Here is a 69,666-nt window from a genome sequence, read left to right as displayed (position 1 = left end):
TTCAGTGCCCCTCCCCGAGCCCAGGGTAACTTTGCAAGTGGAGGGGAACCCAGTTAGCTTCCTGGTGGACACAGGGGCAGAATACTCGGTGATTACCAAAACTACTGGAAAGCTATCCAATAGGACTAGCTGGGTGCAGGGGGCGACTGGAACTAAGCCCTACCAATGGACCACTCAACAAAAGTTAGATTTGAGCTCGGGGCAAGTGAGTCATGCTTTTATGGTCATTCCAGAATGCCCCACCCCATTATTAGGAAGGGACATACTCACAAAATTAAAGGCCCGTATCTACTTTGAAGAAGAAGGAATAATAATAACTGATAATAAAGGCAATCTTATCAGTGGCCCCCGGGTTACTCAAATCCTGACCTTGGCTCAGGCAGACGAGTACAGACTGTATCAGCCCATGAAGATCAATCAGGAAGGGGAAATGAGCTACTGGCTTCACGAGTTTCCTGAAGCCTGGGCTGAGACTGGGGGAGCAGGATGGGCAAAGCATCGGCCGCCTCTCTATATTGAACTGAAACCAGGAGCTGAACCAGCCCGGGTCAGGCAATATCCTATGCCCCAGGAGGCCAAGACGGGCATAACGCCCCACATTCGAAGGCTTCTAGATGCTGGAATCCTCCGAAAGTGCCAGTCAGCTTGGAACACTCCGTTGTTGCCAGTGAGGAAACCGGGTGGGAAAGATTATCGGCCGGTGCAGGACCTCAGGGAGGTCAACGCGCGGGTCCTAGACATCCACCCTACGGTTCCCAACCCTTATACCCTGCTAAGCACCCTTCCCCCGACACAAACCTGGTACACTGTCCTGGATTTAAAGGACGCTTTCTTCAGTTTGGCAGTAGCCCCGCGCAGCCAGGAAATATTTGCCTTTGAATGGCAAGATGAGGAGAGGGGAATTCAGGGGCAACTGACCTGGACAAGGCTGCCTCAAGGGTTTAAGAACTCACCCACCTTGTTCAATGAGGCCCTTCACGATGATTTGGGTGAATACCGTGCCAACCACCCAAAAGTGACTTTGCTGCAGTATGTAGATGATCTGCTACTAGCTGCCCCAACCCCACAGACCTGCTTGAAAGGCACTAAGGACGTGCTTAGGTGCCAAGTGAACGGGGATATCGGGCCAGTGCTAAAAAGGCCCAGATCTGCAAAGAAGAAGTCACTTATCTAGGATATAAAATAAAAGGAGGCCAGCGACGGCTGACTGAGGCAATGAAACAGACTGTGTTAGGGATTCCCACCCCAACTTCATGTCAAGAAGTGCAAGAATTCCTGGGGTCAGTGGGGTACTGCCGTCTCTGGATCCCGGGTTTTGCAGAAAAAGCTCGGCCCTTATATGAAGGCTGTAAAGTGGGCCAGACATGGGAATGGACTATGCAAATGGAAGATGCCTCCCGGGCCCTGAAAACAGCTATGTTAGAGGCCCCGGCCTTGGCGCTCCCTGACCTCACAAAGGAGTTCCACCTGTTTATAGATGAGAGAAAGGGAATAGCCAAGGGGGTGCTTACACAGACATTAGGACCTTGGAGGCGGCCGGTAGCGTACCTGTCCAAAAAGCTAGACCCAGTAGCAGCAGGATGGCCTGCGTGCCTGCGAATCATTGCAGCTACTGCTTTGTTGGTCAAAGACGCCGACAAGCTCACCCTGGGCCAGCGTCTGCACATCACCACCCCTCACGCCATAGAGGGGATCTTGAAGCAGCCGCCGGGGCGATGGATCACAAACGCGAGGCTGACTCACTACCAGGGACTTCTGTTAGATGCCCCTCGCATCAAGTTCCGGACTCCTGCCATCCTGAACCCAGCCACGCTTCTGCCAGATCCGGTGCCAACAATGCCTGAACATAGCTGCCTTGAGATCCTGGCCGAGACCCAGATGGCCCGGAGTGACCTGCAAGACCGCCCCCTCACAAACAGCGACCTGACCTGGTTCATGGATGGGAGCAGCTTCGTCCGGGACAGACACAGGTACGCAGGGGCGGCCATAGTAGATGAGCAAGGCAGGCTTATCTGGGCCACGCGCCTTCCACAGGGGACTTCGGCCCAGAAGGCTGAACTGATCGCATTGACAGAAGCCCTTCGCCGGGCCCAGGGGAAGAGGCTGACGGTGTATACTGACAGCCGCTATGCCTTCGGGACAGTGCATATACACGGAGCCCTCTACAGAGAAAGGGGCTTCGTTACAGCTGAAGGCAAAGAGATTAAGCACAAATTGGAGATACTCCAACTACTAGAAGCCATCCTGTTACCCAAGGCAGTGGCTGTAGTCCATACCCCGGGGCACCAGAGGGGGGACTCCCTTGAGGCCAGGGGCAACCGGGCCGCGGACGCTGAGGCAAGAAGGGCTGCGGAGGGGCCGGTACTAACCGATGTTCTGCATCTGAGCTTGCCGCCCCCTGGGATGGGGAAGATGCCCCCCCGACCGGACTATTCCAGCACGGACATAAGGTGGGCCACAGAAAAGCTGCAGGTGACGCCGAACAAGGACGGCTGGTTCCAAGACGGAGAACATCGCCTGATAGTCCCTGAGACCTTGGGGAACCACCTACTAGGACACTTGCACCGGACAACGCATCTTGGCAAGAAGAAGTTACAGCTGCTGGCCACGGCACGACTCAGATTCAAATCACAAGAGAAGACGGCAGAGGACATTGTCAAAAACTGCCGTGTCTGCCAGGTTATGCAGCCGGGGAAGGTCAGAGGGACCCATACAGGTACCAGGGAATGGGGGAGGCAACCTGGGTTGTTTTGGGAAATAGATTTTACAGAGGTAAGACCAGGGAAATATGGGTACAAATACTTACTGGTCATGATAGATACCTTCTCAGGGTGGGTAGAAGCCTTTCCTACTAAAGGAGAAACTGCTTTAATAGTGGCAAAGAAAATATTAGAGGAAATAGTTCCCAGGTATGGGCTGCCAGAGAGCATAGGGTCTGACAATGGACCAGCCTTCACAAGTCAAGTTAGTCAGGGACTAGCCCGGGCACTGGGGACAGATTGGAAATTACATTGTGCATATAATCCCCAGAGCTCAGGGCAGGTAGAAAGAATGAACAGAACCCTGAAGGAGACTTTGACTAAATTGGTCCTAGAGACTGGCGGAGACTGGGTGACCCTCCTTCCCTTCGCCCTGTTCCGAGCACGGAACACCCCCTATCATTTAGGCCTAACCCCCTTTGAGATTGTGTATGGTGCTCCTCCACCAGTAGTGCCAAAAATAACTTTTGGGACTGTGTCTGAAGCCCCAAGAGAGGTGCTACAGGCTGTACAGGCTCTACAGCGAGTTCAGGGCCAGATTTGGCCTGCGCTCCGAGCTTTTTACCAGACAACCCAAGAGGGGAAGAGAGAGGATACTGGGCACCTTTGCCAGCTGGGAGACTGGGTATGGGTAAAAAGGCATAATAACAAAACCCTAGAGCCCAGCTGGAAGGGACCTTTTCAGATTATTCTTGTCACCCCCACTGCCCTAAAGGTTGATGGTGTGGCAACCTGGATACACCACTCTTACGTGAGACCTGCCAGCGAGGGTGAACAAGAGCAGCAGCAAGATCAGTGGAGGGCCTCGGCAGATCCAAAGAATCCCCTGAAGACCAGACTGACTCGTGTGGCAACCAGACTGCCATCGGACCAATGATGGAAGTACCCGGAATGAAGATGCTTGTGGTGACTGTTATAGTATTGACCCTTACGGGAAAAATAGTGACTGATCCAAATCCCCACATGCCTTATAGCCTCACCTGGGAAATCAGTAGTGTGGAAACCCATGAAGTTTTTAACACGACTTCAGGGATAGCCCCACTAAACACCTGGTGGCCGGACTTATACTTTAATTTGGAAAAAATTAACCCTCTAGAAGATATGAAAGGGCCAAAGATGAGACAGTACCAAAGGCAAATAACCATGAGCATAAATGGGTTTTATGCATGTCCTGGATTTAGAGAAGGGGAGATGAGGCGCAAATGTGGGGGAATCCTTTCTCATTTCTGTGCAGCCTGGGAGTGTATAACCACCAATGATGGAGAGAGCAGGTGGCAGACAACTCCCCTTTTTATTGAGATGTCTTTTGTTCGACCTTGCACACGCAGACTGTATGGCCATAACTGTAACCTAATACGTGTAAGGTTTACAGATAAAGGAAAGAAAGATAGACGGTGGACCTCGGGACTAATCTGGGGACTATTTCTCTATCAGCGCCCACAATTAACACTATGATACAAATTAGGCTAAAGGTTTCTCCCATCGCGGGTATTGTGGGACCCAATGCAGTGCTGATAGAGAAACAATACACCTCGCACCCGATGACCCCAAAACCCACAAGCACCCCACTTATACCTTCAGAGGCTCCAGGGGTGGAGATGAAAACTCAGGTGACCCCCAGAACACAGGCTCCGGTAGTGAAAGTAAAAATACAAGTGGCCCCCGGAGCAGAGGAGCCAAAAGATTCCCTATGGAAAATGCTGATAGCAGCATATGAGGCTTTAAACCGCTCCGACCCCAACGCTACAGCAGCTTGCTGGTTATGCTATGATATTAGACCCCCTTTCTATGAAGCAGTGGGAGTGGCTGCTCCCTTCCATTACTTGGGAGAGGAGACCCCTGGGTCCTGCATGTGGGACCGCAAGGGCCCAGGGCTAACACTTCAGGTAATCGCCAACAGCGGAACCTCCATAGGAAAGGTGCCCCCTAGTCATACACAGTTCTGTGCCAAAATCCACTCATCTGTAAACCAGACTAAAAGAACAAAATAGATCGTTCCGGCACTCAATGGGTGGTGGCTCTGTTCTGAAGTAGGCCTGACTCCATGTCTCAGCCTGTCTGTGTTTAATGAGTCTAAGGAATTCTATGTCCAGGTGTTAGTATTCCCTAAAGTTATCTACCATCAAGAAGATATAGTATACGATGCATGGACAAAGGGCACAGGCAGAGCCGGGTTAGTTAGAAAAAGGAGAGAGCCCCTTACAGCAATAACCGTGGCTACCCTTTTTGGCCTGGGTGTAATAGGAGCAGGGACAGGCATCTCAGCCTTAGCCATGCAACATAGAGGATTTGACCATCTAAGGGCCGCCGTAGATGAAGACATAACCAGAATTGAAAAATCCATCTCCCTTTTAGAAAAGTCCCTAAGCTCACTGTCTGAGGTGGTGCTGCAAAACCAGGGGGACTGGACCTTGTATTCCTCCAACAGGGAGGGCTATGTGCGGCCCTTGGAGAAGAGTGCTGCTTTTACGCTGACCACACTGGAGTAGTTAGAGATACTATGGCTAAAGTCAGAGAGGGACTAGCAAAGCGAAAGCGTGAGCGTGAATAAAGAAAAGGATGGTATGAGTCATGGTTCAATAGCTCCCCTTGACTAACTACTTTGCTTTCCACTATACTAGGACCCCTAATTGTAATCCTGCTCATTCTCACTCTCGGGCCATGTATCTTAAATAGGCTGGTTGCCTTTGTAAAAGAACGGGTTAACACTGTACAATTAATGGTTTTGCGACAGCAGTACCAGAGCTTAGAGATGAGGGACATAAGAGGCCCATAAGCCAAATACGAGCAGGAGTGCTCGTATAAACAAAGAAAAGGGGGGAAAATGTAGAACAGGACTGAAACAACATTTTAGTTAATTCTGTGATGGCTTGCTTAACTTATAGCTAACAGCCAAAGTCCGCTTTTGTATACAAGGCTTGCTTGCTTAACTTATAGCTAACAGCCAAAGTCCGCTTTTGTATACAAGGCTTGCTTGCTTAACTTATAGCTAACAGCCAAAGTCCACTTTTGTATACAAGCCTTGCTTGCTTAACGCTTGGTTGTGATAAAGAGCTAAAAAAAAAAAAAAAAAAAAAATGCTCCAATGTAGTTAGAGAAAAACAACCACGAATAGCTTACTGATAAGGGGGCCAAGGCCTGATCAATACGTAAATAAGCTTATGAGGGGCGTATGTCCCCTTGTCAGAGGTAACTGGCTGTAACAAATTCCAGCAAAAAAAATATAAAAGACCTGTACTCCCGCTGCGCGGGGTCCCTGCCCATGGAAAGAGACCACTGCGTTGGTGCTGGGGCTTGGACCCTAGTTCGAACTAGTCAATAAACTCCTTTGCCTTTTACAGCCTCAGTGACTCTGTCATTCTGTTCCCGGGGCCGAGGGAATCCGGTTCTAACACTACTACCTGGCCTGATTACCTTCCGGAAGCTGAGGGCAAAGGCCAGACCTCTCCTGGGGCAAAGTTAAATTCTCGGTCACACAGCCCTTAGCCCACGCCGGGCCGGGAGTCCATTCTCCCTGCAGGACGGACGACCCACAGGGCCTGATCCCAGCCTTCCCCAGGTGTGCTACCTGCACAGACGGGCGGCAGCCACTCCACGCCAGTCACCTGCCTTTATACCCTGGGTCATTCATCGTCTGCCTGGTTACTCATTTACTCGCCATTTACTGACTCCCTGAGGCGTGGCAGGCACTCTGGGGACGACACAGGGTGGACCCCGCAGAGCCAGCCCTGCAGCACTTACTCCAGCGGGACATAGGATAATCGACAGCAAACCCATGATTAGGTATCAATAATGATAAATTGTACTACTTGCCATGAAGCAAACGAGGGGCTGAGCTCAGAATAAGCACGGAGAGGAGAGCGCCCGCCGTCGGTTTTCGGCGGGGAAGGCGAGTTCGAGAACGTCCTGTTTCGGCTGAGGCCCAGAGAGTGAGAAGGCTCCACTGTGGCAGAAGAACGTGCCCAGCAGAGGGGCGTCTGGGCCGTGGCTGCCAGTTGACGCCTCCGCACAGACTGTGACAGCAGGAACGCAGCCCTTTCCCTGCGGCCGGCGCAGTCCCGCCAGGACAGAGGCTTTGTGGGCCGTGCGTGGACGGGGTCTCAGCCCCTGTGCGGTTCTTCCAGGCCAGCACCGGCAGCCATTCTAATTCCCTCTGACCTGGTCCATATTTTACATAATAAGAAACAAAGTTGTGCCCCTTAGCAGAGGCCATGGTGCTAGAAATGGGGACATTCTCCAAGTCCCAGCCACTCAGGCAGTGAATGCCAGTCAGAGGGAAGAGCCGGCTGCATTTTCGTCTTCGGGGAGAACTGCACATGTCTGTTCACTGGGGGGGTCTGGACAAGGGGTCCCGTGAGAATTTTTCCCTAGATTTCTCCATGCTTTCTCAGGAACCAGAGCATGCGGAGCGAAGGAGAAACCCCTCCTTCTTCCCAGCGCAGAGGTCTCTGGCAGGGTCCCAGCCACAGTCGGTTCCACATGCCACACCCAGACCAAGGTACGGGCCACGTTCCCTCCCAGGGGACCTCCCGGGCCGGGGCGGGCTGGACACCAGCCTGCGTTTGCTGAGCAGTGACGGGAAGGTCCGCACTTACTCCACATCACGGTCAGTTTTACACAGCAAGGGCCTCTGCTGCTTTTCGTGAGCGTTTGATTTTAATATGTTGAGCACAGTATGTAAAAGTTGGAAAGCAAAAGCCGTTTACAGCCTTGCCTTACGTCTTAGTCCATGCAGGCTGCTGTAACAAAATGCCATAGACCGGGCAGCTTACAAACAACAGAAATTTATCTCTCACAGATCTGGAGGCTGGAAGTTCAAGATCGATGCTCCAGCAGATCTGGTGTCTGGGGAGGGCCTGCTTTCTGGTTCCTGCTTTCTGGCATTTTCTAACTGTGTCCTCATGTGGTGGTGGTGGGAGCAGGGGTGAGTGAGCTCTCTCAGGCCCCTTCTGCAAGGGCACTAATCCCACCTGTGAGGGCCCTGCCCTCACGGTCTAATCACTTTCCGAAGGCCCTGCCTCCTCCTACCATCATCTTGGGGCTTAGGATTTCATCGTATGAATTCTGAGTGGACACAAGCATTCAGACCATAGGGCCATTCTAATAAATCATTTATAAAATTGTATTTCAGAGGTTTGTATATTAGCTTGCTATTGCTGTTGTAACAAACTACCACAAACTTAGTGGCTTAAAACAACTCAAATTTATTATTTTACAGTTCTGGAGGTCAGAAGTCCAAAGTCAGTCTCACTAGGCTAGAGTTAAGGGGTCATGAGGGCTGTGTCCTTCCGGAGGCTCCCAGGGGAGAACCTGTCTCCTTGTCTTCTCAGCTTCCGCAGGCTGCCTGCAGTCCTTGGCTCACGGCCGCTTCTTCCCCCTGCAGAGCCAGCAGCACAGCAGCTCGGATCTCTCTCTTTCCTCTGCTTCTGCCGTCACATCGCCTTCCTTTGCTCTGACCCTCTGCTCTTCCTCTTATGAGAACCCTTGCGATTACACCGGGCCCTCTGGATAATCCAGGCTACTTTCCCCACGTCAAGATCCTTAACATCTGCATGATCTCACTTACACGTGGAATCTAAGCTAGTGCTACTCACAGCAGAGCCAGAGAGTACAGGCGTGACTGCCAGGCGCAGGGGGGAGGCGATGGTCGAACGGTGCCGACTTTCAGCCGTGCAGATAAGTAAGTTCTGGAGAGCGTCTACCCAGCAGCGCGCCTGGAGCCAACAGTACCGTGTTGTACACTTAAAATTGCTAAGAGGGTAGAGCCTCTCTTAAATGTTCTTACAAAAAAACCAAAACAAAACAAAGGGAGAGGTGGGGGAGGAAACTTGGGGAGATGATGGGTATATTTTTAGCTGTGATAGTTTCACAGGTGTATACTTATCCCCAAATTCACTGAGATGTATATATTAAATATGTACAGCTTTTTATACGTCAGTCATGCCATAATAAAGTTTTTTTTTTTTTTAAAGATCCTTACCATGATCATATCTGTGTAGTTGCTTCTGATATGTAAAGAAACACATTCCCAGGTTCTGATGGATGGACCGTGAACATCCTCGGGGCGGGGGCCATTATTCTGTCTACATAGTTTGTCTCTGCAGTTTTTAACGTTGTGGTTGCAGTAACACTGAATCCATGATTGCCTTCCATTAACATTGTAACAGAAGTATTTCCCTACAGGGAGTCTTTGTAACCACCTTTCCTCAAGACTGAGAGTGCTCCAGGCAGGGGATGTGCTTCAACCCGCTCACGCTGGAGACCGGGCTGTCTTCCTTCCTGGCTGCTCGTCTGACTGCATCTGCCACCCCCATGCTTAGGATTGTTGTCTTAGCGTAGGTGCTCAGGAGTAGGTCACAGGGGCAGAATAGGTTTATGATTCTCGTTACATACAGCCTAATTGCTTTCCAGAAGGATTGCATCAGTTTACACAACCTCTTCCGATGAGCCTCATTTGGCTTTCTTAAAAATAAAAAAAGTTCTCTCTTTTTATAATAAAGGTATTGCCAGGTGTGGTGGTGCATGCCTGCAGTCCCAGCTACTTGGGAGGCTGAGGCAGGAGGATGGCTTGAACCCAGAAGTGTGAGTTTGTAGTGAGCTATGATGGCACCATTGCACTCCAGCCTGGGTGACAGAGCAAGACCCTATCTCAAAAAAAAAAAAAAAAAAAAATCTATATAAGTTACTACCATTTCTACCTTTATGGACTTCATCTTCAAGCTCTGGTACTTGGGACATAAGATGCTAAGAAATCACATTGAAGTCCAGGGACATCTGGCCCTGAAAGAGAAGGCTGGGAAGTGTTTTGGCCTGTGTTCTTGGGAAGGTGATTGGCTGTTTTCCACCCTGATAAGTGTCCACCTATGTACTTGAGAAGTACCCTATGGCTGCAAGTTAGATGGAAGAAGAAAAGTTCCCTAAAATGAAATATTCTTACACAGGTAACCCATTCCAATATTAAAAATAAAAGAAAAAAAATCTCATCTTCCCTGGATGTTTTACATTATTCTGCTTGAAGGGAGGAGGGAAACTGAGGATCTGGAAGAAAACCCAGTCCAAAACGGACTAGGCAAAAAGGGAATCTCCCCCCCCCCACCCCAAACGCCTATAGTAGAAGCAATAAACAGGGAATCTGTCAGCCCAGACAGCTGAGACGCACAGGGGGTGGGCTCAGGACCGTCTAGATCCAGGAGCATGACGTCCCCAGGCACTGGTCTCTGCTTCTCTCCCCTGTGCTGACTTCATCTTCAGGGACAGTCCTCATTTCAACAGCCCCAGGAATTCCCCCCTGGTCTTGCTGGTCCAGCCCTGCAGTTGGGAGTGCAGGGCTCTGATTGGCCAGGCCGGGCCACATGGCCACCCCAAGACGGGCCCTGGAGTCAGGAATGGAGTCAGCCCAGTCAAAGCTTGTGGACTGAGAGGAGGGGAAGAAGGGTCATTCCCGCAGACAACCGCTCAACCCAAACCAAAACAAAAAACAACCCCCCAAAAGCAAAACAAAACCGTGGTTAGGATTGTCCTGTCTCCACAAACCCCCTTCTCCCACCTACCAAGACTCGAGGGTCCTCCTCAGGGAATCACTCCAGCTGGGTCAAGGTCAGGTGGGGTCATTGAAGTGGCACCGTGAAACCCAAGCACGGAAGGACAGGGGGCCGCCCAGGAAACAGGGGCTGTCCCCTCCTCTGCTCTGTGCAATGACCTCCCCGGCTTATCAAGGACAACAGGGCCGCCAGACCCAGGTGTACCCGAGGGACTTGGACTCTCGGTTTCTTAGGTCAAATTTGCAAGAGGGGATCTGACTGGCCCAATCAGCCACGGTGTACCAAGTGGAGGGGGACTGCAGGCACGGTGGCCAGCCCGGGATGGAAGGCACCTCTGCTCCTGTCCCTGACAGCCACCTCCGGGAGGGGCCCACGAGTTACCCTCTGGGACCTGGAGAGAGATTCCAACCCAAGGGCTTGCAGGTCCCCTGCCTGTCTCAGCTGGTTTTCTGCAGTGTTTACTGAGCGCTTACCATCTTAAACTCACACCAGCAGTCTGCAGCGGAGAGGCCAGACTTCTAGCCCAGGGTCACAGCCAGTAGGTGGCTCAGAGGGCACTGGGTGATTAATCTGAAACTAGCACCTAGGGGAGCTGGCGAGTGGGCCCAGGGTGGGGGGACACAGAGGACTCTCTCTAGGTGGCGGTTCTGGAAAGGAGGGGTTGGAGGTGGTGCTCCAGCGGAGGGAGCGCCTTGGCACTGCCCCAGCCCCTCAGCTGGCATGCACTGGCCCCGGGGCCCGGCCTCAGATCCTACTTGAGGTTCCTGGAGCCCCCTCCTCCCATCCCTCCCAGCCTCCCTGAGGTCTTCTCCTCCTTCCCCCACTTGCCAGTCTCTGGGAGTGGGCTGGGCCTTTGTGTGCAGGGTGGGGACGGCCAGGTTGGGAAGCCCGCAGTCCCCTGTCAGAAGGCGGCAACTCTTGGGCCCGGGAGGACATCTGTCCTCCACTCCCTAGATCTTTTTTTTTTTGAGACAGAGTCTGGCTCTGTCGCCCAGCTAGAGTGCCGTGGCGTCATCATAGCTCACTGCAACCTCCATCTGCTGGGCTTAAGCGATCCTCCTGCCTTAGCCTCCCGAGTAGATGGGACTCAGCCCAGGCCATTACGCCCGGCTATTTTTTTTCTATTTTTGGTAGAGTAGGGGTCTCACTCTTGCTCAGGCTGGTCTCCAATTCATCAGCTCAAGCGATCGTCCTGCCTCGGCCTCCCAGAGTGCTAGGATTAGAGGCGTGAGCCACCGGGCCGGCCACTCCCTAGATCTTGAAGGGGACGGTCACATCCTCAGTCACATCCTCAGTCACATCCGAGTGCCCAACGCCCCCACAGGGCCTAGGGCACACTGTCCGCACCGCGCTCCCACCACCCTGTACCAGCTCCCTTCTTCCTTAACACCCCACCCCACGGAAATGTCATTTCTAACTTGAGTCGCCACTTTCCCATTTAATCTGCCGCCTCCTTCCAGCAGCCTGTCCTGATTGCCTCCTCCAACGCCCCAGTTGCCTACGGCTTTAGCTTGTGTCACAGCTGGCTGTGAGCCAGTGTCCTGATTCTGTAGCCCGGCGCTTCCTCCACCGGGCCCTAGACGCCTCAAGCCTTTGGGGTCGTAGAGTGTGTAGAATCTTCGTCCAGCTACAAATTCGTTAATTCTCGAAGCCTGCTTCGGGTGCGCCTTGCGCGGGACTCCGGGGACACTCCGTGGAGAGACCACCCGTTTAGGCCTAACGGGGAGAAGGTGACAGTTCACTCCACGTGTATCAACCAGGCCGGGAGGGAAGCAGGCCCTGGCTGGGCGCGGGTTCCCCAGAGTCCCCTCGGCCGCCGGCCTGAACCGGGGTGACCTCCTGGCGCCGCGAGACCCAGTAGGGGCCTCACAAAACCCAATTTGCTTTTTTCACTTCTCAGAATGCTCAGGAAATGGCTGCTAGTAGCTTTGCTATAGGAGAAAATTGTCTGCCAATCTGCAGGGTTTTCTCCGAGATTTGCAAGCCGGGTCGGAGGCGCCGGGAACATTGTGACCGGAGCACCGAGCCCAGAAGCCACCGCCTCCGCGCCCGGTGCCACGCCGGGCCTGGGGCTGCCCTCTGGGGTTCGAGGCCGGTGTGAGCTTTGATGGGGGCACTCGGAGGCCACCTCCTCCACCCAGGCTAGGCCTAGGTCCAGTGCCACCTGCCACATCAGTTCCCTGGGGAGTGGCGGGGCAGGAGGCCCAGGACCCCGCGCGCCTCCTATTGGAGCTGGGACTTCCAGGCCACCGTTCAGCTAAACGGAAGGCCCCCTCCTTCCAGAAAGCTTCCACCGGCCCGGAGGTTCCAGCAGTGACCCGCGTGTCCCTGCGCACGCACACACCGAGCACACGTCAGTCCTACGCCCGCCCATCGCCCGGGCGCACGCAGGGCCTCAGCGCGAGCGCACTCCACCAGGCCCCCGCGTCCCTGCGGCCCGGGAAGGTAAGAGCGCGGCTCCGGGCGGGCCGGGGACCCGGACCGGGCCGGGGCGCAGTCCCGGGCGGGCCGGGGGTGGAGCTTGCCGGGCCGGGCGCGCCGGGGGGCGGGTCCGCGCCGCCGCCGTCCGCGCCGCCCCGCCCCGGCCCTGCCGCCCGCTGCTCTCGGGTCCTGCGCGCCGCAGCCCCCGCCGCCGCCGTCGCCGCCTCGGAGGTAGGCGCCGCGGGAAAGGGCCGAGCTCCGCCTGCGCCCCGGGCCGCGGGCCGGGCCCCCGGGGGTCGAGAGGGAGGACCCGGGGAGGCGCGGGCGAGGGCTGGGGGCGCGGGAGCGGGCGCGGGAGGGGGCAGAGCGGCCGGCGCGGGCCTGGCGGGCCGAGAAGGCCGCGCGAGCCGCTGCCGGGCGGAGGGGCGCGAGGCCGAGGGTCCCGAGGCGCCTGCGGCTGGGGGCGAGAGCCCGGCCGGACTTTCGGGCGGAGGGGCCCGGGGCGCCGCGCGGAGGCCCGGCCGGCCGCGGGTCTAGGTGACCTTTCCCGGCGGCGCCCTCTGGCCCTCGATCCCACCAGCGCGCGTCCGGCGGGGGCCCGTCCGCCGCCCACGCTGGCCCAGCCCGGCCGGGCGCGCAGGTCCGTGCGGGCCACGCTGCCGCCCCGGGGACGAGCTCACGTGACGGCCGCGGCCCCGCGTCTCCGGCCCCGCACACCCTGGCCGGCCCGTGCCTGGAGAAGCTGGCGCCCGGCACCGCGCGCGCGTGCCAGCGCTTTCCCGGGCGGAACGGGCGGCCGAGAGTTGACTTAGGCCGCAGGGGCCGGGGCTCGGGCCTGGCCCGGACGTTTGGCCTCGGAAATGGAGGCCCCACAGGGAACGATGTGGCCGCCTTGGCCCTGGGAGGGATTCCCGGTTCGGTGGCTCGTTCATTCGCCAAACGCGGCAGTGCATTCAGGGAACTGATCCGGAGCCCCTCATTGGATTTGAGGCCCGAAGTTCTAGTGATTTGTTCAAGGTCACACACTTGGAAGGATACCAGACCTCAGTTTGGTTATCTGCAGAATGGGAGCAATTATACCTCTCCTTGGTTGGGCTTTGGGGAAGAATAAAATGAGTTGATTAACATGAAGCCTTCAGGACAGTGCAGGTATGGAGGCCTAGGGAGAAACCCTGACACCCTTGGGGCTTTTGGGGAGGATAGAGCCCGTCCCCTGTAGACCATTTTGTTCCACGTGGTATTCTGGAAAGGGTTCAATAAATGTAGTTCCTGTTATTTTAAACATTATTATTGCCCTATTATTAGCAAGCATTTGAATACCAGATATTGAGTAACTTTCAGGATGATTCATGAACAATCCTGTAAGTTTACAAAATTGACAAGGTCAGACCTGAGCAGTAAGTTTGCATGTGCAGATCTTGCAGACCTGGGCCTGGCCTAGGCTTGTTCCACTTGAGGCCCCGATCCCCTTGATCAGCCACCTGTCCCCAGAGGAGAGAGGGGAAAGGGCTCCTTTTTTGCCGAATATGCTGTTGGCAAGGCCAGGGCAGACTACCCAGGGCCAGCCTTCATTCTCTGGACCCCAGCTCTGGACTGAGCCTTAGGCCCTGTGCAGTTCTGTCCTCAGTGCCTGGGGTGGTGCCACCTGGCACACAGTAGGTGCTTGAAAAGGATCTGTGGGGGTAAGTGCACTCTTTGTATCCAAGGGTGGACCCACCCTTGTTGACAGAGGGCTAGGTTTACTATTCCAGCATGTGGCACATAGTAGGTGCTCATTTGTGGAAAGGGCATGTGTAGGGCTGCAAGCCCAGGCCCTAGTCTCTCGATCCTGGACATCCTTATGAGGGACACAGGCATCTACTTCCAGAAAGTAGCACTGCCTAGCAGAGTCACAAATATTTAAAGAACTGTAAGCATATGTACAGCCCTAGAGCAATGAGAGGCAAAAGTTGGTTTCTAATTTCAAATACCTGCTTTAACACATTATCTCAGTGGGCTCCAACCTTGCTGGCACCAGGGACCGGTTTCATGGAAGACAGTTTTTCCGCAGACTGAGGGTGGGGTGGGTGGGGTGTCGTGGGTGGGGGCACTCAGGGTGCAGAGCTCAGGCAGGGATTCTTGGGCCGTTTCCTAACAGACCACAGACCGGTATCGGGCCTTGGCCCTGGGGCTGGGGACTGTAGCATTATCTTCATTCTATGGCTCTCCAAGTCCCATGGGAAACTTGTTGAACTGGTGTTTCTGGGTTTGAAGAGAGAGTGGCATGGGTGACTGGGAGTCTATGGAAGGCCTTGGGCCTGGTGCCCATCTTCCTCTGGCGGTGGGTGGGCCCACGGCTTGTGCTGGAGTTGTCCTGAGTAAGGGGCCTGGCCCAGGGAGTGGGGATGGCACACTTAGTTTTACCTTTGCTATTCTAGAATGGGGCTATAGGCAGGGATTATTTGTGGCACAGAAAGCTGGGGCTCGCGTGGGCCGTCCGGTGCGAGGTGCCCTGCTGAGCAGTGGGCACATGTGAACAGTGAACAGGAACAGCCTTGATCTCCCACCTTTACCAGCAAGATCTTCTGAAGCACTGAAGTCCACTTTGGCCTTGATGGCGCCATGTCTTTGGTTGTAGGGGCACATGTGTGACCAAGGGTCAGCCCACGCCTGGGGATGGCCCCTCAGGGTGCTTCGAGGGTTTGTAGTCTATAGCTTTGGGCTCCCGGTGGACTTCTGTGGTGGCCACTGAGAAGAGGTGACCGGTGGGATCCTCAGCCAGGCCTGGGCACATTTGTCCCTTTTACTGCTTACTCACGGAGGGGTCGGGATGAGTGGGACGCTCAGCTCTTTACCCGGAACTGTGCTTGGGTCCACAGCACGGGTCTGACATGAGCTGTAGGGGTTTATCTAGTATAGGTCAAGTTACTTTCTTGTGCCTCAGTTTCCCTACTATGAAAGTGTGATTGTCGTCATCACAGTGATTGTTTGAGGGCTTGCTCAGTATCCTCCTGGGGTTGACCGATGTTCTGTGACATTGACTGCACCACTCTGCAGTCCCTGGAGGAGAGGAACTGTGTTTCCATTGCTCAGGTCGGGGCTTGAGCACAGGCGGTGAGGTAGCACAACCTGGCAGGAGTGGAGTGGGGCGCGGGGCCTGGACAACCTGGCAGGAGCGGAGTGGGGCGCGGGGCCTGGACAACCTGGCAGGAGCGGAGTGGGGCGCGGGGCCTGGACAACCTGGCAGGAGCGGAGTGGGGCGCGGGGCCTGGACAACCTGGCAGGAGCGGAGTGGGGCGCGGGGCCTGGCCTGCTGGCTGTGGTGCCCACACTGTCCTGCGGCACCTGCAGCTCCAAGGGGCCATTGCTCAGAGCTGGTGGATGTGCGCGCCTTGGAGAAGCAGAGGTTGCGGGTCAGGTGGGAGAGGGTATTCTTGCACACCGACCAGAGCGAGCCTGTGCATGGCTGCGTGTAGGCCACTGGCAGCGGACGGTGGTTGGTGGAGTCACCCCTAATTGTTGCAAGGACAGTGGGGCTGATTGTCTATTAGAAGGGTCAGTTTTCCCTGGGCTGAGGTTGGAGACGTTCGTTCAGGCCCTGGCCCTGCCTGGACAATATTCAGCTAAACAGTCCCTCCTTATGGGTGGGGCGGACTCTGGGAGGAATTATGGGAGGACTCTGGACCCTGCGGTTCAGGTTGACCTTTTGGCAACATGCTCGTCAACCATTATTATAATGAGAAATACACAAAATGAAAACCTGTAAGAAAATACTAGCTGTGTTTGTTCCACGCTTACCTTGTACCAGCGGCTGTACTAAGTGTTTTATATTAACAAACTAATTCAGTCCTCACGAATGCCCACGTGCAGGTTCTTTCTCCTGAAGAACAGTGAGGTACAGAGAGGTGGTGACTTGCCCAAGGTCACACACTGAGACAGTGGCGAGGTGGGATTGGAACTGAGGTCTGCTTGGCACCCGCGGCTGCCTGCCCGAGACCGTCTGTGTGAACCTCCCTGGGTCGAGCCAGGCAGCCGGGCTCTGGGCCGTGTGAGGTGCCCGAGGTCAGGCAGGAGCCCGGGTGTGCCTGGGACCCAGACCCTGGCATGCCGACTGCCAGCCCAGGTCCTCTCCCCTTGGTGGGTGGGCGGGCAGGCTGCCCCTAGCCAGCTATATGCTCCTGAGTCACCTGGAAGGCCATGCTGTGGTGGCCCAGCTCCCAGGGTGTTTTAAAATAGAAGTGACCCTGGGAGGCTCAACTGCCCCCGCTGTAAGATTGTTGTGGAAGGGGGAGAGGGGAGGGCAGCTGTACTGGGGGCACAGAGCATAGGGCCCTTGGCTTTGCCAGTGTCCTGGAGACCAAACCAGGGACTGTTCCCTGGGCTGCTGCCTCCTGGCAAGAAAGAGAAAGTGCTGGGGTGTGTGTGGGGGGGTGTGTGGGAGGCTCCTGACTGTGTTTGCCCCCACCCCTCCCCGCCCCCAAGTTGGCTGTTACAGCCAGGCTTGCCTCCTGCTGGTGGTCCCCAGGGTTAGGGGGCGGTGCTTTTGTTGCAATCCCTGGCTGGGCTGGTGCCCCTTCTGTAGGCCGGCCCAGTTTGGCACGGCAGATACCTAGGGTGGTGTTGAGGACGCAGCAGAGCCAAGGGCCTGCCCACAGCTCTCTCCTCCTGGGGGGATCCTGGATGATGGTGGTGGTGATTGCGATTGCTGTGTCGGGCAGAGTCCATTCAGGAATCACATGCTCACGTAACACGTGGTAATCCGGGAGAGTTTAATGAAGAGATTATTTGCAAAGGTGCGGGGAGGGTGCAGGGTACCCATCAGGGGTGTGGGCCTGGGCCTGTTAACACCCCAAGGCCTACAGGGGAGGGGACCCCTGGCAGGAGCTGCGGCCTTGGGTAGAGGAAAGTAGCTGCTGCCCACCTGAGGCCCAGTAGTGGGGGGCTAGGGGATGAGTGCCCCCACCTTACTCCTCCTGAGCTCTGTCTCTGCAGCTGCCTTGCACTGGCGGAACCCGGCCATGAGCCCACTGATAACTGTCCACAGTGACCGGCTCTGGGCTCAGAGTGGGAGGGAAGCAGGGAAGGTGGGTCTGGGGGGGCAGAGAGTATCCAGTGTGATGCATTATGGCCACTGTCATTTATTGACACTCACCCTGTGCCAGACAGTCCTCAGTGTTCTACCTGTTGTACTTATTCCTTGTAACAAACTTCCTTAGCAAGACGCTCGTTAGCCTCACTCTCCAGATGAGCAAAACGGGAGCCTAAAAGTCTAAGTGGCTTGTTGAAGGTCACACAGCCAGTAAGGGCAGAGCCAGGACTAGAACCTCTGCCAGGTACGTGGCCCTCCCAGTAGTTCACTGTGCCCTGCTGCCTGGGCACCGGGTGGGCTGGGAAATGCCGTGACAGGGAGGCTCCGGGTCTTCAGGTCCTCGCCCTGCCGCACGCTTGCCCTGGAAGGTGGCGTCTCAACCCACCTGGATGTTATCTGTGTTCAAGGGAGTTTTCTTCCCGACTGTTCTGACTGAGCCTTGGGGACCCGCGGCCACCCTGCTCCCCGTATCAACATTGCTGTGGTTGTTGGCTCTCTGGGGGCGCCGGGGCTCCCCTGCCTGGTTCCTTCTGAGGGAGCCACTGCAGAGAAAATAGTGTATTTCAAGGTGGGGGCTCTGGTGGGTGCTCGGTGAAGGGACTAGCCCATTCTTCTCCGTGGCACTTGGGGACAGCCCCTGCTTGCGAGGCAGCAAGGGGCTGAGAGGGAGAGGAGGAGGAGGAGGAGGAATGCTTCCTCCTCTGGGAGGCTTTTGAACAGGCGCCCCGGGCAGCTCTCAGGCACACGGAAGTTGGGGTGCTGTGCCCTGCTGTGCTTGCTGGGCAGGTGGCAGTGGTCACCTGGGAGTGCAGTGCTCCCCCGCAGTCCGTGCCTGGAAACCCCGCCGTCCCAGTGCAGTTTGAATCTGTTCCTGAAACCAGCGTTGACACCACTGTCTAGATAGTTTTTCCTTCTGGCAGCTCGACGGCAAACGCCTATTGGAACGTGACTTGTTGACACGACATGGCTCCATTTCAGGCACAGTGGTTGGCGTTTAAATTTTTCTGTCCTTAAAATAGTTATCAGTATGCCCAAACAACTTAAATAATGAAGCAGAATAAAAAGTGAAAATCTTAGTTGGGCTCCACTTCCTTCCCTGCACTTCCTTCCCTCGCCAGAAGCATCTTCAGAGCAGCCGCAGTTTGCAGCTTGGCTCAGTCCTTCCCCAAGCCGAGCTTTCCCATCCACTCACACGTTTGTGAACGTAGAAAGGGTTTCCTCGGATTACGTGGAATTACAAATTTTTTGTGACTGGTTTTTTTTTGATTAACAGTATCACAGATAGCTTTCTATGCCACCTGTTCTTTTTTATCACCCCGTGGAACTCCTTAGTGTGCAAGTACAGTGCCTTAATGTTTGTTCATTCACTTCCCTACTGGCGGACAGTTAGGTTGCTGCTGGGTTTTGTTTTGCAGATGTGTTAGCAAGGAGGCCGCGGGGGCGTCCTCGTGTATGCGTCTCCGGGTGCCGTGGTACTGCTGTGGGGGGGCTCTCGGGAGTGGAATTGCTGCTCGGGTTAGTGCTGGGTTAATTGCCCAGCAGTCACTCTTCAGAAAGAGTGTCCCTGTAGCACGCCCTGTAGCATGTCCCTGATGTGAGCGAGAGTGATGTTTTCCGCACCTTCACCTGCACTGGATATTGCCATTTTCATTTTTGCCAAGCTGCTGGTTAAGTGAGCTTCCCACACACAGATGGGTTGGTCACTGCACAGTGGCTCCCTGTGGCCCTTAAAACAAATCCATGGTTGGTTTTGAGGTCAGAAGCGGCCAGTGCTTACATGTGGAGGCACCTTGGGCTGGGCTGGGGTCAGGCGCGGGTGCTGGTCCTTGGCTCGGCACCGGGTGGTGCTGCAGCCGCCCTGCAGGGGGAGCGCCTGCGTCCTGGTTACATTGTAATTTAGTCCCCATTGTCCGACACTAAGTTTCTGCTTCCTCCCCTTTTATGATAGTAATTTCCTGCTCATTGACTCATCAAACAGACGTTTATATTGGATGCCTACTATGTGCAAGCCTTAGTATCTTTACATACATAGCTTTTTCCATATTTTGGATAAATTTATACATGACAGGCTGTGGGGAGCTTTGAGTTCAAGGGTGTGATTTGGGGGTAGGTGTGTGTGGGGGGGTGGGGTGGGGGCAGTGTGAGCAGAGCGGCTGTCACCCCGTGCAGCTGATGAGTCAAGGAGGTGGTGTACCCCCAAGACAGAGGTTACGTAAGTGTTACGCAGGCCACGCTGGGTGAGAGATACACTATCCTTCCCCTCTGAGCTTCCAGTATGGGCTGGATTTTCATTCCTCAGCTGGAGCGAAGCTTGCATAATTGTTCAAGGTCAGCCAGGGAAAGGTTGGGTAGGTAGGCTGGCAGGCTGTGGAAGGGAACCAGGGACTTCTGCCTCCTGATGTGACTTGCTGGCCCTTCTCAAAGTCATCGGTGACTGCAGGCAGGTCTGCTCAGCCTGGCGCTGCCATCCCTCTGTTTCTCACTCATGGTGGGAATGAAGCCCCCGGGCTCTGCCCTGAAGCCGTCACCCAGGCAGAGAGACCGGGGGTCCCGTCTCCCCCAGGACGCCCTCCGATTCCCCTGCCGGTGGCAGAGGGCCCTGCCTCATGCTCAGCCTCTGCAGGCCCGGGGGTGGGGGCCGCAGAGACAGCTGTGCGCTGGTAACCAACCGCACGGGGAGCGATTTGGAGCAGATCCGGGTGAAAGGAGGGGCCGGGGCCAGGGTGCAGCCTTCAGGTCAGTGCCTGGCAGGGTGTTAAGTGAGAAAGCTGGGCGCCAACTTCTCTCTCCCCCAGTCCTGGCTGAGAAAACTAATGCTGATCATTTCCACTATAAAATTGTCTCTGAAATGGCTTCGGAGAGCTCTGTAAAAATGGGCGTTTTCGGGTGCTGTTCGTGGTTGTGAGGAAGTTGAGCTTCTAGGGAGAGGCAGGGCTATTGCAGGCCTCCCCTTAGTCCCGTCAGGTGGGTGCAGCGTCAGGTAGGTGCAGCGGGGCCGGGCCAGGCTGCACGGAAGCCGAAGGGGACGCCTTTGGTGAAGGACCGAGTCATCCGTTCGCCGTCCTCGTTCGCTGTCCTCGGTGGGGTGGACTGACGCAGCCCACCAGCGGCTCCTGTGCGTCTTTGCCCCGTGCTGGGCTGGGGGATGCTTACCTGGGCCCCCAGAATGGGAGGTCGTGCAGCGTCGTCTGTGTTCAAAGAGATGGGAGGAGAGTGTGGCACACAGCGAGAAAGCCGGCGTCCAGGATGGCTTAGATGAAGTGCTGGCACTTAAGGATGTGTTTTAGTTAACCGGCAAGTGCTCTTATGAGCCGCTGTGGGATTTCAAAGACGGGAGCCCACAGCCCCGCTAGAGCCTGGCCTTATCTGAGCTCAGCCATCCCGCCCCCTTGTCCTTGGATAGTAATCTCCTTAGTGGCCTTGTATTTCAGGCTGATGTTTGCTGTGGGTGGAGTGTTTTTTGACAGGTGGCTTTGCTTGTTGGCTTTTGGGGATTAGTGAGGAGAGAGAGCATTAAATGGTGAGCGCTCTGTGTTTCCCCCGAGGGAGGGCCCAGGCCAGATGTGAAGGCTGTTGTGTCTGGGAGCCGGTCCTGCAACCTGTCTTCCTGAAGCCGGGGGCACCTGAGGTCCAGGGAGGTCTTAGCTGACCCAGAGACACTGCCACTGGGCTGCTCCCCCCAGGTGGTTTGTGGCCCAGCCGGGAGAGGGGTACTTGGTCCACGGATGGCTTGGTGACCTTGGCTGGGGTCGGGAATGTTCTGGGCCCTTTGCTGATGTATGCTGCAAGTCTGCTTGGGGGTGCGTTACCTTTCAGTCCAAAGTTGTTTCGTGTTAGTTTTGTCTAGGAAGGGCCAGGCCCGTCTGTGGCTGAGACGTGTGCCATTAGGCAGGGTCATTTCTCGAGGACCTGCTGGATGGCTGCCTGGTCTGTCCCTGGGGTGGATGTGCCTACAGGGTTGGTTTGGGAGGAAAGAATAAGGAAAGCGGAGTCCCCAGGCTTGAAACAGCCAGGGGGGAAGCCCTGACCCTAATGTGGGCTGCCCGTGGTTCCAGCGTGATCGTGTGCGAGAAATAATGTGCAGTGACAAAAATAGGACAGGGTCAACAGCTCACTGCTCCTCTCTGCTCTGACACAAAAGCGAGCTGGGACAAAATTTACAAAGCATCCGGAAAGAGTAAAATAGGCCTGAACCATAAGTTCACAATTTAAAGTTGTGGAGGTTTACAGCCATTTCTTTTACAACGTCATCAGGGGTGCTGGGGGCTGCTTGCAACGTCTGTGAAGTTAAAGCCTCGGTCAGGAATTCGACTTGCAGTTGTGATGTTGTTCCCTGGGACCACTGGAACCGCTTTGTGGTGGGCTCCTTCCCCTCGCCAGGCACGTGTCAGGAACGTGTCGTTTGTGCGTGTGCACATGCGTGTAACTTCAGATGGGGTGTGTGCAGGTTCATTTCGATAATTTAGGTATACTGTATTTCACAAATTAGTGGAACCGTCCTTGTGGTTAATTGAGACCAGTGATTCTGGGAATGGGAGGAGGTGCAGGAGATGGGGCTTCCCCACGCGTGGCAGAGCGCAGCGTGTGCGGTCCCAGGCGAGGACTTTAACTCTGTGTGTACGGCATGCAGAGCACGTCAGAGCAGAGCCTAGCAGTGAGGTGGTGTCGTCCTGAGGGCAAGGACTGTCGAGTTAATCTCCCTCCTTGAACACGGTGGTGCTTGATGTTTGTTGTCTGACTTAGTAATATGCAGCAATCCCAAGTCGTACTTTGATAGTTGGTTTTTTTTTTTTTTTTTTTTTTTTTTTTTTTTTGAGACAGAGTCTCACTTTGTTGCCCGGGCTAGAGTGAGTGCCGTGGCGTCAGCCTAGCTCACAGCAACCTCCAACTCCTGGGCTCAAGCGATCCTACTGCCTCAGCCTCCCGAGTAGCTGGGACTACAGGCATGCGCCACCATGCCCGGCTAATTTTTTCTATATATATTTTAGTTGACTAGCTAATTTGTTTCTATTTTTAGTAGAGACGGGGGGGTCTCGCTCTTGCTCAGGCTGGTCTTGAACTCCCGACCTCGAGCGATCCTCCCACCTCGGCCTCCCAGAGTGCTAGGATTACAGGCGTGAGCCACTGCACCCGGCCTGATAGTTGGTTTTTCAAATAAAGTCGCACTGGAGCTCAATGAACGTTTGTTTAAATTAATTTTCTTTGGATTTCTTTCCAAGTGATGAGTTGCCTAATTGGTTAGGTTTTACTGTGTTCTCTGTGAGGAATATGACGTTCTAATAGTGGGTTCCCCTACAATGCAAAAGTTTTGTGAAAAGTCGAGCCCATTCTGGCACATAGTAGGTATTCCATAAATATTTGTTGAATGAATGAAATCAGAGCCAGGGAAGAAATATGTTGCCATAAAAAACTGGTTTCTATGCAGTACATGTAACGTCCTCGCAGCCGACATTTTGTAAGAAGATAGGTTTTCTTGGCAAGAGTCCTGCAGTTCAGTGAAGTCGCTGGCTCATGGGAATGTGTCTTTGACAGTTAATTCATTCAGCAAATATTTACTGACTCCTACTATGTTCTGGGCCTGTGCTCAGTCCCGGGGATGCCAAGGAGAAGAGGTCCAAAGTGAGGCTGAGCCTCCGTCAGCAGAGACTGATCGGGTGTCTCGAGCTCTGGCCACAAAAAGGATAAGACAGCAGAAGTTTCTCTGCCCACACCTGGAGGATAAGCTACCTAGAACTCACAGTGCTAGGTGATTTTTATTGGTTGCTAATTATATCTAATAATTTTTATTGATGGAAAATTAATTTCCCTAATTACCAACGCATTCATTCTGGCGGTTCTTTTATTGCAGCAGAAGATGGCTGTGCCTCCCACGTACGCTGATCTTGGCAAGTCCGCCAGGGACGTCTTCACCAAGGGCTACGGTGAGTGCGCAGGAGGGCGGGCCTTGCAGCTCGCCCGCCGGTTGGCGTGTTTGAGATTTTACCGTAACAGTTCTGGAGACCTGGCCCAGTCAGCTCTTCAGAGCTTCCATGTCAGGAAGAAAAGATGAGCTCTCTGTGTCTAGGGAAGCAGCTTTGACCGTGCACCCAGTAGGGGCGGGCTCGTGCACCGCTGCCGACGGGCAGACGCTCTCGTTTTCTCTTCCACGCGAGGAGCAGGGCGGCGGATGCCGCTGCAGTGGAGCGCGACTTCTAAATTTAGCCCGTCCTCAGGCACGTGCCACGAGGCTGATGACAGTGTCTGCCAGCTGTCAGGCACTTCTCAGACCCTGCGGGGAGCACAGGTGGGGCCCAGGTGGGGCCTGCGCCCTCTCTGTCTGCCGCTGCTCCACGCAGCTGAGCCCCGCACGGCCGGCAGCGGCGGAGACTGCAGGCCCTCAGCCCTCGTGGCCAGAGCGTGCTTCCTTTAAAAAAAAAGCGTGTTGAAACAGCCATGAGGGAAGCAGAGGTGCTGCTCCTGAGCTAGTTATTTAACCTATTGACATTCGTCTCCTTCTTTCTTTAGGATTTGGCTTAATAAAACTTGATTTGAAAACCAAATCTGAGAATGGATTGGTAAGTTGTCCAGCCCGCATAGAACATGGGGACTTACTGTAGATCAACCAATAATTGCCACGTCCTGGCTGGCAGAGCCAAAGGAAGGCAGTTTTTTTGATTGTGGCAGTTTGTGGTTGTCCCATTCATTGCATCCTCTGCAGGATGGGTGGATGGCCCAGGGGGACCACACACCAGTAGGCCCCTAAATTCAGCAGCTGCTAATACTCATAAGAAAAGGGGGGCAGGTTTCAGTTTTAGTTTTCCTTGTCCTTCTTACTTTAAAATTAACCTGTGTTCAACCACATAATTATTTAAGAAAAATTTTAGTAGTCCCTTTTAGATTGTGCATGCAGTAATTGTTGGATGGAAGAAGTTCTAGGTTTGAATTACTGCTCTGTCAGCTTTTGCTCAATGCTTTTTCTCTGTACGAGGCTGAAGCCAGGATTGGGGTGTGGGGTTGCTTTCCTGTCCAGACTGTAGTTACAGGGGAGGAAGGAAGCTGTCTCCTGACAAAGAATCCCCATAAGATGCCTTTAAGTAGCAGGCTCCTTTACCACCATCTGGACTTTAAATATCTAACTGAATCGTAGAATTAGCTTTTGTCTTGATACACTCAGGGTCTCACCTCTGCATAAAGGCAGGTCACAGTCTGTGCAGGGACACAGTGAAACCAGGTGTGTGCCGGGGTGCTGGCTGTGACTCTCTCTCTCCTTTGAAGGAATTCACAAGCTCAGGCTCAGCCAACACTGAGACCACCAAAGTGACGGGCAGTCTGGAAACCAAGTACAGGTGGACTGAGTACGGCCTGACGTTTACGGAGAAGTGGAACACTGACAACACGCTGGGCACGGAGATCACCGTGGAAGATCAGGTAACGGCTGCCGTGCAAAGGCGGGATTTATCATTCACATCTGCTGCCTTGTGACTAAACCTGCTGGCGAATTTCTTTTCTGTTCAGCTTGCACGTGGACTGAAGCTGACCTTCGATTCGTCCTTCTCACCTAACACTGGGTAAGATTCTCATGTGTTCTCTCCACAAGGACGTTCTGTGATGTTGCAGGTGGTGGAAGCCCTTTGGGACAAAGGGTTTTAGGGATGAGGGTGACATTACCTAAAAGGCAACCTCCAAGACCGGGAGATTTACGTTCTCTGGTTTTGAGTCAGTTCCGGGGGACACATCCACATTCATGCATTAATAGACTGCTGTAACCAGCACTCCTTAATTCAGGAATAGTGTTTACCCAACACATGTTTTTTAGGTGCCTTTTGTGTTTGACTTTGTGCGCATCTGGGGATCTGAGGGTGCCCAGGCCATGGTTGCTACCTCCAAGGAGCTTCCTTCCTTTCCTCCTTCCTTCCTTCCTTCCTTCCTTCCTTCCTTCCTTCCTTCCTTCCTTCCCTCCCTCCCTCCCTCCCTCCCTCCTTCCTTCCTTCCTTCCTGTTTTTCTAAGACAGAGTCTCACTCTGCTACCCAGGCTGGAGTGCAGTGGTGTGATCATAGCTCACTGCGGCCTTGAACTCCTAACCTCAGGTGCTCTTCTTAGCTCAGCCTCTCGAGTAGCTAGGGCTACAGGTGTGCAGCACCACGCCCATTTAATTTTTTATTTGTAGAGACGGGGGTCTTGACATGTTGCCCAGCCTGGACTCAACTCCTGCCCTTATGCAATCCTTTGCCTCGCAGCCTCCCAAAGGGCTAGGATTACAGGTGTAAGCCACAGTGCCCGGTGGAGCTTCCTTCCTTTCTTTCTTTTTCGCGTGGGTTGAACTTCAGGGTGGCTCCTGAGCCTGTACTTTTTGCCCCAGGCCTCTGGCCACAAGTAGGTTAGGCGTGTTGGTTATTGACACATCGAGAGACAAGATGTGCCTCAGCTCCTGGGTACTTTTCAGAGTGGCTAGAAGGAGTCATTCCCTTCTAGAATACATTCTTGTTTTTTTCTACTCTGAGTGGTGGGTCTCCTAAACCTGGGGAGGATTGTTTTGTACACTGATGATGGGATCAAGGGCACGTATTGAATTTTAGTTTTTAAGAATTACCATTTGATCCAGCAATCCCACTACTGGGTATTTACCCAAAGGAAAAAAAGACATATAAAAAAACATCCACACTCGAATATTTATAGTAGCACAATTCACAATTGCAAAGATGTGGAAACAACCCAAGTGTCCATCAATGCATGAGTGGATTAATAAAATGTGGTATATGTACACCGTGGAGTACTACTCAGCCATAAAAAACAATGGTGAACTACTATTGTATTATCCTGGATGGAGCTGACATTCTTCTAAGCTAAGCATCACAAGAATGGGAAAACAAACACCACGTGTACTCACCATTGAATTGGTACTAATCGATCAGAACTTGCGTGCACATATGGAAGTAACATTCACTGGGTGTTGGGTGGGTGAGGGGGGAGGAGATGAGTAAACTCAAACCTGACAGGTGCAGGACGCGCTATCGGGGGGGATGGGCGCTCTTGTAGCTCTGACTTGGGTGGTGCAAAGGGAATTTATGTAACCAAAGCGTTTGTACCCCTGTAATATTCTGGAATAAAACAATTATGGTGAAGTATGCATATAAGATTTACCATTTTAAGTGTATAGCTCGACTGCATTATGAGTTTCATTTTTTGCCATTCCATATTATTTTCCTCCCTCCCTCCTTTCCTTTTCTCCATTCCAACAGCTATTTATTAGAGGGAGGATCTCCTAAGCCAGACCCTGTGCTAGCTGTGGGTGCCCACAAGTCACTGGGCGGACAAGGCTTTTACCCTCTAGAGATAAGCCTTTTTATAACCTGGTTATGGATGGTCTGAAGATGGTAGGTCAGGAGGTGATTTGTTCTCCTCTGTGATAGTTTCTCATGCCAGGAGCTTTGCCTTCCTGCTTGTCTGCTCCCCCGCAGGGCACCCCGCTAAGCTGTCAGGGAGGAGTTATCCCTAGAGACCCTCTAATAGGATGAGGGCTGGAGGATGTGCCCACGTGCTTGGATTTGCTGCCCCGAGATGGCATACTTAGGAGTTCGTGAGGGATTTCCCATTGTCTTTGGGAGGTTTGTAGAGGTCTCTAGGTCCTGCAGTAATATGCATAGGAAAGTTTAAAAAAAAAATTAACTTTTTATTTTAAAATAACTTTATATGAATGAAAATGTGGTAAAAATAGTATGCAGAGTTCCCTTCTATCCTTCCCCTGATGTTAACATTGTACATAACTATAATATAATTACCAGAACTAGCATATTAATGTTGATGTCATACAGTTAACCAATTCATTGTCCCACTGATGTCTGTCTGGTCAATGATCCAGTTCAGGATCCTAAATTGCATTTAGTTTCAAGTTTCCTTTGTCTCCTCTAATCTGGCACATATTTACAATCTTTCTCTGTCTTTCATGACCTTGACACTTTCAAAGAAGAGTGGCCAATTATTTTGTGGAGTGTCCTTCAGTTTGGATGTGTCTGATGTTTCCTTATGGTTAAATTCAGGTTATGCATTTTTGGCAGCCATAGAAGTGAACCTGTGTTGTGTGTTCTCAGTGCACGGTATGAGGAAGAACATGTCAATACGCCTCATTTCTGGTGGTGTTGACTTTGATCCCTTGGTTAAAGTGGTGTCTGCCAAATCTCTTTGCTATAAAGCTGCTGTTTTTCTGTTTGTAATTAATAATAAGTATCTTGTGGGCAGACACTTTGAGACTGTGCAAATATTCTAGTTCTCATCATATTTTTGCTCCCAAATAGTAACAGCCATTGGTGATTCTTGCCTGCAGCAGTATGCTTGGCAAACGATTTTCTGTCCTCATCATTTCTTTACTTATTAATTGTGATTCTGCTGTCAGGAAGAGCCATCCCCACATAAATTGATTTATTTAATCATTTATGTATAATGTATTAGTATGGATTCATGGATGTTTATTCTATAGGTTATAATTCATCACTGTCATTTATTTTGTTGCTTAAATTGTCCCAGATATAGCCACTATGAGCATACGTTCTGTGTGCTTTTTGACAAGCTCCTATCAGTTTTTTGAGCGTGTCTTCATTTCTGGTTTCAGAAGGTGTACCGGGCTCACCTCATACTTGCTCTTCCCCAGTCCTGCTATCAGCTGTTTCTCCAAGGAGCCTTAGTTCCTTGTATTGGAGGATGGTGTTTAAAAACTCAGATTGCAGGCGCTGGGTGTATATGTTGCTCCTGGGCATCTGAGGACAGTTTTGATGACTCTTGACGGAGATGAGAAATGCAGGCTGGCTTTCCAGAGCAACTGAGTGCAGAGCACGTCTGGACGAGGCTGCAGAGCCCGTTAGGAACCAGCACGCACACTGAGTGTGTACTGTACGTAAGGCCTGCTCAGTAACCACAGATCAGAGTCATGCCTCTCTCGGTGCTTGTCAAGTTAGCACCACTGTTTAAATAGCTTAAAAAAAAATCCCAGTATCTGCAAGAGGAAGAAAGGCTCCACAGACGTGCCGTGCTGTGTCAGAGAGAGACCTGGACTCTCACGCCCTTGCTGTGGGGATCTTGGCCCTGGCCAGAACCCAGTGAGACAGAGGGTGGAGGCGCTGTATAAGCTGGAGCAGGTGCTGCACACCGCTGGCCAGGGGCCCTGCCACAGGCGTAACTTTGTGGTCAGCAGCAGCTTTTTATAAAAAAGAAAATGAGCGGTTATAAGATGCCCCATTTTTACATTTCCTGGTCTCCTCTCTCCCTAAATGTCGGCCTCTCTGTGGCTGTCTCATCCTCAGTCGTCCCGCTCAGGTTTGCGCCAGCCAGACACTTGACCGAGACCCAGGCTCTCTCCCAGAGAACAGGCAGACAGAGATGGGTTTATTCTGAATTTTTCTTATTGAGAGACAATTTGCTGGTTAGTCCTTCTCTTCAAAGCTTGCCAAACTGTACAGAAGCGACTTGAACAAAATGAAGGTTCCAAGGCACAAGTCTCGTTGTCCCCTGTGCTGAGGTGAGCAGGCACATGCAGCCTCCCTGCAGAGGACGAGGGAGATCCCAAGGGCTTCAGACATGGGCATCGTTCCTGCCGTGAGCACCGGGAGGAATCATGTCAGCAGGACTGAAACATACCGGATATGTTCAATCTGTGAATTCATAACGGCAAATCCCACGCTGGGGCCCGCGGTCTGGGTGCTGTGGAGGAAGCTCGGGGTGGGCAGGGCTGTGTGGTTCTCGGGGCGCTGAGCAGACCTGGCTCCTCCTGTGGTCCCTGCTGCGAATGCACTTGCTGTGGAGATGTCTGTTTTGTAACTGAATGACAAACAATCAGGTGAAAACAGTCCACATTTTATTTGATAGATGTGATCTTGTTATCCAGTGTTTACTTTTGCAAAAAGACATGATAATAATATGTTTGCAGGTGACACTATTCGGCTACCTTCCTGAGGGGTGCTGGGTCTAGCCGGTGAAGGCACTGAACTGGTTATAGACTCAATTTTGGGATCATTAAGCTGGACCTGGGGTCTTGTCCTGCTACACGGGACTTCCCGGCCCCCATGACTACGGAGTCCCAGGTTCCACACCAGCACCCAGTTCTCTGAAATATGTACTCACTGTAGTCTCAGGAATATGGAATTAAAAGCCATCTTACTGTTGTATTCACTTAGAAGGGGTCTAGTATGTGTTTCTTTACTTAGTGCGTGAGCCACGAAATAAGAACTTGATCATCTCCTCCAAAGCTGCTGTTTAGGGAGTGTCTTCGTGACAGGCAGAACTTCCCCAGGTTTGGGAAATGGCAGAGACGCAATTGTTTCGTCATCACATGGTGGCTCTTGACCTAATACACGCCTGTGTAGGCTGCTGCATTGAGCGTACGGGTAGTGGAAGAAATTACTTAGCACTTATTTGAGGCTTTTTCTGTCTGTGTCCTCCCTTTGTTGTGGTGGCATGTCTGCAGACAGGGTCCCCGTGGAATACAGGTTGTGTCCTGCTCCTTGTGGCACAGCTGCTGCTTAAGGGAGGACCGGATCCCTGACCTCACCCCCCACCTCTGTTTAAACTGGGATTTTGAAAGACAGTGTTGGCTGGGCGCGGTGGCTCACGCCTGTAATCCTAGCACTCTGGGAGGCCGAGGTGGGTGGATCGCTCAAGGTCAGGAGTTAGAGACCAGCCTGAGCAAGAGTGAAACCCCGTCTCTACTAAAAATAGAAAGAAATTATCTGGACAACTAAAAATATATATAGAAAAAATTAGCCGGGCATGGTGGCGCATGCCTGTAGTCCCAGCTACTTGGGAGGCTGAGGCAGGAGGATCGCTTGAGCCCAGGAGTTTGAGGTTGCTGTGAGCTAGGCTGATGCCACGGCACTCACTCTAGCCTGGGCAACAAAGTGACACTCTGTCTCGAAAAAAAAAAAGAAAGAAAAACAGTGTGCATTTCAAGGTGAGGTAGCCTCTGACTTTAATACAATTTCTTGTCCTTTAGGAAAAAAAACGCTAAAATCAAGACGGGGTACAAGCGAGAGCACATGAACCTGGGCTGTGACGTGGACTTCGACATCGCGGGGCCCTCGATCCGTGGCGCCCTGGTGCTGGGCTACGAGGGCTGGCTGGCCGGCTACCAGGTGAACTTTGAGACCGCGAAGTCCCGGGTGACCCAGAGCAACTTCGCAGTTGGCTACAAGACTGACGAGTTCCAGCTTCACACTAACGTGTAAGTGCCCGTGGCGGGGTCCAGGCGTGTGTGCTCCAGGGGTTGCTTTTCATTGTTTTTCTCTAGGTCCGATTTTTAACCAGCACCGTAAAGTAAGTTTGTTGGCATCGGATGAGCCAAATGGCCTGCTGCATCCTTCTGTTTCCCACCTGCCCATTTCCTGAAGTGTCTTAGGTTCTTCCTAGTCTGTGAACAGTAAATATTGCTGCTGGTCTGCAGATTACTTACAGCAGGGGCACGATGTCATTGCAGAGGGCTGTCCCTTCCTTTCAGTTTTTGTTTTAGTTAACAAGTAGGGGGAAAAGGTGCAGCTCTCTTTCTCTGTGAAATGTCCGAGAATCAGCTTGCTGTGTATGCTTAATGAAATGTAGACATGGTAGACACGTTAGGAGCTGATTATCTCAGTTAAAGACAAAGTATCTTCTCTGGTGGGGCGTTTGAAACTTTGTTAATGATTGGACAACGTGGTGAAGGGAAGAGAAGATCAGGTTAGGAGAGAGCCCCTTGTAACCAAACTTGAGAATTGAAGTAGAGTGATGATTCAGGGTAAGGGAAACAAATATTTCATCCATAAAAATCTTGTTTTAGTTTCATGAGGCACAAGTGGGAAACAACTTTACCAAGTTTATTTCTTTCCACTAGAGGTCACTAAAGAAGGGACTTCTTAGACTTAAGGGAAGTAAATGGTATTAGAGTGTAAACTAATACGATTTTTATTAATAAAAAGTTTTTGAGGAATTTTAACCATTAATTAAAAATTTGGAGTCTTTTCCAACTAAACAGTCAAACAGGAAAACCACAGAGACATCCGGTGCAGTGGTTGCCGGGGTGGGGACGGTGTGGATGTAAATGGGTCCCCGAGGGTCTGGGGTGGGACTGATCCACACCCTGACTGTGGTGCTGGTACGCGAGTCTATACACGTGTTAAAATCTATAGAAATGTACACCAGCAAAAGGTCCATTTTACTGTATGTTAATTTAAAAAAGGCAACATACAAAAAAGTTACAGGAACAGTATCACAAGCATAGAAGTGTTTTTTGACTTAGAATTCTTATTGGAGTGGGAAGTGTTTCCTTGGTCCGGAATTGAATTGGCACTGATTTTAGGAAGAACAGTGGCTGTTAGCCATTTCCCTCACATGCCTGAGCGTCAGTATTTTTAATAAGCGACACGGGGACGTGGTTTGTTTTTGGAACTGGCATGGAGGCAGCTGACACAACTCACCTGGGCTGCCCTGGTGTGTGCAGAGGCCCAGATGTGTGGCAGATGTTCTTTGTGCTGCATATAGATGAGTTTGAACAATCAACTCCCTCTGTTTGTGGTTTTGAAAGCTCAGTACAGGAAGGCAGTATTGCATTCCTGGTTTTTGAATATTCTGAAAAATCTGACCTTAAAAAAAAAAAACAAACACATTTAAGCCCAAGAAAATTTCACCATTTGAATATACTACTAAAGTCACTCAAAAGTCTGTTACATTTGATAAGCTGCTGCTTTGTAGCCTGCTGGCCTGTCTGAACAAGACAGGGTTCCCTGCGAGCCAGGCAGTGCCTGGGGTCTCCCTGTACTTTCTGAGTACAGTGTCTGTCTGGCTGAATTTCAGGGGAAAACTTAAGAATTTAGGATGTATTTTATGAGCATCTACTTTAGGAAGAGAGTTTTGTGAAAAGCAGAGTTTGCAATGAAACAGCAATAATTTGTTCTTAGGTCCTTAAGCCCTTTGCTGGATTCCAGAGCACATGGGCTCTTTACTTAGTTACCAATGCTGTTTCCACTGGAAATACCCGAAATAATGAGGCAGAACTTTGACACTGATTTTATGTTGAAAATGTTTGAGAGGGTCTAGACAAACTTGAAGACCAACTGATGCAAGGAGAATGATCATTCCTTTTTTAAAAATTGCAGCATTAAATTTTTTCTTCAGTTTTTAATCAAAGGAATCCAAGCCCGTGGTTATGAAATCAAACAGAGCAAAAGGGCTTAGGAAAAGCAGTGGTTCCACCTGCCTCTGCCTGCTCATCCCGGCTGGCCAGTGGCGGCCACTTTACCCATTTTGCTTTCCGTGGCTCCCTCCATGGAGAAGGATGCTCTGAGCAGGCACCAGTGTGCACCGTGCACGTAAACACCCACCCGACGGCAGCAGTGACAGGCTACGTATGATCTGTGCCGACCCCAGGCTGTCCAAGAAGGACGAAGTGTGGACTCTCAGAGCTCTTCACATACTTTTTGGGGGTGCCCGTGACCGCACAGTGCGTACCGGCTGTTCCGCGAGTTAAGCTGGGTGGGACAGACATCCAAATTCCAAGAGCTTGAGTAGGGCCCCACGAGAGGAAGAGGAGGATTTGAGTGGCTGGGAGGAGCAAGGGGCATTCTCAGTGGCTGGAGTCAATTCAGTGTATTTGGAACAGAGCAGGGGGTTTCATTCTGAATATTTTTGGAAGACAAACATTTTGTAATGTAGCAAGAAGCTCTCTTTCCAGTCCCACCAGGACCTTAGATGTGGCAGCATGGGTCCCCAGTGTGCACAGGTGGGACGGGCCTGCACTGCAGGTGACGCTCTTTTGTCACTGCTCCTCCTCCAGGGGTTGGGGTGGTCTTAGCTGCCTCTCCCAGCAGTGGCCACAGGGCTGCTGCCAAGGCCCCGCCTGCCTTCTGAGGGACACCTGTGGCCCAGGCGTCCTCGTCCTCGCAGTTTCCGGCTGTGTTCTCTCCTCGTTTGCTTTTCCTCCCACAGTGTTTTTAATGAGAGAGTCGTTTATCAAAGTAGCGACATTAGCGTCAGAAAAAAGATCAGTCAGAATCCCAATGTCCTAGTTGCTGCTTCTATTTTAAACAGTATGTGGAAGCAAACTTTTAAGTTCCGCGCAGCCTGGGCAGTTGACTGTGCTGCGTCTGGGTGTTCCCGGAGGAGGGTGAAACAGCGTTTCTCTCCCTCTGGACCTTTCTGACTCTGGTGTCGGTTCCATTCTCAGCCGGTTTCCTGTGCGTTAGTACCTGCTTTGGGAAGTTTGGCTAACTTACGGCCCTGTCAACACCAGCGATTAGATCAGCCCCTTCCTGGCATCCCTGTCTCCTGGTAGCCTGGCGGCTCTGTCTGGACTCTGGCCCTGCCCCGGGCAGCCTGGCATCTGTGCTGTGCTTGTCCGCAGGAATGACGGGACAGAGTTCGGCGGCTCCATTTACCAGAAGGTGAACAAGAAGTTGGAGACTGCTGTCAACCTCGCCTGGACAGCAGGAAACAGCAACACTCGCTTCGGGATAGCAGCCAAGTACCAGATCGACCCCGACGCCTGCTTCTCGGTGGGTATCTGTGGAATCGCGGGTCTCACAGGCCTGCCTGCTCCTTGGGCTGGAGTCCTTCAAGACCGCTCAAGGACCGTGACTTTGAAGAGTTTCAAATCAGCACAATGATAATGGAGATTGTTTCGCTTTGAAAAGAGTTCCAAATGACTGCAGTGGTAACAGTGATGGTACTTAGTGTGCCAGGCACCGTGTAGAGCCTTTCACGTGTGTATTGTTACATTTAATCCCCTTTGAGATAGGTATGCTTTTTCTTTTCTTTCTTTTTTTTTAATCATCCCTGTATTTACAAATGAGCTGGAAGCTTAGAGAGGTGGAGTAACTTGCTCAGAGGCACACAGCAGGTCAGTGCTGGGGCCTGGGTTTGACCCAGCCTGGCTTGCTCTGGAGCCTCTTCCTTTAGCCAGTGCCTGTTCCATAAGGCAGACTGGGGGTACTCCGGAACCCAGGGTTCTAAATGCTCATTTCCCCCTCATTTTTCATTCTTTCTTAGCTGCAGCATTGCTCACAGGCCCTTGGATTGCTTCACAGTTCTCGCAGTAAATCCGGCTGGGCGCATTTCTGTTGTCACAGGGCACCGCAGGCTCTGTAGCGGGACGAGGAAGTCTCGCATTGTAGATCGGTTCCTGTGCTGGTTTGTGTAATTTATGGAAAGTCCATTTAAGTCTCCTGAACTGGGAACTGCATTTGGGTCCCTTAATGTTAGGCACTTAAAAACAAGGGAAAGGGGGCCTCGTTATTTAGATGGTGTGAGCCAAAAGGAACAGCTAGAAGGGACACCGGCCACCAAGAGGCCCTCCTTCTCCTTGCTTTGCTCTTCTGAGGGATGTCACATCTCAAAACATGCACCTAAATTTGGTATATTTCATAGTGAATTCAATGAATCTCCTAAACAAGGTGGTCATGAAAAAGGATAGTTTGATTCTAAAGTCTAGGGTTGGTTGATTAAAAAGCTTTTACTGGTTTCGGAGATGGAAGCGTGAAGTACTTAACATTTTCCCTCTGTCTTGTCTTTCCTTGACCAGGCTAAAGTGAACAACTCCAGCCTGATAGGCTTAGGATACACTCAGACCCTGAAGCCAGGTATGTGTTCGTTGTGTGTGACATTAGTTCTTCGTCTTAAAAAAAATTATGGTGCTGGTTTGCTGATTCATGTCATTGCTTATGAAATGCTTATATAGTACTTCGTAAATGAGCATATGTAAAGTTTATGATTAAATGTTTATAAAAGAGTACACTGTCGTTACAAAACATTTGGAGAATATGAGAAGTAGTAGGAGAACAAAAGGCCAAGGCTAACATTTTTACATTTTTAGTTATTTTCTTTCATCCTCTTTTCCATTGTGTACATAATGCTTAATACTTATTTCTAGCAGGTTCTCAAAATTAACCTATGAATCACTCCCATGTAAAAAGACAGAGAAATAGGAAAAGTGGTGTTCAGGTTTCCTCTGCACCGTCAGCTGGGCCAGTCCATAGTGTATTACAGCTCCAGGAGATGATACTGCCGTTGGACCCTGGAAATCTAAGATTACAGGCTACTCCCTGGACTCAGGCCCCTCCAGGGAAGATGAGCTTGTTGTGTGCATATGTGGATATGCGTGCACGCTACACGTGTGTGTGCACACTGTGAATGTGAATGTCAGGCCTCAGGTCTGATTCAGGATTGGGGTTCATTGGAAGGGAGGATTGCTGAAGCAGCTCACTGCATGGTACCAGGGGTAGAGACACTGATTGTAGCAGGGGGACAAGGAGAGGGAAGAGTGGATTTGGGTAGGCTCTCTGGTCGGGGGGATAATTACAGTTGTTTTATATGCTCACTCTAGGATCCTGTTGGTCAGATGGTGTTAGGTAGCAAGGATTGAAGGGCCGTGTAGTTTGGCCCTGCTGATAACACCTGGAATAGGGTCTGAATTTGGTGTTAACCTTTCTTCTCTTTTCTTTCCTCCATCCCTTTTTCCCTCTCCCTGGCGTTTCCCCTTGCAGGTATCAAACTGACGCTGTCAGCTCTGCTGGATGGCAAGAATGTCAATGCCGGTGGCCACAAGCTTGGTCTAGGACTGGAATTTCAAGCATAAATGAATACTGTATAATTGTTTAATTTTAAACTATTTTGCAGCATAGCTACCTTCAGAATTTAGTGTATCTTTTAATGTTGTATGTCTGGGATGCAAGTATTGCTAAATATCATGTTAGACCTCCAGGTTAAAGATGATTCAGCTTTAAGGTGTTACCCTTTCAGAGGTACAGAAGAAAGCCGATTCCAAAAAAGGTCTATTCAGCTGTAGACTTGGGGGGAACTTGGTGGCTTCTCTAGAGATGCCAGGTTTCTTTTTTATCTAGAAATGGCTGCAAGTGGAAGCTGATAATGTGTAGGCACTTTGTAAATTCATATTGAGTAAACGAATGAAATTGTGACTTCCTGAGAATTGAACCTTGGTTTCCTAACCCTAATTGATGAGAGGCTCCTTGCTTGATGGTGTGTACAAACTCACCTAAAAGGGACTTTTAAAGACAGATCTTCATGACCTGTTCCCACCCCAGTCCATTATCACCTCTTTTACACCAAAAGGTTTGCAGGGTGTGGTAGCTGTTTCTTTGTGCCATTTTGGGGTGGAGAGGGTGGATGTGGTGAAGCCAATAATTCAGGACTTAATTCCTTCTCGTGTTGTGGTTTTTTGCCCTTGCACCAGAGTATGAAATAGCTTCTAGGAGCTCCAGCTATGAGCTGGGAAGTCTGTGTGATTGTAATCACATGGTGACAACACTCAGAATCTAAATTGGACTTCTGTTGTATTCTCACCACTCAATTTATTTTTTAGCAGTTTAATGGGTACATTTTAGAGTCTTCCATTTTGTGTGGAATTAGATCCTCCCCTTCAAATGCTGTAATTAACATCACTTAAAATAAAACTTGAATAAAATATTGAAACCTCATCCTCTTCCTGTTGTCTTTATTGATGATAATGTAAATAAACAGGGCACTTGTTTAGATTTGTTCTTTGTGTAACTGATCACCCCAAAACTGTGGGCCTCAGTATTTGTCATACCGTCTTCATCAGGTTTATAGGGACTTGCACTATTTCTAAGTGAACAATTAAAATTTGTCCACAGATTATGGTTCCTAGTGGTTGCCGATGCCAGGTACAGTATTAAAATATTTTTAAGTGTATGAAGGGCGCTCTGAGTATGAGGGAATAATTCCCTCACCGGTTACTTATTAACTGTCTGCCTGTTGTATGCAGCATATTGGAACATCATTGTGCAAATGCTGTGAGTTCACAGTATGTCACCAGTAAAGAGAATTGAGACATCTGGTGTGAGGACAAAGTGGACGAAAAATCAGGGAAGAGGACTGCAGCGTGTTTATCCTACATAAGCTGTGTAAAGTCTGAAGCAATCTCCAAACAAGCAGAAGCTCGGATTGAGAGGCTTGTTCATTAAACTGAGTGGTATTTTCTGTACTCACAGAAGCGAAAGCTCCTGGGGCTCTCGGGGAGGACTTTGCACCTTGGCTGACCTGGAAGGTTTGCAATAAGGACAGTCTATACGGGCTTGTGGTGGATTTCAGGAAATGAGCGGATGAATGACTTCTTAGTTCTCTTAACACAGGGTTTGTGTGCTTCTGAGCTGTCACCAGGGTCAGATAAAAGCAGAGGGGAAACCAGATTCAGGAGTAGAACACAGGCCCTTCTCTACTCTTTAGAGCGGCAGCTCAGCTGTGTCTCAGGGGTATAGCAGCAATCTACGAGGGAATTATGGATGCCAGAGTGGTGGAGCTGTGGGCACAATAAATGTCTTGCTTTATGCCACACTGATTTTCCTGAAAATGGATCAAATGAAACTTTTATGGTTTGAAGCCTATAGCTGTTTATGAAGGAAACATTCCCAGAACTGACGCACAGATCAAAGCATTGTGCCAGGGCCCTAAAGTGAACTTCTTGGAAGTTTCTAAATTTGCATTTTCATATGGGGGGGGGGTTAAGTTACAGAACTTAAAAAGTAATAGCTTATTTTAGGAAAGCTACTTACAACGGCAACTCCTTACCCTGCTTCACAGCCGCCCTCCCTGCTCCTCCGTCACACCCCGTCTCATAAACTGTATTTTGCACCATAGTCTCCCTCACGACAAAATAAACTCCACGAAGGCAGAGGGGTTCCTTTTTTTCACTGCTGTATCCTTAAACATGGAGAGGTGCTAATATTTGCTGAAATAATAATTGCAAGGAAAGGCAGTAAAAATGACTTGTCATTCCACCGCCCAGATATGACCCGTTAGCACGTTTCCTTTGCTCTTGTGAGGGGAAGGGCGGTTACTTAGCTGTCATCAGTCCACTTTTAAAATTGTTTCAAAACGCTTTTATCGGCCGCACGGTATCCCGCCACGTGGGAGGCAGGGACGGTCCGACCACGCCCCTGGCCAGCGGCTGAGAGCGCAGCGCCCCCCGCCCCTCGCGGCGACGCCCACCTCCGTCCTCCGAGTCCCTTTCCCAGAGCCCCCCTCGCCAGCTGCGACGTCATCGCGCTGGGACGCAGGCGCCCAGGCCGCGCCGCCCTGCGCAGCGTCTGACGCCATGACGTAGAGCCTAGCAACGGCGCAGGCGCCCGGCAGAGTCCGTTATGGCCGCCGCCGCCCTGGGGAGGATGAGCCGGGCTGCGCAGGCGAAGCTGCCGCCCGAATCGGGCCTTCAGGCCGCGGCGGGGCTGGCGCGGCCGCTGGTCCTGGCGCTGCTGCTGGCGTCCGCCGCCATCTCCAGCGGTAAAGGCGGCGCCGCGGCTGGGCGGGCGCGCGGGACGGCGGGGAGGGCTCTTGCGAGCGTCCGAGCAGACGGCGCTGTAGCTGGGGCAGGGCCTCCGCCGGCCCGGGGAGGGAGAGCGCGGTCTGACGGCGTCCGAGGCGGTAGGGCCTCCAGGGGGCCGGGGGTGGGAGACGCAGGAACCAGGACGTGCCGGTGGGCGGGGAGGGAGGAGTGGCGTCCAGACAGCCTTGCGGAACGGGCGGCCGCAGGGAATGGCGCTGGGGGGGTCCCCAGAATCTCCCGGAGTGGGAGGTTAGGAGGACCAGGAAGAGAGGGCGGAGGAGACACGGGCCGAGGAGGTGGCCGGGGCGAGGGGGTGTGGTGTCTGGAGAGGATCCGAGATGGGGGACCCGGGGGCCCAGCAGGGCCAAGGAAGGATGGGGGTTTTCCAGAACAAGTGAGGTGAAGACCGTGGTGGGCAGGGGCAGTGACACAGTGACCGGACTGAGCCGACCGAACATTTCTGAGAGGGGAAGAGAAGGGAAAGGACCTGTCTTCGGGTCCTGGTGCGTCTCTGAGGTCTGGTGGGGTCTGGTGCTTGCTGAATAGTCCAGGCTGGCCAGGTGCAGTCTCACACCTGTAATCCCAGCGGGAGGATGGCTTGAGCCTAGGGCTTCCAGGGTAACTGTGAGCGATCATCGCACCACTGCATTTCAGCCTGGGTGACAGCGAGACCCCCTGTCTTTAAAAAAAAAAAAAAAGACCACTGGGGTGTTGGTTCCCTGAGGGGCTTGGGAGGGGGAGAGGAGTTTGGGAACAGGCGAGATGCTTTGTAAACATGGTTCCCCTTCCCTGTGTCTTAGGTTAACATGGACAGCCCTGCCTCATTTTAATGGGGATTTGATTAAGGATTTCTGTAGGATTTGATTGAGAAAGGCTTTCTTTTCTTGCAAATGTTATATTGTGAAATCAAGACATTGAAGGCTTTATTGAGAAATGAGGAAATCTGCAAGTCAGGGCTTGATACTTAGTGGAGGAAAATCCACTAAGAAGAACTTACGATGATTAAGCAGTATGTTGTTTAGTAGTCTTATTTTAATTTCAGGCCAAGACACAATCCTGCATTTTTCCCTAAATTTTTTTTTTGAGTTTTCAGATGTAAAATAGTGTGAACTAGGCTAGTGTTTTTGTACTTGCCAACAGGGCCTGTCCAGCCCTACATTCCTCTACGACAGTTCTCTGGGTACATACTTATGTTTCCCAGCAACACTTCAGGATTGCCCTCCCAGAGGTGTCTGCAAGTCTGTGGGGAAAAACTTAGGTCCATTTTCTCCAGGCCCTTTCATCATTAGTAAACGGTAATGAGGATTTCCCTGGTTCATGAAGATATTCCTGTTCTTAAAGTATTAGGTCATTAAATATGAAATGTCCAATTTTGAATAAAAAATGTAGTTATATCTCAAACAATAAACAGTACAATTAATCAAAGTATGTGCCTAAATTACCAAGTTTTGCCATCTTAACGGCAGCTAGTTTATGCCAGGAGCAAAGAAACCTGGATAGCGAGTAGCGATGAAATTGAGAAAGGTGTTTTCCACAGCTTGTTGAGAATTAAATATTTTCCTTGTAAGAAGTGGTAGTTGGTGCAAGGTCTGGTCAATGTGGTGAATGACAGTTTCCATGTCCAGTCTCTGTAGTTTGAGCAGCATTGTTTGTGTGACACATGGTTGAGCATTGTCTTGCAAGGATTGGACTGTCCCTGTTGACCAGTCTTGGCTGCTTAATCGCAATCATCCTCATCATTTCGTTCAGTTGGTTGCGGTAGACACCGACTGTAATTGACCAGGTTTCATGAAGCTGTTGTGGATAATACCAGTGCTGGACCACCAAACACACACCATTAGCTTTTCTCGATGAATATTTGGTTTTGGACTGTGTTTCGGCACTTCATCTCTATCCAACCATTGTGCTGAATGCTTGCAATTATCAAAAAGAATCCATTGTTCATCACCTGTAACAATACAGTGTAGAAATGGTTCATCTTTATGTCATGACAGCAAAGAAAGGCAAGCTTCAAGACAATTTCTCTTTTGATGCTCATTTAATTCATGTGGAACCCATCAAGCTAAGCTTCCTAACCTTGCCCATTTGTTTCAAATGTTACAATATTGTTGGAATAGTAACGTCAAACCTTGCTGATAATTCACATATAGATTGAGATGGATTTGCTTCCACTACAACTTTCAGCTCATCATTATCCACCTTGGTCTCAGGTCACCCATGTGGCTCATTTTCAGGATTAAAATCACCAGAATGGAACTTCTCAAACCATCGACGTACTGTGTGTTCCTTAGCCACATCCTTCCCACACACTTCGTTGATATTTCGAGCTGTCTGTGCTGTATTGGTTCCATGATGGAACTCATATTTGAAAATGACATGAATTTTTGGCTTATCCATGGTTTTTGCAAAACCATGGGTGCTCTAAAAAAAAATTTGACAGATAATCACAAGCCAAACTGTACATTTGAAATTCTGAGGATGTACCTTCACAATAAAAATAAAACAAGAAGTGTCAAAATGAAATGTCACAGATATCAGTTGTCAAACTTAGTACTTAAGGAAATTAGACATTTCATACTTAATAACCTATACTTAAGTAGCATCACTGTTTTGATCACTTAATCAATGAAAAAAGTAACATTTAAACATTTATATTTCTTGCTAGAATGCTTAAGAGACATGGTTTGGGGATATATATCTGGTAGCTGTAGTTTCAGAAAGAACTTTTCCCCCTAAGATATGGTTGAAAATCTTGTGATGGGTGTAGGTATAAGGTAAGTGAGGTGAAGTGTGGAGTATTAAAGTATCTGTTTTTATTTGTTAGAGCCTCATAAATATTGTTACAACTGGGACAATTGAGGGACTCTTTATCTTTTTATTAAGTCTGTATATATATACCAATTTTAAATGTTATAAATCTAGATTGTTCTCTGCTGAAAATAACTTAAATGAAAATGAACATATATACTTTTAATAGGGGAGCAGCTCCATGGCAGTACAGTATGCAAAGCTTGGGACAATATAACTTTTATAAGCATGCCTTATGGTGGAGTAATTTCAAAGTAATCACTCTTGTAATAAGAAAATTAATCTAGAATGTGTTAAGTCCCAAATTTCAAGTGAGTGTACACAAAGTTAGAAAGTTACCACCTTAGATTTATTTAAACTCATTCCATATTAGATTTCTTAAAATTTCAGTGCTTGGGTATATTCTTGGCAATCTGTAAGAATTTTTAAGTTTTAGGTTTTTGTTTTCATAAAGTCTAAAAAAATTAACATAAGTACTTTGGATCCCTAGATGACCAAGTCTTGGTCATGCCCTTTCAAAAGTGCCTGCTTCTCTACCTTTGCCATTGTATTGTTCTCAGTTGTCATCTAAATTTAATGGGTAATGCATTCAACTTTTAAGGCAATGTTTCTCAAACTCGCGTGTGAATGAATTCTCAGGGTCCTTTGCATTCTTAAGTTTGAAAAATGCCAATATAGTTTTATTTTAAGGCAGTTAAAAGAAAAGAGAGACCAGCAGAAGAGGAGAATTAAATTCAGAAAATTTTATTTAGGTTTAAAATGTTAAGTTTTAATTAGAGAAGTAATATCAATTAGGAAAGGGTAGAAATGGAAGATTTAGAAGTCTAAAGTAATTTATTTGTTTGTAGAAGCTCAACAGTTAAATCCATGCAGTCAGAGTTGTCACCTTGTTCTGAATCCTTTTCATACCTGACTGGATCAGCTTCTCTGACTTGAGGGAGAGGAGGTCCTTACAGGGCTGTAAGGAAAGTGTGTCCTTAAGGGAGAGTCAGCTTTCAGTTATCACAAGAAAGCGAAGGGTGAAAGAAGGCTTTGCTGATGGCTGGGAATTCCAGAACGCACAGTGGAGGGGTTTCTTTATCAGCATTCTCATCCCCATCAGCTTGTGTCCTTTAAAGATACAACATTATTCCAAAAGTCAAACATAGTAAAACAATTCCTTTAAAAGTTAAGGTTAGTTAGTTGGCTCCCAGTTATTTTAATTTTAAATATTATTTAAAAACATGTTTTCCTACACTTTGGCGGGAAAATTAAATGTATCAGAGAAATTATGATTTGTAAATTCCTGAATTGTAACTATAATAAGTTGAAGTGAGAAATGTAAAAATTCTTTTCAGCAATTTCTGTTGATAGTTTTCTGAGTAGTACACTCAATTGTAGATCTTGTTTTATTTCTCTTTTCTTCCAGTTAAAGATTTCAAGAAAATGAAACTATTGAAAATGTTTTAAGAGGGTTTTACTAATTTACTAAATTTTTTACTGACTTACTAAATTATTTTTCTGGGAGACTTTATTCAGTCCATTTGAAACTGGCTATTTTTTTTTCTATACAAAACAGATGTCAACTGTGGTTTATAAGCCAGAGTGTATTCACATAAACAAAGAGTTGTCTGTTAGATTGTTGTGTGAAGGCACACATTTGTGAAAACCCTGGAATGACTTGGTTTAATCTTACCCTTATAAAATATCTTACTTTAATTTGGTAGACTTTAAAATATCTGAATATATTTACATCTCACATGAGAGGTTTTTTTTTAAGTGTAATTGATGTCCTTGAAGTTCTTCAGCAGATACTACATTAGATTATAAATTAGAAACTTAAATTTCAACAGGGATTCCTCTGTTGAGTCTTCCTCTATTGATTCTTCTTGGTATATAGAGTTACTCATTTAAATAATTTTACCTTTACTTTAGTGAACCATGCTGAGTACCTAAATTGCCTTTTCCAATCTTTAAAATAGTCTAGTTGTTTAGCTTTCAAGTTCTAGTTTCTGATTTTTGTCCTTTAGTTTTCCCTTTCTTCTTCCTGAGGATACTTTTTTTTTTTTTTTTTTTTAAGATTTAAGAAAAGGAATCTTCTGGTTCAAGTATCATTTAGAAATACTGTCTATAACAGCTTGCTTTATAGTTTCTCTTGAATTTGTTATATTGTGTTGATAGTATTTAGATCCAAATTCCATCTTTTTTGTGACCTACTTGAGCCAGAATCAGCCGCTTGTCTTTCTGTTCTGGGTGTAGAGGGGAATCTGGATGAGGAAGACTGAAGTCCACCCTCCTTGTGAAATGAAAACAAAGGATGGGTAAGGGCCGTGTGTGGACTTTGCCACTGTGACCTAAAGTCGGACCCTTCTCTTTGCTTTCGGTGGCAGGCTGTGTGGTGCAGTAGGTCCTTATGCAGCTGAAGTTGTTACTATCCGGCAAAGCAATTGTTACCTGATGAATGATTGAGTGAGAAATGTAATTGATTGCTGGCTATTGAGACTTCATAATTGGTTCTTAGGAGAAAGTTATAGGAATTTAGCAGAGAGAAATGCTTAGTGAAATTTAGGTAAATATGCTTTTAGCTTGGTGGAGATTTCAGTTTAATGTTCTTTATTTGTTTATTTCAGTTGTGTCGACTGATGGTTCATCAAGCCAAACTGTACTCAACTCAGATGTTTCTACCCCAAACACAAATGCTGTAACACATGAAAACCAAACGAAACCTTCTGTGTCCCAAGTTAGTACCACTCGCCCCCCCACAACTGGTACAGAGAAAAGTGGAGGAGCATCTGTGGCCCCTCGTCCCTCACCTACTACTTCTCTGTCCCAAGAGGAAGCCGATAACAACGAAGATCCCAGCATAGAGGAGGAGGATCTTCTCACGCTGAATAGTTCTCCGTCCACAGCCAAAGACACTCTGGACAACGGAGACTATGGAGAACCAGACTATGACTGGACCACCAGCCCCAGGGAGGACGAGTCTGATGACACCTTGGAAGAAAACAGAGGTTACATGGAAATTGAACAGTCAGTGAAATCTTTTAAGACCCCATCTTCAAATATGGAAGAGGAAGATAGCCATTTCTTTTTTCATCTTATTATTTTTGCTTTTTGTATTGCTGTTGTTTACATTACATATCACAACAAAAGGAAGGTAAGTCTGGGATTTTTCAGCCCCTCTAGTTGCCCTTTTTTTTTGGAGACAGAGTCTCGCTCTGTTGCCCAGGCTAGAGTGCCATGGCGTCAGCCTAGCTCACAGCAACCTCAAACTCCTGGGCTCAAGCGATCCTCCTGCCTCAGCCTCCCAAGTATCTGGGACTACAGGCATGCGCCACTATGCCCGGCTAATTTGTTTTTCTATATATTTTTAGTTGTCCAGCTCATTTCTTTCTATTTTTAATAGAGATGGGGTCTCGCTCTTGCTTAGGCTGGTCTCGAACTTCTGAGTTCAAACAGTCCTCCTGCTTCGGCCTCCCAGAGTGCTAGGATTACAGGCGTGAGCCCCTGCACCCAGCCTCTAGTTGCCTTTTGCTATCTCAGTCATATTTCTTATTAATGCTTTTGATGATTCAGAGTTTTTTTCCCTTCCTTTAATCAAGTTTAAATTAACGGTAAAATATTGAGATGTCTAATCAGTATATAAATCTGTTGTATATTTTAACAAATTATAGACAGAATGCTTGACTATACGTGCTTCTAAAAAACTAGTCAAATTATTTCTTAATGAGCAATACCAAAGCACAGTGATTTTTTTTTAAGGTTTTATATCTTAATTTAGCGTTACTACGTCAGTGGGAATACTTGTGGAGAAAGAGTATTAATTTAATACTTACCTTTTAATTTATTGAGCATTGAACTTAATGATTTTTTAATAACTTTTTCTGGTTATAAAAGTATTACATGTTTATTTTAGGGAATTCAGAAAACACAGAAGCATTTAGAAAAGAAAATTTAAGCTATTACCTGGAACATTATTAACATTTTGGTATAGAGTTTTATATCTTTTTACCTAACATGAGTATTTTCCATATCATTAATATTCTTTAAAAACATGATTTAATAGGTGCAGAAATGATTCAGCTATTTTCCTATTGGGCATTTCGACAGTTTCCAATTTTTGGTTCAGAAATAATATTGTGATGAAAATTTCTGTGCCAGAATGGGTTTGGTGGATCCCATGAGGCAAAGAAGACATAGACAGGATGGGATGGGTCGGGTAGTGTGAGGGCGCCTTGGCACTGTGTAGCCCCAGAGCTGAACAGTTGAGCCCTTCAAAATACTTAAAGGGAGACAAACATATAATTTGCTTTTTAATACTTACTGGTCAGGAAATGTCAGTTCTTGACTTTGTTGTAACTTACTTTGTGATTCCCTAAAAGCCATCTTACCCTTTGGGGCCTTGATTTTCTTACCTGAGAAATGGTGAAACTGGACCAGATAATTTCAAAACGCCTACTAGCTTTTTTGAGAATCAGTGAATCTAGTAATAGTTTGTAAAGAGCCAACAAACAAACCCTTCTGGTTATTTGTAGTTAATGATCTCTTCCTAGTTTTCTACGTGTAGGTGGACAGAATTTTGAATGCCAGTGATGCTGTGTCCGAGTATTCAGTGCTGGGCCATCTCTGTTGTTAAACAAGTGGGTCCCTGGGCTCCACCTTACGGCGCTAACTCAGTCTCTGAAGGTAGAGCCCAGGGATCTGAGTCCGTGACACATGTGCCTGTGTACGTTGAAATCTGAGAAGCACTGTCTAGCCTTGTTTACAGTATGGAAAGCACAATAGCCTTTTTGTTGTTAATATTTTATTTTTTGTATTTGGGAACCTAGGAGAGAGATTTTTCACTTGTTATAAAAATGTTTACCATAGTCTTTGTTTTCTCATTTGCATATTTAATTGATTTTGTTTTATTCCAGATTTTCCTTCTGGTTCAAAGCAGGAAATGGCGTGATGGCCTTTGTTCCAAAACAGTGGAGTATCGTCGTCTGGATCAGAATGTTAATGAGGCGATGCCTTCTCTGAAGATCACCAATGATTATATTTTTTAAAGCACTGTGATTTGAGTTTGCTTATTATGTAATTTTATTTGCTTGACTTTTTATATGATATTGTGCAGATGTTTGCCATAGGCAGTTGGTACTTAAATGAGAGGTGGGTCTCTCTTTTGCCTTGGTGCTTTGGAAATTCAATGTCACAAACAAGGAGTATATAATTTTTTACCTGTACTTTTAGAGCTGGATTTAATCAGGTGTCCAAAATGTGAGTTAAACATTACCTTATATTTACACTGTTAGTTTTTATTGTTTTAGTTATTATACTTCTTATGGAATTATTAGTGATGCTACTTTTGAAAGATTCCAAACTTGTAACTAAATTCTAACATATCTGGTACTGCTGACTCAGATTCACTCTCTGCCATCCAAATACTATTTTTTAAGCACATATTTCTCTGTGGTCCCAAACTGTAATGTACAAGCGTATGTGTTGATAATGCTTTGCATTTCAGTAATATATTTTTCTTCCAAGAAAACGGCTTTGGATATTTTTAGATAATTTAAACATAATTTAAGATATGATATTGCACAATCTGACCACAGTCTTAGGTAATCCATTAAATATGTCTAGAAATTCTGGCAATAGAGACTGCCGTTTGCTGTGGACATAGATAAAATGTTACAGGGATACCATTTTTTGGTCTGAATTACTAAATTAAGTTTAGAGGTAGAAACTGTGGTAAAATATGAAACACATGTACAGTTACTTTCAGTTAGCAATTGATTGTAGCATGGGTTCCTCCAAGGTTTCAAGCAATGGGCAGAGTTTAAAACTGTATCAGATTTGTTCACTTTATTATTTTATAGTAGCTTTGAATAAATCTGAGGGTCATTATCACTTAAATAATATTGTATGTAGGTCTTTCAAATTAAAATTAAAATTTCATTCAGAAATGAATGAAATTGTTTGTACACATAAATGAATGAAGTTGTTTGTATACATAAAGGATATATGTGTACAATGACCTTTTTCCCCCCTGAACTTGTTTTATTTTCTTAGTTTTTTTTTTTTTTTATAGAACTGGAAATTATTTACTTTTTTCATTTTTTTCTGTATTTTGTCATAAAGAATTGATCAGTATGTAAATATGTGATTTGCACCATGGTTGACTTACAAGTGTCACTATAACTTTTTAGAAAACATAACCCCTAACATATGTTAATCAAGGCCCAGGTGAGCCAGTGGCTTGTGTTTTGTGTAGAGATGGGACAAGAAGGCCGTCCATCCTGTCTCTCAGGTGGACAGCGTACTTTCCTGATAAGGAAGGGAAGCACAGTGGAAGTACACCTGAACTGTTTTATTGCAGTAATTTTTTTCATATCTGAAATTGTATTATTTAATATTTTGAATAAGGTTTTAAAGAATAAATGGGAAAGATACAAACCCGTGGTTTTATGAGTGTGTTTCATCCCAGCGATGGCAGCTGGGGGCGAACGGGGTGGAGTTAGTCTGGGAGGAAGCGGACCTGACCAGCGTGCAGTCGTCCCTCTCGGTAGAACTCCGCCTTTAGGAATTCCGCTTACGTTTTCAAATCCTTGTCGAGGTCTGATCTACCGGTAGGTGCTGAAGTTTATGGAAAACTGTAGCAAAGCAGGATGGCAGAAAAAGTAGAACAGCTAATTCAATGTGCTCTTTTTAGCATCCTGGGGTCCCTATTGTCTGGGATGGAAGGTTCCTTCAACCTGAGGGTCATCCCCCTGGGTGGATCTGGGCTCCTTGGGGACTTCCTGGTGGCACAGTGTTTGCCACCTAAGTCCCAGCGTTGCAATCAAATAGCCTCGGACTTGTGGAGCCATCAGTGTGTACGTTGATTAAAAATGCCGCTGGAGTCTTGCAGAGGCGCTTGAGCTGCTGGACTAGTGACCCGAGCCCCGCGTTTGAGTCTCACGCCAGTCGTGTGTCCTACTCCCGTGTGGTGTCTCTGCTCCCTCCTCCCACACTCGCTGTCTGGAGAGACAGCAGCTCTGCACCAAGTGTTGGTGCTAATAGGTTACGTTTTACCTCCTGTTTCCGTATCTTAGCGGAAAAGGGACGTGTTGAAACTTGTGAGACAGTTAGATGCAACAGGCGTGTCTTGACTGGGGTTTCCTGGTTTGGATGTGCCCTGAAGAGGCGCGTGCAGGCTCTGGTAGAACGTCTGTAGTTGGCCCCAGACTGAGCGTCTTGAGAGCAGGACCCGGCTTTACTCCTCTCCAGCCCCAGACTTAGCACTGTGCCTGGCACCTACTAGGCCCCTTTAAGTCATTGTTCAGGGAAGTATTGTAGAAATTAGGTGAGGAAACCATGGCAACCCAGGCTGTGCACAAGATCACACAGCCGGCATGTAGCCTGATGCTGCTGACGCCCTGGACACAACTGCACGCAGGGTCAGAGCCACGGTGTAGCGTGTCCGTCTTGATCTGCGTGTCCGCATTCCTGCGAGAAGCTGAAGCGCACACTGTGAGATGTCACCCCGCTCCCCAAACCCAGGTTCCGATAGAGCAGCTGCTGCCCACTGAAGGTGCAGGCGAAGGTCGCTGCTGGCACAGCCGCCACAGTGTTCCGGTTCTCCCCATCCTGTGTGTGTGTGTTTGCGTGTGCGGGGTGGGTGCGGGTCGGGGCTGGCTTCGCCCTTCTGCCTCCTTCCAGCCTGGTTGGGAGGAAGTTCATCGTTCCCAGCGGAAGTCCACGAGGTTAAAAGTGTTCCGAGGATCAGATGTCTTCCAAGGGATCAGAAGAGAAGGCTGTGCTGAGGTTTGTCAGTCTGGCCTGATCCAGCACAGCCCGAACCAGAGTATTATGGGGTGGTTCTCTCCAGTTAGCTGGATTCTGTTTACTTGCGTTTTCACTGTGATGTTAGGAGGGGAAGTTGCTGGGACAGATTCGGGAAGTGAGCTGTGGCCGAGTCTGACTCGGCTCGGTGGCCCTCGGGGCTGCTGACCCCCTGGCCAGGCTGTGTGAGCAGCTCCAGGGAGCCTGCTTTGGGTAAGCAGCGGCTTCCACCCTCCGAGCTAGAGCCCCCCTCTCTTCCAGCTCCTTCCCAAGGAGTCCAGACATCTACCGTCAACAAGGCCCCGCTGCTTCCTCAGGAAGCCTTTCTCACCTGCGACCTTTGCATCCTGCTCTGACCCCTGCTGCTTTCTCTCACACCCCCAAACCGCCTCATTTCTCTGCTGGGAAACCCGGGGATGCCATGCCGGGAATCCGTGACTTCCCGGACGCCTTTCTCCTCACAGGGCCCTTTGTGCTTCTCTCCCAGGCCACCCTTGGTGTGTGGACGGGACGTCTCCCACCCGAGACCGAGCCAAGGGGCCGTGCCTGGCAGGGGCCCTGCAGTCACACGGGTCTGGGTCGGATTCCCTCTCTCGGCTCGGAGTCCTCCCCAGGCCGTTTTGCAGCCTCCAGAGAGACAGACACATTTTCTGACCGTTCCCAGGAAGTAAGGAAGGGACAGGGGTCTCGAGGGCCTTGCTGGGGCTGAGGCTGTCCTGGCCCGTGTTGCACCTGCCTGGTCTTCTAGGGAGACCCGGGGAGAAACGGGGGGAAGGAGGGGTGCGGGCTGAGGCCAGGCCGGCATGGCCTTGGTCTGAATTCTCCGTGTCTGTACGACCTCCGACCTCGTAAAGCGAGGGACGGGTTAGCTCACAGGTCTGTTAGGCAGAGTGAGTGGCTGGATGTTTGCGAAAGGACTTTGTGCGTGGGGAGGAGTTTTCGCCATGTCACTGACCACAGAAGAGCCAGCTCAAGCCTTGGGCCCAAGGAGGGACAGCCTGAAGGAGCTGCTCAGCAGTGGCCCACAGCCCTGGGGTGCCTTGCTGGCCCCCCAGCCCCCAGCCCCGGGGCTCTCCTGGCAGCCGGTCAGAGCCGGGTTTATCCTGAACCACCCAGGCGTGTACGGTCCTGCCGGGTAACAGATGGGCTTTCCTTGGAGCCTCCCAGCCCGATTCCCTGCTCTCCATCCTCTTCTTTCCCTGAAACAAGCCCAAAGGGTCCTTCCCATCATGCCCTGAGCTGTTCCCAGGAACAGAGAGGCAAGAAGCAAGGGGACCCAGGACCCCAGGGAGGCGGCCACCTGGACTCTGTAGCACGCGGAGCCTGCTCTGGGGAAGCGAGGGTGGAGGCAGGGCTCGGGCCGCGGAGGTCACTCACAGGTGTGCACCCTCGGCCATCACCATGGCGTGGCATTAAAAGCCGCACACCTGGACTCCTTTCGCTCAGGCCCTGTGCTGCGTGCTGGGACAGAGTGGGTCAAACGGACGCTGTCCTTGTGGTGTTTGCTGTTAGGTGGAGAAGAAAAACAATTAGTCACAGTGAAGTGTGGCAAGTGCTACAAGCCGAAAACTGAATTTCACTTTTCCCCAACGTCAGTGTAACTTAGACTTGTTCCAAGAGCAGTGAGCGCTGAGTGGAGACCTACTACGGACCGGCACTCCCTGTCCCGTGTGTGCACCGACCCGACAAGGTACTTACTGTCACTGTCCCCACTTAGCAGATGAGGAGACAGAGCACAGAGAGTCTAAGTAACTTGCGCAAGGTCACACAGCTGATAAGGGAGAGCTGGGATTTCAGTTAAGGCCCAGTTTCTCCGGACTCCCTGTTCTCCGTCACTCATTCCCTGTTGCTTAGAAAACGAGAGCTACGGCGAGGTAAGAAAGAAAATATTATCCAAAGGTTCTCTCCCCTCTCCCCTCCGGTCCGTAACATTTGGGTGTATTCTCTTTTTCTTTTAAAATTTCTTTTATTTTGAATATAACAGAGCACACTATAGAAAAACACATGAAACAAATACACAGCTTAACATTATTATAAAGCAAATACTTGTGTAGCTACTTCCTAGGTAGAGAAATAGAATTTTGCTGACACCCCAAACCCCCTTCCCCAGCAGCGCCCTCCCCCTCCCCACAGGGAACTATCATTTTGACCTTCATGGCAATCAGTTTTCCCCTTTTCTTTTTAGATTTATCGCCTTGCAGGAGTGTTAGCATTTCTGGTTGTGTTACTGGATTCAGTTGAATTGCTGGATGTGTATGTTCCACTTGAATAGCTAATGCCAAACAATTTTCTAAGGTGATTGAACTGATTTATGTTAATATTTCTTCTAGCATGTGCAATTTCCTGTTGCTCTCCCTGTCCTTGCTAACACTTGGCATTGTTAGTATTGATTCCAGCTGTTCTGCTGGATATGTAGTAATAGTCCCTGATGATTAATCATATTGATAATTTTCATGTGGTTATTGGACATTTGCATATCCTCTTTTGTGAAGTGCTTGTTCAAGTTCCTTGCTTATTTTTCTATTGGGACGTCTGTCGTTTTCTTACTGGCTTGTGGGTGTTCTCTGTTCTGCACATGAGCCCTTAATTGGTTATAAATGGGACAAATAGCTTCTTTTATTCTGTGACTTGCCTTGAATGGCGTCTTTTGATGAATAGAATTTCTCTTTTTTTTTTTTTGAGGAAATTATAGCTCTGTTTTATAGAAGTATACTTTACTTACACAAACTCACAATTCAGTATGATATTCTATTTTGTTGATCTTTTTAAAGAATCAGCTTTTGGTTTCATTGATTCTATTGTTTTTCCATTCTCTTATTTTATTTATCTTTTCTCTAATCTTTATTATTATTATTTCTTCTGGTGGCTTTGGATTGAGTTTACTCTTCTTTTTTCTAGTTCCTCAAAGTGTAAAGTTAGGTTATTGATCTGAGATTTTTTTTAATATGGGTATTTATAGTTATAAATTTCCCTCTGAGTGCTTGCTGCCTTCTCTGCATCCCATAAGTTTAGGTATGTTGTGTTGTTGCTTTCATTTATCTTTAAGTATTTTCTAATTTTCTTTGTGATTTCTTTTTTGATCCATTGGTTGTTTAAGAGTATTTTGTTTAATTTCCATATATCTGTGAATTTTCCAGTTTTTTCTCTATTATTTATTTCTAGCTTAATTTCATTGTGGTTGGAAAAGATACTTTGTATGATTTCAATGTTTAAATACTTACCGAGACTTGCTTTGTGGCCTAACATATGGTCTATTTTGAAGAATGTTCCATGTATACTTGAGAATTTCGTGTGTTCTGCTGTTGGATGTTGTGTATCTATATCTGTGTAGATCTAGTTGGTTTATAGTGTTGGTCAAGTCCTCTATTTCCTTATTGATTTTCTATCTGGTTGTTCTATTCATTATTGAAGTGGTATATTTGAAGTCTCCAATTATTATTGTAAAACTGTCTTGTTCTTCCTTCAATTCTGTTATCTTATTTATTTATTTTTTTGAGACAGAGTCTCATTCTTTCACCCTAGGTCAATTTTGTTAATGTTGGCTCATATATTTTGGAGCTCTGTTGCTTGGTTTATATACGTTTACAGTTGTTATATCTTCTTGAGGAATTGACCCTTTTTCAACATATAATATCCTTCTTTGTTTATTTTAATAGTTTTTGATTTAAAGCCTATTTTGTCTGATATTAGTGCAGCCATCCAGCTCTCCTTTTGTTATTATTTACAGAGAATATCTTTTTCTTTCACTTTCAATACATTTGTATCTTTGGATCTAAAGTAAGTCTCTTGTAGATAGCATGTAGTTGGATATGCTTTTAAAATCTAATCAGCCAATCTCTGCTTTTTGATTTTGAGAGTTTAATCCATTTCCATTTAAAATAATCACTGATAAGACAGGGCTTATATCTGCCATTTTGCTATTTGTTTTTTGTACATCATAACTTTTTTGTCTCTCATTTCCTTCTTTTATGTCTTTTTTTACTGCCTTCTTTTATGTTTAGTTGATTTTTTATAGTGAATGGTTTTGATTCCCTTCTTGTTTCCTTTTGTATGTCTTCTATAGATATTTTCTTTGTGTTTACCATGGGGATTATCTTTAACATGCTAAATTTATAACAATCTATTTTCAATTAATATAAACTTAATTTCAGTAGCATATAAAGCTCTGCTCTTGGACACCTCCATTCTCCTTCCTTGTGTTGTTGTCATATTGACTTTCCACGTTGTGTGTGCCCAACAGCATAGATATATAACTGCTGTTTAATGTATTTGTCTTTTAAATTCTGTAGGAAATAAAAAGTGGAGTTACAAACCAAAAATATAATAATACTTGTTTTTATATTTTCCCATGTATTTATCTTACCAGAGATTTTTATTTCTTTATTTGGCTTTGAGTTACTATCTAATGCCCTTTCATTTCAACCTGAAGGACTCCCTTTGGCATTTCTTGTAGAAAAGGTATAGTGGTAACAAGCTCCCTCAGCTTTTGTTTATCTGGGAATGTCTTAATCTTTTTCATTTTTGGACAGTTTTGCTAGATTTAGAATTGTTGGTTCATAGTTTTTTTCTTTCAGCACTTTAAATATATCATTCCACTGTCTTCTGGCTTCCTTAGTTTCTGATGAGACATTGGTTGTTAATATTATTGAGGATCTTTTGTATGTAATGAGTTGCTTCTCTTTGTAGCTTTCAAAATCTCTCTTTGTCCTTGTCTTTTGACAATTTGATTATAATGTGTGTTGGTGTAGATCTCTTTGAGTTTATCCTACGTGGTGTTTGTTAAGCTGCTCAGTTTCTTGGATTTGTAGATTCATGTTTTTAATCAAATTTGGGAAGGTATTTGTTATTATTTCTTCAAATATTCTTTCTTTCCCTGTATCTCTCTCTTCTCCTTCTGGAATTCCCACAATACATATGTCGATCTGCTCGATGGTGTCTCATAGGTCCTTTAGGCTCTGTTCATTTCATTTTTTTCTTTCTATTTCTTAGGCCTGATAATTTCAATTGTCCTATCTTCAAGTTTGCTGATTCTTTCTTCTGCTTGTCCAAATCTACTGTTGAACCCTTCTAATGAAATTTTCATTTCAGTTATTGTACTTCTCAGCTCCAGAATTTGTAGGCGTCTCAGCTGAGTCCCAGGAGTGATAATGTGGTGTTAGTATGTGTTAATGACATACCTTCACTCTGGCAGGGCCATAGCTACAATTTCCCTCAGCATTTTTGCTCTCAACCCAATAGCATCTATAGTCTGACAAGCCACACGTAGTTTCCTTTTGCACACATATGGCCCAGGCCTCAGCTACAGATTTGTAAGAAACTCCTACGTTGACCTATTGGACTCCCTCTCTGCACAGCTTTCTCCTCTCCAATGCCCTGTCTCCCAAATTCCAGCTGCTTTAGCTGTCCCGAACTCTGATCTCTGTATCCTCAGCTCAGTGATAATGTCATGCTCTGTTCGGGCTCAGCTTTTTGAAACATGACTGGAAAATTGTCCCAAAGCAGAGAGCTGGGTGGCTGGGTGATTGTACAACTCCCTCATGAATTTCCCTTCTCTTGAGGATCACTGTCTGCTGTTCCTGCCTGAATAGTTGCCATTTGTCTATATCTATATTTATATCTTTGTTTATATATTCTTTATATTGCATTATATGTATATATTCAAGTTTTATAGTTGTTTATGGTGGGAGGGCAAGACTGGTACAGCTACTCCATCATAGTTAGAGTTCCCTTCTTTCCTTCCTGGTGAAGTGAAGTGCATGTTGGCAAAGATGTTGAGACAGATGCCGGGCAGAGCCAGCCACTCTCTCTGACCCCTTGTGGTTTTCAGGTCTCTACGAGCGAGTGATACGGCAACCACTTGTTAGGCTCCGCAAGCGCTTAGGTGTGACGTCTCACCACCCTCTGTCTTTAGCATGCTCCAAATGAAGGGACTTCTACTACATGAGCACTGGTGGCAAGATTATCTTGGCTCCTGGAAGTCATTCACTTTGTTGTTGCCACCAAATAGTTTGTTAATTTCTTATTAAAAATCCAGTTCTGCCTGTATTAGTCTGCCCTTTTGCGGCAAGAAAGTTAAGGTTGCTCTGTTGTCTGGTTGGGAGTGAATGGGAGCATGACCCTCCCCGAGGGTTATGCCCAGTAGACTGGGCTTCTTTGCTGCTGACAGTTATTAACACACAGACCAGACTCTTGGCTTTGGGCCTGCAGGCGGAAAGCCATGTAGTAAACAGTGTTCCAGCAGAGGGGGACACACAAGGGGCATCTTTCAGCCTGTTAGGAAGGAGGCCCGGCCAAGGCAAACACTGGAACAGGGAGGCTAGTCTAAGTCAAGCTACGTCTATAAAGGAGCGCGAAGCTGGGTGTCTCTCTCTGCTCCAGGCGCCCACAGGCAACTCATTCATCCCACAGACATCCAGCCATTGCTTGTGCTGAGCCAGGCCCTGCGCTGGGTTCTGGGAATACAGGGTGAGGGAAAGAGTCATCAAGGACGTGGTACTTGAATTGGCTTCTGGGGCCAAATCTTGGTTCTAAAAAAAAAATTGAGAAAAAAAGTTGCCATGAGCTCATCTTTTCCACATTTGAAGAAAAGGCCATACAAATCAAGTTTGTGTATTGGAAAGGGACCCAGAGGTTTCCTTTTGGAGCTTGAAAGCTGCTTGGAGGGGGAACTCTGGCCTTGCCTAACCCACCCACACGCTCTCAAGAGCCCATATCCATTGTGTTTCCGTGGCTGAAGATATGAACAAGCTCTGGCCTGAGGACCCCTCTGGCTCCCTCCTCCTTTTCTCTCCCAGAAGCAGACGTCTGAGCTCGAGGAGGTCTACCGCATATTGTAGGATTGGGTGGGCCCTGAGCTCCAGGAGGTCTACCCCACATTGTAGGATTGGGCAGGCCCTGTGGACTCCATCCCTGCGTTACTCCTGGGGCCGGACCCTCACTCATTGCCCTCCTGGCACCTTCAGTCTGGCATGTAGAAAAGGCGTGGTTCTATCTCAGGTGCCCTGCGTCCCACTCTGGAGCAGGGAGACCACGGCCAGGGTGCACATTTAGGGGGCTCTGTGTGTTCTTTCGATAAGTGAATCCACTTCTGTCAAATAAAGTCTTGGTGTTTTCTCTGAAAATTCAGTTTCTGTTGAAGAGAGGTCTCTGCAGAGTCTAAGACTCCAGGGACTTCCTAAGTTTCCAAAGATGATTTCTGGATTTCCTTTTGTCAGTTTTATGGATACATCTCTGATTCCTTTCTTGGTCATATTCTTGTGAGCCTCTGGCTTTGGGCCTGGGGTCATAAGTGAGGGGAGGCAGGCAGAGCCGTCTTGCTGGCTGGGGGTAGTTTTTGGGGTTCTCTTGGCCATGATGGTGGATAAACCTCCAGTGTGGGGTTCAGGTGCTGCCCAGGTCCGTGTTCCTGGACCGTGACCTTGACCATTTCTCGTCCTTGTTTCCCACCATCCTTCTCTGGCCCACCAGCGTGTGTGATCCTTTTCTGCCTTTTCCATCCCTGCCGACACGATGCTGAAGTTCACGTGTACCGTGCTCTTCCAGGGCCAAGCTTGGATCTTTGAGAAAGCACGTTTCTTTTTGTTTTTCAGGAAGGAAAAGTCTATGCTATGATGGTCAGAATTAATTATGATGAAAGTTTATGGATTTAAAAATAAAACAATTAGGTCTGGAAGATGCACTGTGGAAGCAGTTCTCTGGCAGCGGCAGTACGCAGACTCTGTGGTGCACGCTACGTTTCATGGCGAGAATGGGGCTACTGAATCGGGAGGGGGGACCTGCCCTGGCAGCTGGAAAGGCAGAGGGAAGCCTAACCAGCCACCGTGAGGGGCGTCGAGATTGGAGCTGTGACCTCCGGGGTGATGGTTGCATTAGAGCAAGTACGAGTGCCAGCCAGCGACGGGGACACTGTGCTATTCATCTGCTCCGTTGCGTGAAACAAGGGAACCGTTTGATAAGACCAGGGACGGAGGGGGCTGAGGCTTCAAAGTGGTGCTTTAGATTCTTCAGGAATGTGGGGGGTGGGGCGGAGGAGTCCATAATTACTTCTGATAAAAAGATACATAAATAAACAGGGAAAAATACATGAAGATGTGAGCCAGTATTGGCCAAATGTATCCAAACCTTTCTGATGAACTAGGTTTCAAGGAAAGGATTTTCATGCCGCGTAAACCGCGCTAAGCCGTGATGAGTCTGATTCCTCCGCACACAGTGAGAGGAGGTTTTTGTGTAACTGGCCCTTGAAACATTGTTACAATCACTTTGTGGCCTCCTTCAGCTTATTTGTAATTACAAGGTCTATTGCGTTGTTAAATTATTAACTCTGACAATTACTTATCTTGGCATTTTCTCATCTTGATGAAAACGAAAACAGCAAGGTCACGTCAGCCCACTTGAGGTTTGGGTCCGCGGCTGCTTAAATGGAGATGAATCAGATCGGGGACACCCGTGGTTGCGCAGGGTCTGCTCAGGGAACGGGCAGAGAGCCCGGCAAATGGGGGCAGGTGGGGCCGGGCGGCCAGAGCCCGCTGCGGAGCTGGGAGGTGCTGATGGCCACGGGCAGCTCCTTCCCCTTGTGCACGTCTCCTCCGGGATGCACAGCCCCAGGCAGAGCCGGGGAGCAGGGGGTCCCTCTGCCTGTCCCCTCTCGTGGTCCCCACCTGCCCTTCTAAATCCCACCCATCTGCTAAGGCCAGGTCCAGACCCTTTCTTCCTTGACCCCTCTCAGCCACACTGACGTCCTCCTCTGGTCCCTGTGTACTCACTCTCTGACAAGATCAGCAGCAACAACAGCAGCTAAGCCAGAAGGGTGTCTGACGTTACTGAGTGCCCGTAGTGTGCCTGACGCCTTGGCCTCAGCCGGCTAGGGCAGGCCCCGTGGTCGTGCTGCCGTCTGTCCAGCAGAGGGTGGTGTGACCACACCACGGGGCACCTCCTCTGCCTGTTCTCAGGGAGAAGAGCGTTAGGATTTCCGCTGGGTGCTGGAAGGATGCTTCTGGCTTTGACAGCGAGTCCAAGGCTTGCACAGTGGGGACAACAACTGCCATCTCTCTTTGCCTCCAACCCTGGGGGGCCCCCGGGGGTCGAGTCCCAACCCCAAGTCATTCTGTGTTCAGTCCCCTGCTCCACGGAGGGCAAAGGGCAGGCACGGACCTGGAGAGACGGGCAGTGCTGATTCCCTGGAGGGCACTTGGAGACCTGCTTCCTCAGAGGTTTACAGATGGTTCCCAAGCCCGAGAGCCACTCGGTGGGAGGTGAAGACGGGGGTGCACTGAGCCCCACATGGTCATGTGCACTAGATGATGGCCACCGCCGTGGAGGGACCAGTTGGCCGTTTGGCACAGTTGGCTCCGTAGGCATGTCTCTTGGAGAGCAAGAGCTGCTCAGCCCGTGGCCTGTGAAAAAGTCCCGTCTTTCCCGTGGCGGGTTGTGTCGGGGTGTGGTTCCGGAGGGGAAGACGGTGAGGCTGCTGGGGGGACACGGCCGTGTCACACTGGGACTGCGCCCGCCTGCAGGGAAAAGGAGCGACGCCAGCCGGTGCCCACACTGCGCGGTTTCGCCGACATAGCCCTGCACGTGGTTTCGTGGCTTGGGGAACCCGCAAGAGCTTCCCCTCAGAAACCCGTGACGACCCCAGGGACTGTCAGGACTCTGAAGGCTGAATTTTCTTTCTTTCTTTTTTAATCTTGAGGAAAGCGCGTTGGTGCCTTGTGCCCAGCAGAGACAGGCTGGGAGCTGTCTGTGACCCAGGCTGCGGGAGGAGTTCAGGTCCTGGTCCCGCAGCGCAGCGCGCGTCTCAGGCTGCGGCTCTGAGGGTTACAGGTTGACACTGCCGCCAGCCTGGGCTTCAGGGCAGCCCTTGGGTCCGAGGTCCAAAGCAGCCCGAGCTATCTCTGCAGTTTCTCCACATCCTCCTGCTCTTCTCCAGGCTCTGAGAGGAGAAGATGCTAATCCAGCCCAGACTGCCGACTGCCCCGCCCCAGCCGCCCACCCTCTGCCGGGCAGCGGGAGGGGACGGACCCAGCGCACATGGGGCATCCGTGTGTCCGCAGGCAGCGCCCGGTCCCGGGCCTCCCCCACCCCAGCCCTCACCGTGCAAGCTCTGAAGCTCACGGAAGCTGCCGTGTGTGTGTGTGTGTGTGTGTGTGTGTGCACACGCGTGCACAGGTGTGTCCATAGGCCTCGCAGGTGGAGGACCCCCTTCCTCCCCGGGGCGGGTTTGGAGGGATTTGCCTTTCCCTGCCCAGATGCAGCTGGGGGGAAACGTTCCCTGACCCTGACCAGGTGGGTCACTGGGGCCGGTTGCGTGCTCTGGTTCATGACATTAATGCCAATGTTGACACTATCCGGCATTTCTTGAGCACTTTAGCTCTAGCTAGGCTCCTCACATGGGTTCCCCAATTTAATTCTTACAAGAACCCTATGATGTAGGTGCTATATATTCATATAATATGTCAAATAATATATGTGAATATCTATCTATCTATGTAGCCCTCCTTACAGAAGGCAGAACCTGCGTTGTGGGAGGTTAAGCCAAAGGTGTCTCAGGGACTGAGTCCTAGAACCAGCACCTTGGGGGAGGGCCTCGGAGGAGGCGGCTGAGGAGCCGGGGAGAAGTGTCAGATGCCTCCCCACCCCCACTGTGGCCCCACTGACTTGGAGGGAGGTGGGCTCTACCCACCAGCACTGCCTCGCCCCCCAGCTAATCTCGGGAGCAGGGAAGGGCCGCTGTCCTGCCACAGTCTGGGCTGACAGGTGGGATTGACTCCTTGGAATTCAGGGAGGATGGCAAGGCAGATGTCTAGCAGATGAGGAAACTGAGGCTGGGAAGGATAAGGGCTTGTCCAAGGTCTCACAGCTAGTCAGTGGCAGGGTTTGCGGCTCCTTCCCGGCACCGCACAGCCCTGAGCTCCGCACGTCCCTGAGAAAACCGCCCAGTAGGGTTAGAAGCAAGGAGGTCACTTAAAATAATCTGATTTAAAATGTCATAAATTAATTGCTATTTTTTAAATTGCTAAACATATGCACAACAGCAAATTAACTCAGGCAGTGCGAAACTAGGTCTCCGTCCCCTTCCTCCTGTCCCCTGTTCTCCCCATACAGTCACGGCTGCTTGTTTCTTGCACATCCTCCCCCCTCTTGGTTTCCAGCATCCGTCACTGCTTGTTATGACCACGTGTATCTTTCGTTCACCTGCCGCTCAGTAGTTGTGGCATCTTTATCGACACAAGTCAACACAGCCCTGGCACCTAGCCTGCAGGTTTTTGATGTGACAAGTACTTTGTGCTTTTACCTGTCAGGTGCACAGCGGGTGTTGTCTCAGGGTCATGTCACCTTTTCTGCTGTAGCCGAGATGTAGACGGTAGACAGCTTGGCCGTCTTAGCCTGCACAGATCCACCACGCGGAGGCACCACACCGATGGCAGTCGCCTGGGTCTGGTCAGCGGAAGTGGTTGGTATCGTAGAAGCCTTAGGAAGACACACATGGGCCAGAGGGTGGGAGACAGACCCCATGACAGGTCGTCGAAGTTCCTGGGAGTCCGGTGGCTTGCAGAATATGGGGATGTTCCCTCCAAAGTGGAAGAAAAGGTGCTGCGTCTTGCACTGCTTACCTTTAAAGAGGCACAAGGCTCGGGGCCCTCCGTGGACTCTGGGAGAGACCCGTGCCGCAGGAGTGTGCTGTTCTGACCCGTCTGTTAGCTCGTGAGGCTCACGGTTTTGTGCATGGCCCAGAACAAGAGGAGGCTCGGCAGTAGGTCCGGGCAGCAGTACAAGACGCTCTGATATTGGGCTTTATGACCTGGCAGATGAAGCGGCACTTGAGCTGCCTGTGGTACAAGAGGATGCTGTGCGGAGACTCCAGAAAGCCCCAGTCAGATATTCACCCCATGGACCTTTAGGGTTTTAAAGAAAAGCCACGATTTCTTATGCAAATAACTATTCCCCTTTTGAGAAACAGCTCTTGGCTTCCCACTGGGCCCTGGTAGATTAAATGTGTGACATCAAGTGACCAGGCAACCTGGGCCACCCGTCCTGGTGGGGACTGTTAGTCCTACCAGCCACGGGCTGGGTGTGCACAGCAGCAATCGCTCGAGAGGAACCGGCAGTCCAGGTCAGTCGTACGGTTCTTACCACGTTGCCTCAACCTTCACCTATGGACACGTGGGAGTTTCTTACAACGAGCTGATGAGGGGAAAACATTGGATGTAGTTTACAGCTGGTCCTGCAGGACGCGCGGGCACACTGCAGAAGGGGACGGCTGTGGCGTTGACCTTGATACGGAATGCCCCTCCAAGACAGCGGTGGAGAGACGTTCCCTAAGAGGGCAGAACTTCGAGGACCCCCTGTGGCTGTCCACTGTCTGTGGTCTCAGAGGTGACCGGAAGTGTGGATCTCCTCTCATCCCTGGGCAAGGGCTAATGGTTTGGCTGGGGGGTCAGGGGCTTGGAAAGAACAAGATGGGAAGGTCGGTGGGGGTGTGGGGAGGAGGTGCCTGCACAGATCTCTTAGGAGGAGCGTAGTGCGGGGAGAAACGAGTCCCCTGTGAATTCTCACCCAGTTGCATCCACGGCAAAGGAGGCATCTGGCAACCAGGTGGGCCGTGGTGACGTGTTCTGTGGCATTGGTCATCTGCACTTCCCGGTGGCCCAGTGCTCACTGGACAGGCCCGTGAACGAGGAGCCCACGGCGGAAGGATTGGAGACACACGTGGACTCAGAACCCGGACTTGTCTTCTCCAAGCTGAGGGTTATCACCACCACTGGCGGGAACAGAGGCCAAAGCTGCGCCCCTGGTGTGGCCCCTCCTTGGGGTGCTGGACCCTCCCATCGTGGGGGGATAGCGACTTGCTCCCCCTGAGGACAGCTGCTGTGGGTACGATGAGCCGTCCCTGCCTTCCCTGCCGTTGCCGGCACCGCTGTTCGGGGACGCTCAGGGGCCTCGTGCACCAGGGTGGCGCCAGCCAGCGCCGCTTCTGCCCGCGGGACGCACTTCATTGCAAAGGAGGCAAAGCAACCGGCTTGTGCTCACGGAATTCGCTGGTCGTACCCACCATGAGAAGCAGCTGGCCTTATTTAGCTTGAGCCACGTGAAAGTGCTAATATTCAATTGTTTTTTGACTTGCAAAATGAGCAATTTCACAGACTTCACTCAATGTAACGGGGGAGTGGCCTCTTGAAGACTCACGTGTGGCAACTGGGAAACGACATCCCGAAAGACGGGGCTGTGTTGCGCTAAGCGCAGGGCGTGTTCTGCATCGGCGACCGATCGTGGGGCTGCTTCTCCTGCAGGCAGAGCACAGGGAGCCTGGAGTCGAGAGGGTGAAAGTGGATTCCTCCCTTCACTGCTCTCCCCAGTTACCCACTCACATAATTTTTGCTTCCCGGCCTTGCAACTTTAGGCTCAGCTACTTTGGAAGTCTTTGTTTCCCAGGGAGAAACCAGGAAACGCCACAATGACTCCGTGGAAGTAGAAGTTGACACTGCCACCTGGCCACTTTCTGCTCCTGACAACTCAGCACACAGGCAGACGTTGTGATGATTGATCCTGAGAACTGATAAATTCACTGTTTGCCTAAGTTAGTTTGCACTGGCTTTCTGTCCTGGGCAATGAAGATATATATTAATAGCAGGAGCTCAATAACTGCTGAAGTGTAAGTTAGTGTCTCTTCTATCTCTTGAGATTGCTCCATGTTTGGGCCACAGATTAGCGTGCATAATTCATATTTTTTTCTACGGGTGAGCGCATCTTTTCTGACCTTGACCTTGACCTTGACCACACCTGGAAATGTCATCCACCCTGGGGAGATGGCAGGACAACCTAGAGAGAGCAGCAGAGAATGGAAACAAACTTTTGGTTGTCCTTTAAAGCATGAAAAATGAAAAAAGTATTTAGCAATTTCACTTTATGTTTAACTTTATGTTTAACTCCTCTCTCAAAACACTCCCCAGGGCCTTTGAAAATTTCTGCAGGACAAAATTTGAAATTGCTGCTTCGTTTGCACAACTTAAGGGGTAGCTTGAGCTATGAGAACTCAGAAGGAGTCACCTTTGCTCCCGTCTTCTCCTTGTTATAATGTCCTGTGATGCCTGTTTAGTGGGTGGGAAATGAGGTCCCTGGTGTTTCTGTCGGGCTCTGAGAATCTTATCTGGAACTTTCACTCGGAATTAATGCGCGGCGTGGTGAGGGGCTGGATTAACTCGTTAGGAAAGCTGACCGATTTCCTCATTGTCACCGAACGGCATTCACTGTGTGTGTGCTTAGAATAATGTCTTTTCTACAAGCCAAATGGGAAAATGCTCTAATGTATTTCCCCGAATTTGGCCTGCCACTGTTGTAAATTACCCTGCTTAATGGACTCTGGGATTCTGTTATCTATTTGGAAACTTCTGAGCTCCTGGAGAACCAAATCAAGTGTCTCAGTGCCCGGGAAGGGAAGGCAGGCTTAGAAGATTTACAACTCTGTGAACGTCATTGTTGATGTCTGTTGTATTTTGCAAACAACTTTCCTGTGGAATAAGTGCTTATGATGAGGCTGTGGGCAGTTTTTTTGATAAGTCGCCCTGAAATAATGACAACCAGGGGCCATAAATCCCCTCTGGGAATCGACATTCCAGGAAGGTATTTGGCCATGACTTCAACCCCGCCCCGCCCCGCCCCGCAGCAGGCGGGGACCCTGCCGGGGCCCTCAGCCACCTTCAGGACATTTACTGAGAGCAGCTAAAATAACATGAACAACAGCAACAACTGCAGCTCACGCCTGTGGAGCACTTCACGGCTTACAGAGTGTCCAGAGGCCTTGTCCCCCGCCGAGGACGGTGGAAATCGAGGCCCAGAGAGTCGCTAGCAGTGAGGGCTGCACACAGCGCAGCTCGGGCCTCCTGCCTCGAGGCCACTGTTTTAAGGACACAGAGCTGGGAGCACTGGGCTGTGACCTTAGCCAGGCAGGAGTGGGATGGCGGCAGCGGCGGTGGCTGCACCGTAGGTTCATGGTTGGCACCATCATGTCAGCCATCCAGAGTGGGCCACAGGGGACGGGTGACCACAGGGCAGGTTGTGGCAGGGTGGGTCCTCCGCGGGAGGGGAAACTGCAGTGCCGTTTGTCCTGGCTGCAGGCGGGGATGCTCCAGGGTGTGTCAGGAGACACAGGGAGGAGGCCGCGGGAAAGGCACAGGACTTGGCCACTGTCCCCACATAACAAAGCCTTTTCTGGCAAGTCCAGGCTTTGCTGGCTACACTAGCAGTGTTAGAGTGCCGGCACGGTCATTTAGATCCTCGGCCAGAGAGCTGGAAGGTTGCACCCCGGTGACAAGCCACAACCCAGCCAGTCCCAGGTGAAAGGAAGAGGGTCAGGCAGCAGGGAGCAGGTGGGCCCACCTAGGGCCACAAGGTCCCAACAGGCTTTCAGGGCTCAGATGTCTCGGGGCGGGGGGGGGACATGGGGGAGGGAGAAGGTGGGTGGGAGGGGGAAGGGAAGATGAGAGGGAGGGAGGGAAGGAGATGAAGAGGAGGGGGGGGAGGGGAGAGAGGGGCAAAGAGGAGCCCTGGACACGTGGTCATAGGGGCAGCCCCATGAGGCCGCAGTGTGGCCCAAACACGGCCCTCGAGCTGAGGGCTCAGCCTGGGGCCTCTTGGCCTGAGCCTCCCATGCAGAATCGCCTCTTGCATTGGACTTTGGGAATTATTCCAAGTGAGGCTTTAATGTTAGGAGCAGTAATTTGTTAAATGTTTTAAGATTTACAGCCCCATCTTGGCAGGCCTTTGGCTTTCAGTCTGTCAGAGGCCCAAGAAAGTGGACGTGGTCGGGACCCCCGAGAGGCCCTTTGTCAGGAACAGGGCGGGCCCCACCGCACACGCGCCCGCCGGGACGAGCCACTGAGAGAACTAAGCGTGTCCGAGTCAGCTCCTTCCACCCCAGCCGTGAGGGCGAGATCTCGCCTGGGGCTGGGATGACTGAACACGGGCCGCTGGCGCTGGACAGACAGAGTGACAGCGGCTTATCAGTCCCATGCACTCACAGCCTGCGGGAGGGGACACTCCACGCCGGCCCCTGGGGACTGCACGCAGGAGCCGGGTGAGCTTCCCGTGGCTGTGGAGGCCTCGCAGTGCCGAGAGGGTGAGGGGCCTGGTGCCCACGGCAGGTGGGACTGACTCGGTGACCTGGGACTGGCAGGGACCTGAAACCCAGCATTCAGGGACCAGCAGGAGCTGTCTGGTCCCCTGGGTGAGGAGGCTGTTTGGCCCGAGACCCTCACCCACAGGGACAGGGAGGGGAGGGCAGCGTGTGGTCAGACCACCCGAGGCCTGCCCGGTCCCGCCAGAGGTCAAGGCAGCGCACGGCGCCGGGCCTTCCTCTCAGGACTCACGGCCCGAGGGCGATGATGGACTTGGGGCTCCTGCCTCAAGCATGGGGTGCAGGAGGAGGCCGGAGACCGAGCGGCGGCAGCAGCAGGTTCAGGGGGCCCAGGGGGGAGCTCGGGAGGGGCTCGTGGGAGATGGCCAGGGCCCAAGGAGGTTACCCAGGAGACAAATTAAAGTCCCCTCTTGCGGGCCCGTCCTTGTGGGTTCTTGAGGCTGCCTCGGCTGTGCTCAAGCTAAATCAGACTTACGCGGTAGAGGATTGTCCCAGTCTTCCGACCTGATGGAGAACAAACACACAGGTTTCTTCAGGCCAGAGGCCCCACGGCCAGGGGGCCAGCCACCAGGAGGGCAAACTCACCTGGCAGGCACAGGCCCGGGGTCCTAGCAGGAAGAAAGCCCCAGAATACCCTCCGTTCCCCCCTTTCCCCTTAAAATCCTGGATTCAGGCTTATAGGATGGCCAAGGGGAGCCACCGGCAAGGTGGGGAGACGTGGCCTGGGGCCACGCGATCCAGGTCTCCGCAGTTTCCCCTTGATCATGTCGTCTCCACCTTTCAGACTGACGGGGCAGATGTCCCCACAGTGCCCTTGACCCCGGCAGCCTCTGCACCCCCCACGCCGCGGGCTTTGCTGCTCCTCTGTGTCCTGCGACAGACACAGGGCCCTGAAGACCCCACCATGCATTCCCGGAGCTCACGCCGATTCCATCCGCCCTTCCAGGACCTTCTGCAGCTCCACGGACACGGGAGCACCTTCCTGCAAAGCCCATTGTCACTGCCACGCTTTCCTGTGTGTGGAAACACAGGACGCAGGGACAGTCTGTTTGGATGCGAGTCTGTTCTGCTCTCGCTGCAGGACTTGGGACACTTTTCCTAAACCTGCGAAGGGGCTGGTGGTTCGGTTTGCGGCTCTCACAAGTGATAGAGTCTGGCCTGGCCAGGCACTCACTGGGGACTGGCAGGACCTTGGGGAGCACCTGGCAGAGGCCCACCCTTGGTGCCACACTGGGGTGATGTGCGGCTCTTTCCTGAACATTCTGCCGTGTGTTCTGCATGACTGTGGGGAGGGAAAGAGGCCTCCCTAAAACCTGGCAGATGTTGACTTTCTCATCAACCTTGGAAAGTGGCTCGTGAGACACTGCACACTCATTTTTGTTCTAATTATAAAAGTAATTCATCTTAGAAAATCTGGAAAATATGGGCGAGTACAGAGACAGCCAGCTTCACCTAGACCCTGCCGCCCAGCGGTGAGCACTGCCGCCAGCCGGCTGCGTTCCCTCCGGGTGCACTTCATGCCTGTTTGGAAAGAGATACACGCCATTCACAAGGTGGGCGTTCCCTGCAGACAGAGTTTTGTTTGCTGCCTTTTATTTGACAGCTGGACAACGTGCCACTGTGTGGGTCGCCTGTCACATAGCCAGTTCCTCTATTTTGGGTTACTTGGGTGTTTCCAGGCTTTTGCTGTGATTAATAACACTGCAGTAAACATCCTTGCACATCGATCTCTGTGTGTCTCTGATGAAGCGATTAGCCACGTGTCACCCTGCACAGACCCAGTTCAGGAATAAGGGGCGTCTCCTGACCCCGAGGTCCAAAGCCAGAGGCAGATGCCCGTTTTCGGAGCTCTTGTGCATTTAGAGAGGTGCAGTGTGTGCCGGGTTAGAGCTGAACTTCTCTTTGCCTGCTTGACCTCACTCAAATCTTCCCCATGACCCTTTAAGGTGCCACTAATCCTGCCCCTGGTTGACAGATGAGGGGACTGAGGCACAGACAGAGGCTGGTTAATTGCCCAAGACCCCAGTGTCAGCAAGTGGCAATGCTGGAACTTGGAAACAAAACACACAGAGACAAACACCTGGCTGCCGTGCAAAGGGACGTGGCTCTGCCTCGCGTGCGCGTCAGCCTGTCTCCAGCCGCCTCCCACGCGCCCACCCGGCGCTGCCTGTATGTTCACTTTCTCTGCCGCTTGGGTCCCATATACCCCATCCTCCGCCTGGGTGTTCCGGACGCTTCCAATTCAGGGCTGTTGAGCCTGACGCTTCCTCTGCATCTCCCAGCTCAGAGCTCCTGTCCACCTCCACTTACCACAGCTGGAGCTTCCAGGAGGAAACTTCAAAATGTCACTGGAGCAGGGACGGCGCATTCGCTGGTGGGCACCTGCTGTGACGCTCGGTTGGGCTCAGAGCCGCTGGAAACATCCTCTCGGCTGGGGGGCCGCTGCAGCCAGCAGAGCTCCATGAGCCCCAGGCCCTGCCCGAGCCACCCCCAGACGACAGCATGCACCATGTGGAGCTTCGGGAAGGTCCCCCATGGTCTCCCAGGGGACCAGGGACCCACGCATGCTCCGAGGAGAGAGACCAGACTGCGGGCAGCCCATGCTCGTCCTCAGCTGCTGCACACGCTCCGGGCTCTTCCAGTCCCAGGAACCTGCAAAGCCCCTGGGCCCGTCTTCCCAGAACGCGGCTGGGGGGCAGCTGGCGGGGTGGGCGGGCAGGGAAGGAGCCTCTGGAGCCAGCGGAGCTGCTTCCCCTGCCCGGGCCCGCAGCCCCCTGGGCCCGATCGCAGACCCCTCCGCTCGCAGACCCATCTCGCACTGGTTTGATGCCTCTCCAAAGAGCTCCGTCTGCTGCTCCCTCCATCCTGACAGGCAGCTCACACGGCTCCCCGAAGCCCCAAACGCCGGGAAGCATCTTCTGCAGCATCGAGTTGGCTTTTCTGTCACATTTCTGTCTCCCCATCGTGCACTTGCTGCAACTGCGGACATTTGTATGGAGATGGAACCCGCATCTGTCTGGGCTCATCTGCTCAGGCTGCCTGGAGAGCAGGCCTGGGGGCCGCCCGCCCGCCGCACCCACCCACGCAGCCGGCTCCGGCCTCGGGGAGTGGGGGACGCCACCCGGCAGGGATTTGTGGGCTGATGGGCCTCCCTGGGCCGCCAGGGCGTCTGCGTCAACTCCGCAAGCCGTGTGCAGCCGCCCGGCCCCGCGGGGCTGCAGCCGTGTTGTGCAGTGCTCGGCCGGAGGGTGGGCGTCGCTGGGCCGGGGCCGGGTTTGGGGGCTCCGGGCCCGAGCAGGCTGCGGTGACAGCGGCGAATCTCTCCCGCCATCCGGAAACGCCCACGTGAGCGGCGACCCTCAGTGCTCCATTCGGTGGCTCAGGAGGGGACTTAGGGAGTGAATGTGATGACGTAGGACGTGGGGCCTTTGGGAGGTGGTTAGGTTCACACGAGGCCATGAGGGGGGGCCCTCGTGCTGGGACCGGTGCCCTCGTGCGCAGAGGGAGAGACACGAGCGCGTCCCCTCTCTGCCAGGCGAGGACGCAGTGGAGGCCGCGGTCAGGAAGAGGCCTCGTCAGAGCCCGACCGCGCCGGCGGCCTGGCCTCACACTTCAGCCTCCAGAACCGTGAGCGATGAGCGTGTGTTGCACAAGCCACCCGGTCCGTGGTGTTTTGTCACAGCCGCCTGAGCTGACCAGGACAACAGGAAACTTCGGAGCAGATGGAGGACGTCTGTCCGCTCCAGGCCACACCGTGCTGGTCCTCCGGCTCCAAGTCCCAGACGCCTCACTCTGGGCTGGTGGGTGCGGTCAGGGAATTCCAGGGAAGGCCAGGATGGGGACGGGGCATCTGAGGGTGGGGACATGG

The 69,666-nt window shown here is 50.4% G+C and overlaps 2 protein-coding genes across 6 annotated transcripts; both read left to right on the top strand.

The window, feature by feature from the left end:
• The first annotated feature begins 12,634 nt into the window (after positions 1-12,634).
• Positions 12,635-37,211, top strand: VDAC1 (voltage dependent anion channel 1). Of its 5 annotated transcripts, none has more exons than XM_045550785.1 (9): positions 12,635-12,745; positions 23,638-23,710; positions 24,294-24,343; positions 25,044-25,196; positions 25,284-25,336; positions 30,749-30,976; positions 34,124-34,274; positions 35,300-35,357; positions 36,261-37,211. In XM_045550785.1, exons 2-9 carry the CDS (start codon positions 23,644-23,646, stop codon positions 36,350-36,352), a joined length of 852 nt encoding a protein of 283 aa, XP_045406741.1. In that variant the 5' UTR covers positions 12,635-12,745; positions 23,638-23,643; the 3' UTR covers positions 36,353-37,211. The 5 variants fall into 5 exon arrangements, with proteins under 5 accessions (XP_045406741.1, XP_045406740.1, XP_045406743.1 ...); XM_045550784.1 differs by lacking the exon at positions 12,635-12,745 and adding an exon at positions 12,887-12,952; XM_045550787.1 differs by lacking the exon at positions 12,635-12,745 and adding an exon at positions 12,910-12,952 and having other exon boundaries at positions 23,641-23,710.
• Positions 37,212-38,842: 1,631 nt separating this feature from the next.
• Positions 38,843-48,301, top strand: C5H5orf15 (chromosome 5 C5orf15 homolog). Its single transcript, XM_045550783.1, has 3 exons — positions 38,843-39,033; positions 44,494-45,020; positions 46,780-48,301. The coding sequence occupies exons 1-3, from the start codon at positions 38,895-38,897 to the stop codon at positions 46,909-46,911; spliced, it is 798 nt and encodes a 265-aa protein (XP_045406739.1). The 5' UTR covers positions 38,843-38,894; the 3' UTR covers positions 46,912-48,301.
• Positions 48,302-69,666: the final 21,365 nt, after the last annotated feature.

The sequence above is a fragment of the Lemur catta genome, chromosome 5, assembly GCF_020740605.2.
Source record: "Lemur catta isolate mLemCat1 chromosome 5, mLemCat1.pri, whole genome shotgun sequence".
Classification (NCBI taxonomy): Eukaryota; Metazoa; Chordata; class Mammalia; order Primates; family Lemuridae; genus Lemur; species Lemur catta.
The sequence above is the reverse complement of the archived record's forward strand: the minus strand, read 5'-3'. Positions and strand labels throughout refer to the sequence as shown.

What these genes read in the sequence shown, in the direction of transcription:
- VDAC1 (XM_045550785.1), top strand. Translation starts at nt 23,644, where the DNA reads ATGGCTGTGCCTCCCACGTACGCTGATCTTGGCAAGTCCGCCAGGGAC. An exon ending in CCAAATCTGAGAATGGATTG is followed by an intron (nt 24,344 to 25,043) that starts GTAAGTTGTCCA and finishes TCTCCTTTGAAG; the next exon opens with GAATTCACAAGCTCAGGCTC. An exon ending in CACTCAGACCCTGAAGCCAG is followed by an intron (nt 35,358 to 36,260) that starts GTATGTGTTCGT and finishes TTCCCCTTGCAG; the next exon opens with GTATCAAACTGACGCTGTCA.
- C5H5orf15 (XM_045550783.1), top strand. Translation starts at nt 38,895, where the DNA reads ATGGCCGCCGCCGCCCTGGGGAGGATGAGCCGGGCTGCGCAGGCGAAG. An exon ending in GTCCGCCGCCATCTCCAGCG is followed by an intron (nt 39,034 to 44,493) that starts GTAAAGGCGGCG and finishes TGTTTATTTCAG; the next exon opens with TTGTGTCGACTGATGGTTCA. An exon ending in CATATCACAACAAAAGGAAG is followed by an intron (nt 45,021 to 46,779) that starts GTAAGTCTGGGA and finishes GTTTTATTCCAG; the next exon opens with ATTTTCCTTCTGGTTCAAAG.